General features: G+C 48.9%; 2 protein-coding genes across 3 annotated transcripts; one reads left to right on the forward strand and one right to left on the reverse strand.

Moving 5' to 3' along the window:
- Positions 1 to 4,757: 4,757 nt before the first annotated feature.
- On the forward strand, positions 4,758 to 40,877 carry TEDC2 (tubulin epsilon and delta complex 2). Of its 2 annotated transcripts, XM_061555363.1 has the most exons (12): positions 4,758 to 5,288; positions 10,588 to 10,686; positions 11,888 to 11,952; positions 16,422 to 16,996; positions 20,323 to 20,435; positions 21,118 to 21,171; positions 23,218 to 23,296; positions 26,657 to 26,783; positions 36,606 to 36,707; positions 38,285 to 38,481; positions 39,136 to 39,258; positions 40,496 to 40,877. In XM_061555363.1, the coding sequence occupies exons 1-12, from the start codon at positions 5,269 to 5,271 to the stop codon at positions 40,535 to 40,537; spliced, it is 1,596 nt and encodes a 531-aa protein (XP_061411347.1). In that variant the 5' UTR covers positions 4,758 to 5,268; the 3' UTR covers positions 40,538 to 40,877. The 2 variants fall into 2 exon arrangements, with proteins under 2 accessions (XP_061411347.1, XP_061411357.1); XM_061555373.1 differs by lacking the exon at positions 40,496 to 40,877 and having other exon boundaries at positions 4,759 to 5,288; positions 39,136 to 40,083.
- An 8,448-nt stretch (positions 40,878 to 49,325) lies between these two features.
- On the reverse strand, positions 49,326 to 67,820 carry LOC133345020 (phosphatidylcholine transfer protein-like). Its single transcript, XM_061555386.1, is given in 7 exon segments — positions 49,326 to 51,018; positions 55,655 to 55,722; positions 58,139 to 58,310; positions 60,187 to 60,266; positions 61,528 to 61,645; positions 67,544 to 67,576; positions 67,578 to 67,820. Coding segments are annotated over 7 exon segments (657 nt in total). The 5' UTR covers positions 67,677 to 67,820; the 3' UTR covers positions 49,326 to 50,931.
- Positions 67,821 to 72,089: the final 4,269 nt, after the last annotated feature.

Consider the following 72,089-nt stretch of genomic DNA (forward strand, 5'->3'; position numbering starts at 1 on the left):
ATTTATGACTTTAGTTGGAGGATGGAAGGAAGAAGAGCAAGGGAAATAAGAATAGGTTTTATCCTTTCTGGCATTAAAACAGGCGTTAAGATGTTCAAACACCAAATTGATACATTTTTCAAAGAATCAAATCTGCATTAATCACACGTACTTGTGGTGAACATGCAAACCAACATGATCTGATAATATATGCATTGTCTTTGATTAGCTTATACCAGAGTCAGCATTCTTTATGATCTTGTCTCACCAGTGTTAAGACGAAAGAACGCCAAATGGCGAACAGTTCAAAGGCAATGCAAGTATCAATGTATGACTTAGTAGCTCAGGTTGAGCAGTTCTGTCTATGGAACCTTGTTTTGCCAGTATCATGGAGGCGTTGGGATCAATTGAAATAAAGACTGGAGAGGGATGAAAGGACATGGGCGCATGGAGAGACAGCCAACAACTGTCTAGCAGCGCAACATCGAGTGGCGACGACAGAGACGATGGCGACGAGACGACAGCGACGATGGCAGCGATCTTCAACAGCACAACGGGGATCCCACTCCACACAACAGCCCCGAATTCTCGCTCAGGGCCCCCTTTTATGCTCCCAGCTGGGCCTCGCTCCGCCCCGGCCACGCCCTCTCTCTAGAACCTACCAGCGGGTTCCCAGGGCTTCCCCAATGTGTTCCTTCTATGACCTTTCCCCAGATATCCCCTCTCTGGTGTATCACCTGGCCTGCTGACGTCAGGGCTGCTGTAAGACGCAGATCCCCTTCCCCGCCAGCAGCCAGCGCTATGCTGCTACATGACTTATTCTATGCCACTACACCTTTATAAACTCAACGATGGTACACGATGTCGTTTACAAGTGTAACCAGCGAGCACGAGCATATCACATCACGCATGCAGAGCATCCGCTGAAGTTTTTTTATTTGCTTGCAGTTACTCGCTAAGTTTGGATAACTCACAAAATGAACAATTGGTTAAAATATTGATGTTCGTTGTTCGTACATTTATTTCTCAGAACCATGTTGGGTCAGAAAAAGGGGGGTCACTCGGTTAAAACTAAATTCAACAAGAGGGGTACAGCAGTAGCCAACAAAAGGTTGAGAACCGCTGCTGTAGACAATGCTTTAGTCGCTGTCGGAGGTTTAATTGTTCCTCTGCTTACAACTTGACCGACTTTTTGGTAATAATGTTCCCTGGTATTTAAACAAAACCCACATTCAGATGCGTAATTTGCTTTTCAGGCTTGACAGGTAATGAAATACTTTCAAAATGTGTCTATTAAAATGTCATTTAAATCTGGGGCACAGGGAATGCGCACACACACACAGGACTGTGCAGTCGGATCCCCACACACAATGGAGGAGAGACGCTTCATGCTGAAACCGGTTCAGACTTTTTATTGCGCTAAATCAATGATGCTGAAATTATGCTCACTCCCAGAAGGACGTGAGGCCAATGGGTTACATAGTAAATATGTTTTAAATTTTCCACGGGCAGGGATAGATATACGTACCCAGTACGTAAATATGTCAACGTTGGAATGTAGTTGGGCCAACTTTGGCGCAATGTTTCATGTTTCCCGGTTTATATGGAGACATTTATTGTCTGCTTATCTCTGATTTGGGAGGCTCTATTGCTAGATTGGCTTGTCAGCTTCTTATTCTCTCAATTGATTAAACTATTTTGAAATAATACATTTCTGTTCATATTGTATTTACATCGCGGATGTCACTGTGTAATGCCGGCCCTGAGAGGCACGTTGTGCGATGTCGCGACATCGCGGACACCACGTACAGGCAGTCCTCTACTTACGATGGAGATGCGTTACGACAACCCCATCATCGTAAGTCGAAAATATCATAAGTCGAAGATGGCCTAGCCTACCCAGGAGTCTTAAAGAATGGTGATAATTTAGCAAAACAGAGCAATTTACAGTACCGTACTGTATAAACTATATACTGTAAGTATTTATTAATTACAATACTGTATTGCACAGTAAAATGTAAAGTAAAACAAACCATTTAAATTCTTAGCCTACCTATATGAATTGCAATTTAATAGAAAGTTTTTTTTAGGAAACAATCATATCTGCTATAAAAACTTTTAACATGCATTGAACGTATCGTATCGTGGTAACCTTAAAATGAAATCGCCAAAGCTACGTATCATACATGTATTGAATGTATCGTAACGTATCATATTGCACTGTACTCACCAAGATTTTGTTCGTCGTCTGCATACTTGAACGATGTTAGGTTGTTGATGGCAATTTTGTCGTATCGCCATCGTAAGATCGAAATATCGTAAGTCGGACCATCGTAACTCGGTGACTACCTGTGTAATATGAAGAGATGCACCTGGGGGGTAACTGGGCCATAGTGATAGGCTCTGCCGGCCTCAGCCCGCAGCCAATGGGACGTCGAGCCAGGGGCGTAGCCTGTGGCTGCATAGTAACATCTGGAAGGTTCCAGGGGGCGAGGCTGATGATTGGCTGCGTGGTATCACGTGGGCCAGGTGTTATAAGGGGTGGAGAGAGACAGTTCCGGGTCAGTGTGGAGAGGGGCTCAGGAGGAACCACGTCTGTGTCACCGGCACGCCAGCGGCCACGTGGCGGGCCGGAGGCTGTCTCTGACACACACCGTCAACCAGCGGTGTGGGGAAGCGAGGCAGCGAGTGGACGCCACGCTCGGGGAACGGAGTAATGGGGGAAAGAGGAACCCAGCGCGTGAGGGAGCTGTGAATGAGGAACGAATAAAGAAAAGACAAAAGACACAGTCTCGTCTGGAGTGGATTCATTACACCTGTGTATGTGGGTGCAGTACCGGTCCTAGAGGGGCTCGGTGAGCGCTGACTGGCAGTGCTGGATGGCAACACGCTCTGCGTGCAGTGCCGACCCCTACAGGATAGGGTGTGAGAGTGCCGGCCATGGGAATGGGGTTACTAAAGGCCATGGCACTCTGGTTGACCCCAAAGGACACGTGACCGGTAAAGACTACACAGGGCCAGCAGGTGGGGGCTAGGGGTGGTCACGTGTCAGGGTCGAGATCCTGCTCGAGGGTTCTAGAAGGTAGAAGGTAGAGAGGATATAAGCCGAGTCCCCTAGAGGGACCGGCTGTTGTGGTTATCCTGAAGAATCTACGTTCTACGTCCGAGAAGAGTCACCACACGTGGACCTGGACCCAAGCTGGGGTCCTGTCCGTTGTAGCTACTCTTAGTGTAGTTAGCCTGGTGGTCCACCACCACAGGTTGTTATCTGGTATAGGGGCAGTTACCCCTTTGTGTTGGTATCAATCAAGGCCGTAATTATAATATATATTTTGGGGGGGGGGGGCACATCCCCCGCCCCCATATTCAAATATGCTTAAAATGTCCCCCCCCCCCAATATATTGCTATAAAATATATTGCTGTGTATATGTTTGTGGTTATGGTTGTACTTTATTAATCCCTAATCTCTGCCATTACATACAATGAAACAAAGGTAAAAAGTAAAAAACAGCAATGTAATACAATACTATTAGACATTGTTAAACATAAAGAAAAAGTCCATCCTATGTGTTAGTGAATTGTTTCTTTGGCAGGAAATTCGTTTTCAAATGTAGATTTCTTTTTTCTGGGGGAGGGGGGGGCTCCCAGACCCCCTGGAAGATTTGGTCCAACCCAATATTGACTCCATGGCTACGGCCTTGATATCAATAAATGTGTTGCCTCCAAAGAGTACGTCTGCGACTCCGTTGAACTCACTACAATATTACCAAGTCAGGCCCACTGAGCCGTGTAGCTCTTTTTCAGAAGCGACTTTGCCACAAATGATAGCTCAACGAAGTGGCTTATCATCACGTCGAAATTTAGAGCAGCCAGATACCCCAAACGCGTGATGTCGATTCCGAACGTGGAGGGAAACCCCGGAGGGTCCGGAGAAAAATCCACAAGACCACAGGGAGAGGGAGAGAGACATGCAACCTCCAAATGACAATACTCCCATTGTTTACTCTAACCCCTGGTCCATTTCATCCAGCGGTGCACTGAGCATGGCAGGTGCGATTTCTCGTCCTGAGCAGGGGCCAAGGCAATGCGACCGCACGCGAATTTTTCGTGAAGTCACGTTGTGAACTCAATTTGTATTATTACACGCTTTCATTTAACTCACTCTGTATGTTGTCGTATCCTCAAATCTTGTAACTTAATTTTAAGCCACTTCCAAATGTGGTATCGACTGCAAACTTGGTATACTTATGTCATACTGATGACAATATTATATTCTATCATAAAAAATACTTTTTTTAAAATTATCTTTTTACATGCTTTCTATGAACTCACTCTGTTGTTGTATCCTCAAATCTTGTAGCTCAATTTTAACCCACTTCCCAATGTGGTATCGACTGCAAACTTGGTATACTTATGTCATACTGATGACAATACCATATTCTATCATAAATATATATTTTAAACATTTTTTCTTATATGTTGTATTTCGGCTTGGGTCTAACTGTCCACGCTCAACTGACGTTGGCTGTAACGTCGTGGCAAGCTTCGGGGCCACTTCTTGGAGTCGTGGAGTTCTGCCATTACGAGCACATTTCATAAAAGCGTGTTTTTAAAAAAAAATTTTAATGACTTATTTCAAGAGAGTGCAAAAGATGATAACCCTCAACATTGGCGGTGCATGTTGGCTCCACTATCCAACTGAAGCGTCAGGCAGGGAGCCTCAGGCAAAGATCTCCCCCGTGTCGCCTTCACAGGGAGCGGGGGGGGCAAGCACCACGCCCGGCCGCCTTTGTCTCCCCCAGCGGCGATGCTACACACCGCACCGGGTACTCGTTTCATGCCGAGTCGACCCAGGGGAGGCCCGGGGGTTCCCCGCTTAGATAATCGTCAGCGGTGTTCGTTGGCGGTGAGCGGAGATCGAACTCTGTGATCGCAGCGCTGCGCTAACCGCTGCGCCACCGCTCCCACGGAGCCTGAGAAACCTCCACGTGGTGGGTGGTGGGGGGAGCGCGGAAGCGACAACTTTGTTAACATGTAAAACTTATTGGCCGGGGTTTTTTTGTAAACGCACAGCAAATATTAACGTCGATTTTTCTGTAAATTAAAACGTTTATAAGTGAACAAAAAATCAACACTTTAATGTCGTTCCGGGGGTTGTTTTGAGAGACGCGGGGCCTGAGGCCCTCCGCGCCGCTCGTCACAGCGCCGCCACCGACTTCTCCTCCTCCTGCTCGTCCTGCTCGCCCTCGTCGTCTGGTGAGGGTGAGGACGTGGTGGAGGTGGTGGACATGCAGCTGCCGTCTGAAAGGTAAACGGAGAGAGAGGCCACACGCTTTAGAAGCTCGTCAGGCGAGTGGATCGAGGGTGTTGCCCGTTGCTAAGGAGGAGAGAGGCCTTCACCCGCGGCGTTGTTCACTGCAGCCTGGAGGAATCCGATGATCTATAAAGCGCTTTATTCACAGATGTTCTCGCCTGCTTGGCCATACTTGGCGGCTGTTGGTGCGTGCTGGTGAGGCGGAGAGAGTGATCACTCTCACAGCCACACAGCCCTCGATGCGCCACTGATGTTAGCCGTGGCCGGGAATCGAACTCAGGTGCTGGGCCACAGGGCCAGTGCGCTCACCACTGACAGTGACACGACGTTTGGCAGTGCTATGATGATGTTTGGCAGTGCTATGATGATGTTTGGCAGTGCTATGATGATGTTTGGCAGTGCTATGATGATGTTTGGCAGTGCTATGATGATGTTTGGCAGTGCTATGATGATGTTTGGCAGTGCTATGATGATGTTTGGCAGTGCTATGATGATGTTTGGTAGTGCTATGATGATGTTTGGCAGTGCTATGATGATGTTTGGCAGTGCTATGATGATGTTTGGCAGTGCTATGATGATGTTTGGCAGTGCTATGATGATGTTTGGCAGTGCTATGATGATGTTTGGTAGTGCTATGATGATGTTTGGCAGTGCTATGATGATGTTTGGTAGTGCTATGATGATGTTTGGTAGTGCTATGATGATGTTTGGTAGTGCTATGATGATGTTTGGTAGTGCTATGATGATGTTTGGCAGTGCTCTGATGATGTTTGGTAGTGCTATGATGATGTTTGGCAGTGCTATGATGATGTTTGGTAGTGCTATGATGATGTTTGGCAGTGCTATGATGATGTTTGGTAGTGCTATGATGATGTTTGGCAGTGCTATGATGATGTTTGGCAGTGCTATGATGATGTTTGGTAGTGCTATGATGATGTTTGGTAGTGCTATGATGACGTTTGGCAGTGCTATGATGATGTTTGGTAGTGCTATGATGACGTTTGGCAGTGGCACGATGTTTGGCAGTGCTGTGATGATGTTTGGTAGTGCTATGATGACGTTTGGCAGTGACACGATGTTTGGCAGTGCTGTGATGATGTTTGGCAGTGCTATGATGATGTTTGGCAGTGCTATGATGATGTTTGGTAGTGCTATGATGATGTTTGGTAGTGCTATGATGATGTTTGGTAGTGCTATGATGATGTTTGGTAGTGCTATGATGATGTTTGGTAGTGCTATGATGATGATTGGTAGTGCTATTATGATGTTTGGTAGTGCTATGATGATGTTTGGTAGTGCTATTATGATCTACACTATGGGGACCTCTTTTGCCAGTAAAAATATGATAATTGGTTCTTTACCCTTCTATCTGGCAACAAAACTGACACCTTTTTACAAGGAGTCATGTTTGCATAGACCGCAATACCTGCAGTCATAAATACAAACAAAAGACATAACTCTGATAATGTTCACTGTCCTTGAAGTTGATTGGTCCACACCCGAGACAGCTTTCCTTCGAGCCTAGTCTCACATGGGTTGGACCAGAAGACGCCAAAAGGCGCACAACTCAAAGACAATGCACCATCAGAGTATGAGAGCTCGGGGCAAGCATCTACACTATGGGGACCTCATTTGCCAGTAAAAATATGATAATTGGTTCTTTACCCTTCTATCTGGCAACAAAACTGACACCTTTTTACAAGGAGTCATGTTTGCATAGACCGCAATACCTGCAGTCATAAATACAAACAAAAGACATAACTCTGATAATGTGCACTGTCCTTGAAGTTGATTGGTCCACACCCGAGACAGCTTTCCTTCGAGCCTAGTCTCACATGGGTTGGACCAGAAGACGCCAAAAGGCGCACAACTCAAAGACAATGCACCATCAGAGTATGAGAGCTCGGGGCAAGCATCTACACTATGGGGACCTCATTTGCCAGTAAAAATATGATAATTGGTTCTTTACCCTTCTATCTGGCAACAAAACTGACACCTTTTTACAAGGAGTCATGTTTGCATAGACCGCAATACCTGCAGTCATAAATACAAACAAAAGACATAACTCTGATAATGTGCACTGTCCTTGAAGTTGATTGGTCCACACCCGAGACAGCTTTCCTTCGAGCCTAGTCTCACATGGGTTGGACCAGAAGACGCCAAAAGGCGCACAACTCAAAGACAATGCACCATCAGAGTATGAGAGCTCGGGGCAAGCATCTACACTATGGGGACCTCATTTGCCAGTAAAAAAATATGATAATTGGTTCTTTACCCTTCTATCTGGCAACAAAACTGACACCTTTTTACAAGGAGTCATGTTTGCATAGACCGCAATACCTGCAGTCATAAATACAAACAAAAGACATAACTCTGATAATGTGCACTGTCCTTGAAGTTGATTGGTCCACACCCGAGACAGCTTTCCTTCGAGCCTAGTCTCACATGGGTTGGACCAGAAGACGCCAAAAGGCGCACAACTCAAAGACAATGCACCATCAGACTCCTTGTAAAAAGGTGTCAGTTTTGTTGCCAGATAGAAGGGTAAAGAACCAATTATCATATTTTTACTGGCAAATGAGGTCCCCATAGTGTAGATGCTTGCCCCGAGCTCTCATACTCTGATGGTGCATTGTCTTTGAGTTGTGCGCCTTTTGGCGTCTTCTGGTCCAACCCATGTGAGACTAGGCTCGAAGGAAAGCTGTCTCGGGTGTGGACCAATCAACTTCAAGGACAGTGCACATTATCAGAGTTATGTCTTTTGTTTGTATTTATGACTGCAGGTATTGCGGTCTATGCAAACATGACTCCTTGTAAAAAGGTGTCAGTTTTGTTGCCAGATAGAAGGGTAAAGAACCAATTATCATATTTTTACTGGCAAATGAGGTCCCCATAGTGTAGATGCTTGCCCCGAGCTCTCATACTCTGATGGTGCATTGTCTTTGAGTTGTGCGCCTTTTGGCGTCTTCTGGTCCAACCCATGTGAGACTAGGCTCGAAGGAAAGCTGTCTCGGGTGTGGACCAATCAACTTCAAGGACAGTGCACATTATCAGAGTTATGTCTTTTGTTTGTATTTATGACTGCAGGTATTGCGGTCTATGCAAACATGACTCCTTGTAAAAAGGTGTCAGTTTTGTTGCCAGATAGAAGGGTAAAGAACCAATTATCATATTTTTACTGGCAAATGAGGTCCCCATAGTGTAGATGCTTGCCCCGAGCTCTCATACTCTGATGGTGCATTGTCTTTGAGTTGTGCGCCTTTTGGCGTCTTCTGGTCCAACCCATGTGAGACTAGGCTCGAAGGAAAGCTGTCTCGGGTGTGGACCAATCAACTTCAAGGACAGTGCACATTATCAGAGTTATGTCTTTTGTTTGTATTTATGACTGCAGGTATTGCGGTCTATGCAAACATGACTCCTTGTAAAAAGGTGTCAGTTTTGTTGCCAGATAGAAGGGTAAAGAACCAATTATCATATTTTTACTGGCAAATGAGGTCCCCATAGTGTAGATGCTTGCCCCGAGCTCTCATACTCTGATGGTGCATTGTCTTTGAGTTGTGCGCCTTTTGGCGTCTTCTGGTCCAACCCATGTGAGACTAGGCTCGAAGGAAAGCTGTCTCGGGTGTGGACCAATCAACTTCAAGGACAGTGCACATTATCAGAGTTATGTCTTTTGTTTGTATTTATGACTGCAGGTATTGCGGTCTATGCAAACATGACTCCTTGTAAAAAGGTGTCAGTTTTGTTGCCAGATAGAAGGGTAAAGAACCAATTATGCTATTATGATGTTTGGTAGTGCTATTATGATGTTTAGTAGTGCTATGATGATGTTTGGTAGTGCTATGATGATGTTTGGCAGTGCTATGATGATGTTTGGTAGTGCTATGATGATGTTTAGTAGTGCTATGATGATGTTTGGCAGTGCTATGATGATGTTTGGCAGTGCTATGATGATGTTTGGCAGTGCTGTGATGATGTTTGGCAGTGCTATGATGATGTTTGGCAGTGCTATGATGATGTTTGGTAGTGCTATGATGATGTTTGGCAGTGCTATGATGATGTTTGGCAGTGCTATGATGATGTTTGGCAGTGCTATGATGATGTTTGGCAGTGCTATGATGATGTTTGGTAGTGCTGTGATGATGTTTGGTAGTGTTATGATGATGTTTGGTAGTGCTATGATGATGTTTGGTAGTGCTATTATGATGTTTGGTAGTGCTATTATGATGTTTAGTAGTGCTATGATGATGTTTGGCAGTGCTATGATGATGTTTGGTAGTGCTATGATGTTTGGTAGTGCTGTGATGATGTTTGGTAGTGCTATGATGATGTTTGGTAGTGCTATGATGATGTTTGGCAGTGCTATGATGATGTTTGGTAGTGCTGTGATGATGTTTGGTAGTGCTATGATGATGTTTGGCAGTGCTATGATGATTGGCAGTGCTATGATGATGATTGCTGAGACACCTCGGGCCCAATGAACTGTAGGTGGGTCAGTCCCACTTGAATCTCGTGATATGCTGCTGAATGTGTATTACGTGTCGCCTCGTGGTGGTGGTAGTGGTTGTTGTGGTTGTTTCACACGAGGGTGGTTGTTGTGGTGGTGGTTGTTGTTGTGGTGGTTGTTGTGGTGGTTGTTTCACGTGAGGGTGGTAGTTGTTGTGGTTGTTTCACACGAAGGTGGTTGTTGTGGTGGTTGTTGTTGTGGTGGTTGTGGTTGTGGTGGTTGTTGTTGTGGTGGTTGTTGTTGTGGTGGTTGTTGTGGTGGTTGTTTCACGTGAGGGTGGTAGTTGTTGTGGTTGTTTCACATGAGGGTGGTTGTTTTTGTGGTTGTTTAACATGATGGTGGTTGTTGTTGTTTCACATGAAGGTGGTTGTTGTGGTGGTGGTTGTTGTTGTGGTGGTTGTTGTTGTGGTGGTTGTTGTGGTGGTTGTTTCACGTGAGGGTGGTAGTTGTTGTGGTTGTTTCACATGAGGGTGGTTGTTGTGGTTGTTTCACATGAGGGTGGTTATTGTTGTGGTTGTTTCACATGATGGTGGTTGTTGTGGTGGTTGTTGTTGTGGTGGTTGTTGTGGTGGTTGTTTCACATGCGGGTGGTTGTTGTGGTTGTGGTGGTGGTTTCACATGAGGGTGATTGTTGTGGTGGTTGTTGTGGTGGTTGTTTCACATGACGGTGGTTGTTGTGGTGGTTGTTGCACACGAGGGTGATTGTTGTGGTGGTTGTTGTGGTGGTTGTTGTGGTGGTTGTTTGACACGAGGGTGGTTGTTGTGGTGGTTGTTGCATATTATTAGGGTGGTTGATCTCTTGCTGCAAGCCATGGAGGACTGCCTCCGGGAGCAAACGCAGCTGGAGCAAGAGATTGATGCCTACAGGCAGATCCTGCAGCCACGGTGAGAACACACCAGGGCTCATCATGTATGAAGAAGAGAATCGCACACACGCCATACTTCACCAAAATACGTCACGCTTGCCCCGATAACCGGGCGTAAAATGGTACTTTTACAGTTTCGTTCATTGAGTTTGCATGTCTACGGCACAAACATGCCACCAGCATTGCAAAACTCCATCACATGTCACATTTCGTGTCAACTCTTCCATTGCTCTGAGAGGTAGTCCATCCCGGTGCTTCTCAACCTGTTTCACTTCCCGGCACTCACTTTCGAGCTCGCTCGGTCTTCACGGCACAGACAACCAAAACGTCCCGACTGTGGGCCCGGGTGGGTGGCCAGGGATGAGGGCTGACGGCTGTGTGCCGTGCGGTGCTGTGGCCAATGGAGAGGGGAGGGCGGGAGGTGGGGGCTGGACTGGCCACTGAACGGCATGGAGGGATTCGTCTGACCGAGCTTACCAACAGTTACATTCTTTGCTATAATTCTGAAAACAGCACGGCACACCAGGGACATTCAGCGGCACACCAGTTTGCAAAGCTCTGGTCTGGCCAAGGGGACACCCATTGGTAATCGGCACCTCCTATTAGCACAGTTGGCTGTGAAAGAGGTTCAACATACACACAAGGTGCACACAGTATTCGTCCTGCAATTGGGTATAATCTGCGAGTACAACAGTTTTATTTTTCACTTGTGTTTGCAAGCTACCAACATAACACTGGCCATTTTATGGGGGAGATTATTGCTCATTTAAGTGTGGAACTGTATGAGAATGTGTACAAAAGGAAAGTTGTCGATGTAAATTTGTGAATACTGATATGTGTCCGATTACCATGCTTGGCTACGTACCATGCGAAATAATTTCGATTTAAAGCTTTGGTGACTGCAGGGATTCATATTCTTGGTTCTTTCGGTAGAATGACGTAGAAGGGAAATAATAAAATAATAAAAAGAAAACAACAAAATTCTCACGACGTTTCGATTTTAACACAAGCAATCATCAGGTGTGATAACCACAGCAAGAAGAAGGTCAACATGCATAGGTGCATGCGTAGTGCAAGTACTGAATTAAAACGAAGTTCACAAGGGCTGTGCTCTTATGCAACCATAACCACTGAATGTCACTGTACCGCTTCCTGTTTAGAGAAGACTAATTGCTTTGATACAGCTATTAATGGTGTGCTCGTGTATTCTTTAATTGTAGGGAAAATGTGACTGAGGAATGTGAACCTACACGCATCTCTGCGGGGGGAGACGCGGAAGAAGCAGGTAAAATGCAGTTTTTCTACATCCACTTCAAATTGAATCATTTGACCTTTTCAATCCGGCAGGCAGGATTTCTTAAAATGCGGTCAATTAGTTATCTTGAGTGTTCCATTTTCGACGAGGGGGTTGTAAGTGATGGCGAAACTACTTCTATAAAAGAGAATATATTTGATTCACGCTGTGCAAAACAGTAATACCTCGGTGAACGAATCTGGGAACGTAAAGATGTCAGCCATGGAGGGCCCCTTAGCCCCCCTATTTTATCAAAAACAATGTATCATGCAAAGCGATTCAACAGAGTTAAATGTTTACCGCAGCGCCCATGCGTGCACTCTGTAAACACGACCGGGTGGAGTTTGTTTACCGTACATTATCAGCAGTCAATCAATGAAGGAAGAGCTTCTCCCTTTCCAGCCTGCCATTGCTTGAGCTCCTTGTATTGGTAAAATTTAGTATCGTGTTTTTGTTGTTGTTGCAGTGATAGTTGTGATCTTATTACCCCCATTAAGTCATCCAAACAACCACTGAGTGCAGGTGGCTCTTACTGGGAAAATCGTGCAATGCAAATACATTTATCTGTAAACGGAAAATGCCGAGCGTAAGGAGGGTAGAGGCGGGAGAGGTGAAGAGTGAAGTGGCGCTTCCGTTTGGGTTGGCGCAGTCCACCCTGCAGACCATTTTAAACCAAGCAGACAAATTGAAGGCCACTGTGCAGCGATGTTTTGCTATTGTAGCGCCCCCCTTCACTGAAGTCCTGGAACGCTTTTCTATGCCTCCTATGCAATATCCACCTTTGGTAACGACGTTTCTGATAACGAAGTGACATCATGGAACGCATTTACTTTGTTAGCCGAGGTATAGCTGTAGTTAGTTCCTAAACCAATCTGCCTGTGCGTAGAATAAGTGGTGTTCCAAATTTTTTACCAGTGATAAAAAAAATGTTGCGGTGAAGAAGGGACATTATCCAGAATGTTGCACATGACACGTTTTTGCTTTTAAAGCCGCAGAATTCTTAACGAATGTGTTGGTGTTTTTTGTTTGTTATTTTTGCTTTTGCCACCACTGCCAACAATTATCACCAGCACTTAATTTGAAATAGGAACGCGGTGGTAACGTCCATCAGAGGGCGCCAAAATACCTTGGTGGTTTTGTCCTCGATTACCTGTTAAGCCGTGGCTGTCACTCTCAACCTGAGTGGGTAGTCTTGGTAATATGCAGACACTTAGGTAGAAATAGCATGAAACACCCAGTTGCTGCTGCTGCCATACTAAACAAAACAACTTTTTCTATTTTATTAACCATCAAACTAAACTATTTTTATTTTACCAGGTAAGGCCCACTGAACTATGTGGCTCTTTTTCATAAGTGACCTGGCCACAAATTATAGTCCTACGAAGTGGCTTATCACGTGGACATTGATAGTAGCCAAATACTCTGAATGCATGTTTTTTTAAATGGGGAGGGAAAAACCGGAGGACACGAAGAAGAATCTACGCAGCCATTGGGAGAGAGACCACGCGGACTCCAAATATACAGGCGTCAGGGTCAAGATCAAACCCACGACCTCCTGTATTGCAGGCGAGGTAGTTCACATCTCACTACTATGGCGCTCTAGGGAACAAATCGATACCAGTGGAAGCAGGGTGCTATTTACCTGTTGTGCTGACCTGAGAGCTCCACATTTAGCCATCAATTTTCTGGCGCGAAGATTTCGCAGTGAGACGAGAGAGAATTTTAACATATAAAGCGATATTCTCTGGGTCTTTCGGTAAAGTCACGTAGATAGGTTCAAAGAAAATAACACAAAAAGCTACGACGTTTCGATCGCAACACAAGCAGTCGTCATCAGGAAAAGGGATGACGACCGCTTTTGTTGCGATCGAAACGTCGTAGCTTTTTGGAATATCATCCGCGAAATTTGCTAGTCACGAGCATCTCCGTAACGTATTCCTTATTGTGAATAATAAAGGAATACAGGCAGTCCCTTGGGTTACGGAAGACCCGACTTACGGAAATCCGACCCTAAGAAAGTGCTCATATAAATCATGTCAACAAAACATTTAAATCCTGTATGCGTAACTGTTTGCATTGGTTACATGAGCGCAAATAGTGCAGCGCCGTGAAGTTGCAGATGAATACAGTGGAGCGAGGCGTAAGTGCGGGGCTGCATATTCCCCAAGGTGGTGGTGATATGACAACGAATTGACAGACCCAACACCAATACAAAAAGGTGTACGACAGGGCTGCCCACTTTCACCCAGTCTTTTCAACATCTACTCGGAGCAGATTTTTGATCGAACACTAGCAGATAAAAACATTGGTATTAAAGTCAATGGACAATACATCAACAACATCAGGTATGCCGACGACACTGCACTGCTGGCCGATTCAGAACAAGACCTACAACAAATCTTGGACGAGGTTGCCACAGAGAGTCAAATATGGGGATTACGAATTAATAAAAAGAAAACAAAGGTTATGAAGGTCAGCCGAACTACAAGCGAAATAACAATCAAGCTGGGCAGCGAAAAATTGGAACAAGTACACCGATTTAAATACCTTGGTGTAATCATTGACGATCAGTTGAACCATGAAGTCGAAATCAAGAGCAGAATTGAACAAGCAAGGCAAGCATTTATTAAATGGAAAACACTCCTTGCAGACCGCAACTTGAGTATATCACTGAAACTGCGCACACTGAAATGCTACATCTGGTCAATTTTGCTGTACGGAGTAGAGACGTGGACACTGACAACAACAGCAACAAAAAGGCTCGAAGCTTTCGAAATGTGGCTGTACCGAAGAATGTTGAAAATCCCATGGACAGCCAAAACCACCAATACACAAGTTCTGCAAGATATGGGCACTGACAGGCAACTGCTGAAGATCATCATTAGCAGGAAGTGTTACTACCTAGGCCACATTGCCCGAAACGACCACAAATACCAGCTATTAAAGCAAATCCTGGAAGGAAAAATCGAAGGGAAAAAACGACCAGGACGGCCAAAAACGACATGGCTCAGTAACATCAAAACATGGCTACAATTAACAACAGCACAAACTCTACACGCCGTGCTAGACCGGGACCAATATAGTGAAGTCGCACACGCCGTTAGGCAGCACTAAAGAAGAAGGTGGTGTCTTGTATAGAACGGAGTCGCGCTGTTACGTTGTTACCGTGAGTCTACTCTGCCCGCCACATCGTCTCTTTTCCTTTTGTAGAACGACGCAATTGTTTGTTTTCTATACTTCATGGTGTTCATAAACAATTGGACACAGCACGGTATATGTTCCATTAGTTTAATTATGGGTGGTGTATAGGTTAGATATTCGATCAAATGAAAGAATCATAGGACGTGCAGAGCGTATGTATAGCAATACGGTACAGGAAGCAATAGAAAACGGACTACAGCGCGAGATGCAGTACTGAGAGAAAACGGTAGGGAAGGCACAACTCTTTCTGGCTATGGGATTATTTTATCGTTGATTTTGGGGTGAAATTGTTCAGTTTCTGACGTACGGAAAATTCGGGTTACGGATATTTCTCGTGAACCTAACCCTTCCGTAGCCCGGGGACTGCCTGTACTGTTGTAGTGAATCAATGCATTTTTACATTCCCTAATTCATTCACGACATTATAGTGAAACAATGTGAATAGGAGCAACATAGAGGGCTTAGTATATATAATTATATTATGGCAGTGGTTCTTGACCTTTACTGCGGCCTTGGGGGCCGTCCATAAATGACGTCACGCACCTGGGGGGGTGGTGGTCAGACATTTGTGACGATGTGTGACGAGGGGGGGGGGTTGAGAAATGTGACGTCACATCAAAATGCGCAACTTTAAATAAATATAGAATTGTTATAACAGCACTAACTGTTATAACAACACTCCTACAACATCAGAGTGCAGCGCCACATTAAATACGCACTACAATGACAATAGTTTATAGCGATTTGAAGCATGTTTTATTTTCAAAATGGAAATATGGTTTTGGGGGAGGGGGGGCAGAGCTTTGTGACGTCATATTTGAGGGGGGGTCTGACTTTTTGTGACGCCATGTGACGAGGGGGGAGGGGGTAAAAAATCGTCCAAAAGCACGTGACGTCATTTATGGACGGCCCATTGCACCCCTTTGGTTCTAAATCGTTAAAAAAATTATAACGTTAATAAATACATAGGTTTGATGAAACAAAGTAGTTGTACTTACGTGCCCATGCTTACTTTGTGTTTCGTTGATTTACCTTCTAAAAGAAATGTGCATGTCTTAGCCCCCAGAAAGGGAATCTCGCACCCCTAGGGGGCGTGTGCACTCCAGGTTAAGAACCGCTTTATTATGGCATTTAAAAAGTCAGAGTTTGTTTATGCTCATCTGTGGGGAATTTGGCCTATTTGACGATCACCTGATCCTTTCAATGTAGTTTGCTATGAAATAAACTTGTTTTCCGATGTCACCCTGATGTCAACCCAGCCAAACCTCGTGCTCAAGAGATGGAGGATTTGGAGCTGCTCAACAAAGCTTTGGCAAAGGCCCTGAAGGTCCGAGAGTCTGGCAGAAACTTCCTCAAGGAGCTGGACAGCGCTGGCAGCGTCGGCACAAACGACCAAGCCCCACAAGTCGACGGCTTTTCCGTGCAGGACAAACGGGGCCCTGCACCACCCAGGAAACATCAAGCTGTGAAAGAGAAAAGCCAAACGAGAGGCCCTCCAACAACGGCCGCCGCTGGCACGTCGAGGGCGACCTCCGCCACAAAGGCTGCGCCCAGAGCCTCGTCTCTCTCCCGCAGGCGGGTGGACTCCTGCGGTGCTGAGCGGCCTCCGTCTATGCAAGCTGCCCGAGCCAGGACTTCCAGTGCTTCGCGAGCATCTGCGGTGGACAGGAGGGTTCCAAAGGCAGCTGCAGTCGACAAGCAGGGCAAGCGATCCAGCGTACCGGGCGGTCGGAAATCTGCAGCGGCAGCAGTGACAGCAGCAGCAGCGGCAGCAGCGGCATCACGTGTCTCAAACGCGAAGGGCCTGCGTGTTTCTACAGCTCACACCGCGGAGGTGAGCGGCGTGTCTTAATCTGGGCTTTGTCTTGATGCTGATCTCCCGGTGGAGCTGTGTGTGTGTGTCTATATATATTTGTTTGGCCTTACCATCAGCCCCACCAAAACTAAACACCTTCCTGGGTATTTTCTACCATCGGACACTCCACCCCCACAACTCCCAATTGGTGATGGGGCAGTTGCGGAGAGAGTGGAGAGCTTCCAATATCTGGGCAGTTTGCTCATGAGCGGTTCCGGTTTGACAGCAGAGGTCTCCGAATTAGTCGAGCGGCATTATCTTTTCATCGGTTGCGTAACACTGTGTGGAAGCTTACCTGGTCTGTCGCTCCACACGAAGCTTCAGGTCTTACTCTATGGGGACCTCATTTGCCAGTAAAAATATGATAATTGGTTCTTTACCCTTCTATCTGGCAACAAAACTGACACCTTTTTGCAAGGAGTCATGTTTGCATAGACCGCAATACCTGCAGTCATAATACAACCAAAAGAACATAACTCTGATAATGTGCACTGTCCTTGAAGTTGATTGGTCCACACCCGAGACAGCTTTCCTTCGAGCCTAGTCTCATATGGGTTGGACCAGATGACGCCAAAAGGCTCGAAGGAAAGCTGTCTCGGGTGTGGACCAATCAACTTCAAGGACAGTGCACATTATCAGAGTTATGTTCTTTTGTTTGTATTATGACTGCAGGTATTGCGGTCTATGCAAACATGACTCCTTGCAAAAAGGTGTCAGTTTTGCTTCAGGTCTTCTCGGCCACAGTCATGCCCTCCCTTCTCTACGTTTGCGAAACGTGGACCCCCCTAATGGAACATCTTCGCCGGTTAGAACATTGAGGCTGGCCTGCCTACGATCCATCCTGGGTTTAACCAGGCTGAATTGTGTGAGGAGCTTACAAATCCTTGAAAGATCTGGACAAAGTCCCATCGGCGAACTCCTCTGGCATGCAAGGCTGTGTTGGCTGCGGTATGTAGCCTGCATGCCCAGCCACCGCATGCCTAAACAGCTTTTGTTCAGCTGGATAGAGGGGGCTAAACGGGCACGGCATGGGCTGGAGAAGAGATGGAGTGATGTGTTGCAGTAGGAGGTGGCGCTGAGTGGACTTGCCAATGACTGGTACAAGCGGTGTCAAGATTGGCATCTGTGGATGAGGCTTGTGAAGGATGCTACTGGGCAGTTGGAGGCAGTCGCCCTCCAACAACAACGGAGGGCGGAGGAGCGACGCTCACAACGAGCAGAGCGCCGGGTGGCTAAAGCATAGTAAGTTGGCACAGTAGGGGGCACAGGTGGAGCATCGGCCATTCATATCAGTCAGTCGACGCCTGGCACCTGGGTCTTACCCATGACCTCCTGCCAGCGGGCGTACGACACTTCACGTGGCCTCAACGTGCACGTAGCCTGGCACAAGCGCCGTGGTGACGTCACCGCCACTTAGTGGCGGATGGCGGTTATATATTTGTGAAGGCACTTTTCTCTAGACTAGTGTCATATTCCGTACCTTTTTGATGACACCTGTGCCGCTTATAAAGGCTGTTCTATTCTTGCAAATGATGGCAGCAATGTGTCCAGGAGCCTAAATGCCAATGTCGAAGTCTGCCAGCCATGAGAGAGAGGGTTTCAGGAGAGAGTTTTTTGTAATACAGTTGATCATCGATTATCCGGCTTCCAATATTATCCGACTTGCAGGCCGATCCAGAGAAACCGGCAAAATCGCTCCAAAGACTGTACCAGTACGGGGATATGCAATGTGTGTGTGACGAAAAAAGTAGCTATGCTTGGTTTGTGTTAAATATATTAAATAGAGTATATTATACACTAGACACAACTTAAACAATGAAAATACTGCACGTATATACATAACCCCATGCAGAGTCTTCGAGATTGGAGAGTGGCAAGTCCTGTAGAGTAAATACTTTTTAAAGTAGGGTAAGTTATTATTGTCTATTTGTATGTTTATTTACGCCAATTTCACATAGTAAACCAATTTAAAACACAAAAATTATATATGACAACTAAAAAACAATGTTATACAAGAATGTGCAAAAATAACCTTTTTTAGATGTATGATTATCCGGCGTTTATAAAATCCGGCACCCTATCCCCCCCGAAGTTGCCGGATAATCGGTGCTCTCCTGTATTGCCATTCCTCTATTGAAGGATGACAGTGGTTTACTAGATGGTCCATAATTTGAGGTGCATTGTGGCCATGCAAGCCAAACTTATGTGCATGTAAGAAAGGCAGTGTATGTATGTAGGTGAGGGCAGAGTGGAGAGCATTGATTTTTCAAAAATAAAATTACGGTATATTTCATATTTATCTGGAAAAAGCTAAAATATTTACTTTCTTAGAGAATGAACATTGCAGAGCACAGTCTGTTCTATAACGTGGCAGTTGCATTCCTGCAGAACAACGCGTTATGGGAAAATTGCGTTATGATAAATAATATATAAAATAGGGTAAAGCACAGTCCGCGATAACACGTGAGATTCGTATGCAGGCTGAACAAAGAATGAGGCATCTGGGTAGCATCTCTAAGCATCCAGCAGTATCCCAGTGCCTTGTGTGATGCTATGCCGAGGCAGCCGTACAACCGCTTATTCCTACTAGCGCGACATAGTTCTGTTTACTCAATCGCGTTATATCCAATTTGTATCCACGGTATAAAAATGTGTTCCCGAATACATCATTCTTCACCAATGTTAGCCATGGCCAGGAATCAAACACGGGTGATCGCGTTCATAGCGATTTGCACTAACAACTGCACCACCACTTTAACTCTACACCCCTTAATTTCATATTATTTTTTACATCAGCTAAATAACAACAAACACCACTATTAATATGTTACTTTTGTGTAAATGTAACGATTTGTTCCGGTTTGTACACCGTTCTAGCATTTCTTTGATGATTGCTCCCCACGACCGTCGCGTGCACTGGAGGTTATTAATCTGACCCCATTCCCGGGTAATGAAGCGGGATAGAATTGACATGGAGTGACCCTGTGTTCCGTTATTTTCGCAAACACAAAGCCGCCTGTGTTCTAACATAAAACACGTTTGTAGGCATATTTTTTGTTTTGGTCGCACATGTACTCATTCAAAGGCACTTAACTATCAAAGACAAGTCAGCATGACGCAGCAGCATTTTCTTTTTTAATCTCAACGTGGAACATTTTCTTTAGAGCTACAATTTCAGCGGCCGTACCCGCGGGCGACGGCGAGCGACTTAACAATGTGAGGCGAACTGTTTGGGGTAGAGGATAACAATCGTGCGCTTTGTAGGCGGCGGTGACGTTAAAGGCGCGCTTGTTTGTAATGTTCAGATGGGTGCGGCCTTCCCGGAGGATGAGCCCACCGGGGCCGCATCGGCGGCCGTGCTGGACGGCCGACCGGCGTGCTCGCGGGAGGCGGATGAGTTCACCGCACGACACAAAGGGTAGTCTCGCGCGAACCAGCTTGCGGCCGTCGTCTGCCCAACTGGAACGTGGGAACTGATTTGATGTCGGGATTATTTGACTGGCGGCGGCGTCTTACCCCCAACAGTGTAATCGTTTCAACGTAAACATGCGTTGCTCCCCCCCACCGCGCGCCGGCCGTGCGGTTTTCGTTTGGCGAAACGTTCTCCTCTCGCGCTAGCGGGTCACGGAGCGCAGCGCTCTTTGCTCTGTGGTGCTGCGGCAGAGCGAGATGGGATTTGTTGCTGTGTAATGAAGTGGTTTCATCTGCTCGTGATTTAATTAATTGTCGTGAATCTGGGTCATAGTATTGACTCGAATCTATAATTTTTGTGTCATTCGCCCTATTTATGAATATCATTCCATGAATCAGTCCTTTTCGTTGAATTTTTAATTTGACCCGGCAATACACCGTCACGCTTGACATTCTGTGTGTTAGTGGCATTGCGGTTATTGAAACAAATTTTTTAAGTGTGCCTGAGAAATGTATCTGTCGAAGTTTGGATTCATATGAAGATGCTTGTGCAGTAGTTAACTCTGCTCGGATCAACGTCAGGGTGTTTATGTTGCACAATCATCGGCAACACATATTTTTACGGTGATTATGCTGCTTATGCACAAAGTGTCCTGGAAATGAACTCTGTTGTGTTTTTTTTGTGGCAGCTCAAACCTGGAATTTCCTGAAACGTTCAAGAGACAGCAGGCCAAAAATCACCGGTAAGAGCCTTCTGCCACGTGTTTCTCAAACCTCTTTCATTGGCCAGTGACTCATGGATTCCAAATGCATTTGTCCCAGAATACAATGTATATTTTTGTTCATGCAAAACTGGCATTGGAGTAATTAATAGAGGAAAGATTGCACCTTAACAATTTGTGTGATGACAGGATTTTGTAAAGTGCACTTAATTGTAGTGCAGCAATACTGCTCAAGTGATTAAGTTAATTGGTACCGGAAGTTCATAAAGGGCACCACGGTTTGCCATTAAGGGCGCCACAGTGGCGAGATGTTAACTGCCTAGCCTGGCATGCGGGACATCATGGGATCGATCCCAACCCTGACGCCCGTATATTCGGTGTTCTCCCTGAGGTCACGTGGATTTTTGTCCGGGTCCTCCGGTTTTTCCCTCCACATTTAGAATCAACATCACGCGTTTAGAGTATTTGGCCGCTATAAATGTTCACATGATAAGCCACTTGGTTGAGCTATCATTTGTGGCCAAGTTGCTTCGGAAATAGAGATATATAGCTCCAGTGGGCCTTACCTGGTAAAATACGATTTAGCTTGCATAGTTTAAATAGTAATGAAGAGTAATGATATCATCTTGTGTATCCATGCCACTATGTTGAACTTCTTTCGCACCGCACGGCACATGATGTGGAACGTGGTGGGCACACTCATTTTATGCGTCTCATTTCCCCGATTCGCTAGAACGTGAGATTTTGTGAATGAATTGGCCAACTTTGCTGTGTGAGTGAATCCATGCTCACAGTGTGCATGATGACCATACCGAGCTCACAGTGTGCATGATGACCGTACCGAATCCACGGTGTGCGTTATGACCCGTACCGAGCCCACGTTGGCAGCTCCACGCCCCAAAACTATTGATTTTGAGGAAGCATCCTGCAAACTGCCGTTTTTATCCATTTGTGCCGCCCAGACGTAATATAACAAATCCCAAATGGTATTTTGATTTATAAAATAGCATCTGTGGCTATTGATCTAAATCCACAGTGTAATCAATTTTGTTGGTGACGAGGCTGGTCGGGAGCGGGGCTCTCTGGCGGTGATGCAAGGTCACGGTTTGGTCTGTGCATGCCAATGCTCTCCATAACAGCGATTGTTTTGGCAGTGTGCTTGCTGGCTGTGGTGCAACGCCGATTTTGAGGAGTGTTTTTGGAAAAGAGCGTTGCACAAAAATTGTAATAATTTTTTATGTGCGCATCGTGTGAATGCAAAACGTCACAAAAACTTTAACTAAGATGTGAACTATCGGAATGATATCAACTCAAAGTAATTCATCACACCCTTGTGGGTGGAATCAAGCAGATAATACTTCACTTAAATATAGAGCGTTTAATTCACTCTATCAAACTGGATTTGTTTAAAGGCACCTTTCACCAAACCAAGGACCCTGCACAGAAATGATTTATCCTCCGTTAAAACTTTAAAATCATGCAATTACAGTCATAACTAGGTTCATCTGCAGCCGTATGATTTCATTGAGTTTTCATCTTTATTGCCAGGCTGAACAGGTATGTTTTACATGTTTTTACATATTAAACTCCTGTGTTATATTTGTATTGGAAATGCAGACACTTGCTGAGAAGTTATAATGTAAACGATGACCAACACAGGTACATTGGATCCCAGTTACTCTATCAATATTGTAGAGTTGCCAAAAGCACCATGCCTATTTGTATCATCAGCTGTTGCTCACTAAAGATGTAACGCCTGAAGGCCGAATATCTGAACAAATTTAATCGCTGCAACTGGCCATGGAAACGTCCAATCAGATCAGAGGGCTGCATCGTCACCCCAGGATTGTGTGCTCTGTAGACCAACCATTGTACATGAAACACATATAAACAAACTCTGTTTTCATTGGCTAGATAGAGGCTTTGCCATGAAATTTCCCGAGCGCATCATGGCTGGTCATTTTTGCCGGTCGAACGGCCAGCACTCGTAGCTGCCACTGCAAGGCCTCTTGTTAGTGCGATCTGCAGGACTCAAATACATCTCTGTTGTGTTTGTGTTGTTCCCAGCCTCTGGCAGAAGGTGGGCCTACTGCAGGACAGCTGCACGCCAGAGGAGGAGGCGTACGCCCTGAAGTTGCGGTCGACTGTATCCTTAAGAAATGGTGCGATGCTGGCAAGCACACAGAGCCAAAGGACTCCGGGCTGAAACAAAGAGGTCCGTGTGAAGCACCGTCTGGATAGGGTCACGCGATGTTTTTTGTGTCTCTCTTACTGATGGTGGCGCAGTTACCACTGCACCGTGCAGTGGCAGTGTGGGAGTGGAGTTCATAGTCCCATCAGAAACAGAATCTTTATGTAGACTGGAGGAATCTGATGAACTATGAAACTCTTTTTTCACAGATGTCCAGTAGTGATGATTCTGCAGCATTGAGTGAGTTCTGTATACATTTTATGGGCATGGCTTTAGTTTGACCGTACTGGAGCATTGTACTCCGAGTTAGTAACACGAAGGGACTGTGGTTGCTCTTTAGTGTTTTGGGGTCCGCTTAATAAAACTTTTCAACTAAACAATTTCTTATTTTACCAGGTAAGGCCCACTGAGCTATATAGCTATTTTTGCAGAAACGACCTGGCACAAATGATAGCTCAACCATGTGGCTTATCATGTGGATCTAATAACGGAGCCCTCGTTGCGTAAAACGGTGCGTTGACAAGTTGAGCACACCAGGCCTGCCTGGCCGCTGTTTTGCAGAAAGGAAGTTTGCCTCCCCCCTGCCCCCCCGTTGCAAGTGCACGCTTTTGGACTGGGTGTGGAACCTGGCAAGCGGCAAGGAAGAGATGTTTCACGTAAGGTCTCCCCAGGACAAATAAATGTTAGTGATGGGGAGAGCCTGCTGTGCCTGCTTCCACGTCCTGGCACGGGGAGCAGACACGGGAGCGCGTCCGATGCAAATCCACTCGCATCGCCGAGGAGTACAAATAAGCTTTAGCCGACAATGCTTTCTTTTACCCAAGGCCAAAATTAACACAGCTGCCCATTTGGTTTATTTTTCGTTCTCACCTACCATGACACACCCCTGGGAATATGCGTCAAAGTGATTGTCAAGGTTTGGGAAACTGCGTCTTTTTCCGTGAGAGGCCGAGCAACGTTCCTGTCAGAAGGTGCCCTCTGCTGGATCGATCCGGCCGCACTTTTTCTTGCAAAAGGAATGCCTTGATCTGCTGTCAGTGCCCTGAAGAATCAATGGGAGAAAACGCGACCACTCATATATTTTTCCATCGCATAAAAAACTATACAACAGTTCTTTATTTTACCAAGTAAGTCCCACTGAGCTATATCGCTCTTTTTTCAGAAGCGATATGGCCACAAATGATCGCTCACCAAAATGGCTTATCATGTGTGGATTAATAGCCAAATACTCGAAATGCATGTTTATAAATGTGGAGGGAAAAACTGGAGAACTCCGAGGAAAATCCACACGACCACGGGGAGAACATGCAAACTCCAAATATACAGCAGGCGTCAGGGTTGGGATCGAACTCACGACCTCCTGTATACCAGGCGAGGTAGTTAACATCTCTCCACCGTGGCATATTCGGATGACCTACAACAACGCATGTATTTGCAGTTGCCAAAGACCAAATTACCCGCAGTGTGCCAGGTCTGAGAAACTGCCGGTTAGCCCTGCGTAGAGTGCTGGCAAGGTTGGCCACAATTTACAAACATGGGGATTGTGGGACTACCCGGTGGGCAGTAAAGGGCAATGCAGACCACAAACTATTGTCCTGTATACTTCTATGCCTCTGCCGTGAATGCTTTACGCACGTCCGACAGCGATGCATTGCAGACGTGCGTACAGCATCCACAAAGACAACGTATACCTTGTTGATCTCGTCAAGGGGCATAAACCATCACGCGAACTCCAGTCATCCTCAGAGCGGTGGCTTTTGGCTAGCCGTCGAACAAAGTCAGTCACCGCATCGCGCGCTTTCAAATATGCTTATGCGGCCGTCTGGAACGCGATATTAGAAAGCCACTGGAGCTATGCACTTTTACATCTAGATTGAAAGCTCATTTCTTTCGAACTGATTTTTTGTAATTAGTTGATCTTCCGCCGCACCTCCGATTAGCACAGTTGGCTACGTACGGTGTGAAAGAAGTTCAGCATACACACATACCAACCCTCACTGTTCCAGCTTGCTGAAGCATGGTCAAACAATCGTCATGACTCGCCCTCATTTGGCAGTGGATTTTAACAAAGGGCTCTCTGCATGACCATTGTTTAGAATCCTAGATTGCCGTTTGAGTTGATCTAGTCCTCGTAGGGTGCGGAGGCTCGAGCTGAGTTGGTAAGGAATTAGTCTTGTGCTTGACACCAAATTCCCCTTGAACTCCGAGCCACATGCCATTCGAGAGAACTAATTGACTTACTGAGTAAGGCTGATTTGTGCTGTGGATTAGTGTCCATGGGAAACCAATTCCAACACCATAAGGGAAAGATTGCTCTGGTTGCGATGGATCGGTGAGTGTTAACAGTGTTTTTATTTATTTCATTTTAAAATTGACTTTCAATGCACGTGTGCCCGTATTCAACTTGCAGTGCATTGGTTTATTTTTTAAGGCTTGTAGCAATATTCCATTTATCTGTAAGCATATAACTGCAATTATCTGTTGAAATATGGGATTAATCTACTGATTATTTCTTTGATCAAAGTAAAGAAAAATATGAGCATACAATTTGTGAGTGTGGATCGATGACATAATCATTCACCATCAGCGTATCACACCAGGCGTTGACTGGCAAGTTTTCCTGCTTTTGGATTCTGACGATCGATTTGTTCATTGCTTTCATTGGCTTAAAATTATTACAATGTTCGCACTATATTAATGTTATCAAAAAAGTTAGGTAGACACTACGTCCCCTTTGTAGTTCTCTCCCCGTAAATAAAAGTATTTATTACACAACCCATAAGCCCCATGGCTTTCTGGGAGTGCATAAATTCAGCAGCATTGGACCGGATTCGACATACAATGTCTCATCAGCAGCCAGGCTTATTGGAATGAATGCAGGCGACCTGCCAGATGTTATATAGAAGGTCCCGCTCTTGAAGATATGGGTCCTAGTTTGACACAATTATGTATTTCATAATTGTATAATAATCTCCAGCGAAACATCATAACATACAAAGTTGTCAATTTTGCTCACTTATCAACAGAAATCAATTGGCTCATTTGCCCTTGGGACACATTGATTCGATTGGCTGTGTCGGGCGGCTAAGGGTTATCATAAAAAAACGATTCCTACCGCAATCTAACCCAAAGAAATTAATTACGAACCTGACCGTTTATCATTGTCATCACTCCTTGCGTGTTATCGCGCCTCGCACGAGTAAACCAAGGCCCGGGACACCTTCGGCGTGTGAACCCACTGCCGTGTGTGTATGCAGGTGCGTGCGCGCACTCTCCTGTATCCGACCGGTGTGTTTGCCCTTGACCGAGGCACAGTTTCTCGACGGTGGGGTGGCCACGTTGAGCCGCCACGATGTGGCACAGCGGCTTGAGGAAGTCGACCTTGTCACGAGCAGCATGGACCACCTGCTGTGGAAGGAGATGGAAGGCCGTGCCGTGGACGGTGAGTAGCTGACAAATACCCCACTTGCAGACACTCTGTATGTATGTTGAACGTCTTTCGTACTGTCCAGCCAACCATGCAAATCAGAGGCGGCACTGCTTTCTATCTGTGTAGCTTTAGACAACCTTGCACTCCATCATATAGAGTTTATTACGATGCGATTAAATGCACGCTCCTTAAATGTGTGACCAATTTATTTAGAAATGTGAACACATTTTACAAATTTAATCGGGAAATTATTTTGCTTTGCAGTGCATAGTCCAGTTGCAATCAAGCACACACTGTAACCCCCTTTATACCTCGTGGCCCATGGTTTGTGTAATTGGACTTATTGTGATCTTATTGTACACACAGAATTCTATTACTTTCTTACCAGCTCTGCAAAGTGGGCAAGACGTAATGTCCTTGCGCGCAATTATAATTTCAAACAAACCACGACCCGCGTGCTGGCACCTTGCGCTCAACAGTTTTGTATAAAAGCGATCGCACGAAGCGTTTAAATTTTACAAGGTTGTTTTAAAATTGCTTTCATAAAATACCGCCAGTTTGGCAATTTTCTCTTTAGAGTGTTCTTGGTTTAATATCAAAAACATTTGTCGAAGGGGAAAAACTAATTACGGCAAAAAAAATTTGCGAAGAGCAGATTTTCTCCCCGTTGCCCCTTTTGTCAGCTGTAATCGCTCCGGGTGACTCGCGCGCCCTGCTCCTGCTCGTTTGCACGCCGCTTAACCTGTCCCAGCGCCGGTCTCTTCCTGCGGAAAGCAATGAAAGGTGACTCCCGCTATCCACTTAATTACGTCCCCCTCCCGGGCAAGTTTGGCAGGACACTTTGCCCCAACTACAAGCGACTTATACAGATTCCGGTGGGGAAGAAATATTTCAAAAAACTTTGCAGAACCGCGTGCATAAGGGGCAGCACCCGCCACCGCTGTTCCACCGCGCATCACAACGATGCCTCCCAGACGACCAGTGGTTCTAACTGCTGCTATTATCGAGTAATGCGCCCGGATGGGCAGAAGGCAAGAGCTGGGACGACAGGCCGGTGTTCGCACGCACACGCGGCACCTTTGCGCTCACTCGCGTGCGTACATACGTAAGTGAATGCCGGCGATGTCCTTGTTGGTTTGCAGCCAGGATGTTATGCAGGTGAATGTGCACGTGTTCAAACATTAAAGCTGCAGAGGCGAACTCTGACCTGGGAAGGTCATCGGTAATGTTAAACGTCTACGTAAAGAGCATTGTTGCACGCCCTTCACACGCCGTCACGAATCCCCACTACTGCAGTTTTTTTTTCTAATTTTATAGGGCTCACAAGCTCGGCCTTGCACTCAACTGCAGTTTACAAGTACGACGTAAAATCATTAGCGAATCTGGCAGGCTGCCATTTCAGCCAGTGTCCCCGCATCCCTCCCTCCCTCCCTTGCTCCCCACCCAACCTCCTCCAACAGGGTGTTGTCTTTGGCCCCTTGTGAGCGCCACCGCTTTCCCATGCTTGAGTGGCAGTGAACGGGGACACGGCACAGGGGTGGGGGAGAACAGGAGCGCAGCTGCTTCACACACACCTCATTTTCCAGCGCTCGCCATCGCACCGTGCCCCCCCCACCCCGCCTGGCCCCCTTCCAGACACGCACGGGCGCGCGCTTGACGTGATCTCCACGCTCCCAAGACCGTCTCGTTCTCCCCTTGTCCTATTCCTATAGGTTGTGCAGTCTCATCATTGTCGTTTTCTATCGTTGTCGGTTTATGTGCTGAAGTTTATACTGTGGAGGCTTGGAATCTACAAAGTTATTATTCATAATATTGACAATGGACGATTATTACTGATAGGGCGTTCACCCGTTATGAAGTTGGTCCCTGAGAGGGATTCTAATGGTAGCCATCGTTTGCAGTCCCGTTAATGCTGGCGTTACATAATTTAACAATATCGCAATCAATCCATGGTTTGTGGTGAATTGCCATTACATTTTCAACTCGGCTGCTGATAGATTAGGTGTGTGCACGTGTAGTGTTGTTTGCACAGCAGATATACAGTAGCTGAGCTTGAGAAAAGATGAGTCCTTGATTTTCAATGTATTTTTGGGATCATGGGGAAAGCAATCGGTAATGTGCATCAGTCCCTCTTCTCGCTTCCTATATGAAGTGAATTGGGCTCATCGGGATCTCAATAGATGCTTGTTTCTTCTCCAGAAACTCTTCTGAGCCTTCAAAAAAGATATAACTGGCAAATGCATGACACAATGGGTATCACATGATCAGCCACATTTTCCCACCGCACCTTGTGTTGTTTGGACACGATTAGATTTTTCCAATACTTCCCATTCTATTGCGACTTTTAATTTCCCCCTGTTGTAAGTGAAGACGTCTTTACAAGTTGAATTCATAAGGAATGAACAAAGGCAATTGCAGCTCATTCGACGGATGTCTGATCGCCATCACTCCACGGATGAGCTGTGTTGTGCGCGTTAGTTCAATTTACTGTAACAGCGCAGTAATTTTTGTCCGTTGATCTGCGGTCTGCTGGATTTGGTGGCGATGCCACGGCCCTGTAGGCAGCAGCTAGGAGGCGGCCGTTGGTTGACGTTGCAGAAATGGAGGCGTCGTGCACTTGAGATCGCCTGCTGATGGTGCGGCGGTGGCGGCAGGCATATGGAGGCTTTGGACGACGGGGTATCCCTGTGCAGAGTTGGAATATTTAGCTCGACCGTACGTGGGGTTTTCACCCGGCGTTCTGGTATTCCTTCAACATTTAAACGTAAAAGTAATCGGCCATGGTGCATCCACTGTTGGATGGGCCGCCCTCTCCCCCTCAAGCCACCACTTTCTCTCACTGATACGTGTATACATTCCCAAAACAAAAAAAATAATTGACCAACCGTTTGAAAACGGGACTCCCCATAAAAACCACGCAGAGACTTGGTGATGCTTTTCTTGAGGATTATTGGTTTGGTACGATAAACTGCTACTAGAGAAGATTCGATCTGGATACAGCCACATTGCTCATGTGATTTGTAACTTTGATCCTTACCTGTTTAACGATAGTTACATTTTAATGGGGTGCCATGTTGGCGAGATGTTAAATACCTCACCTGGTATACAGGAGGTTGTGGGTTCAATTCCGACCAAGATGTCTGTATATTTGGCGTTTGCGTGTTCTCCCTGTAGTCGTGTGGATGTTTCTCCAGGTCCTCGGGTTTTTTATCAACATTTTGAAACGTGTGTTTCGAGTATTTGGCTGCAATAAATTTCCACACGATGAGCCACTTTGTTGAGCTATCATTTGTGACCAGGTCGCTTCTGAAAAAGAGCTATACAGCTCAGTTGGTCTTACGTGTAAAATAAGAATAGTCTTATCGTTTATAGTGTAATTTTATTTTATTGAGGAACTTATCTTGGTGTGGTCTGGGACTGCTTTTGTTCTTGTTTTTGCTGCCTTGCCCAAGCTTGCATTTAGTGTTGAAAAGGCGGACTTACGTAATGAAGTTATGTTTAATTTATCTTCTTGGTTCTTACGGTAAAGTCACGTAGAAGGGAAGTAATAAAATAATAAAAATAAAACAATTCTCACGACGTTTCGGCCACAACGCAAGCAGCCGTCCTCAGGTGAAAACCAGGTCCGTCGAGGCGACAGAGTCTGAATGAAACAGCACACGAGCTTGGAGCATATATATAAGCTGGGCGCATTGACAAAGGAATTTGCATATCAAAAGGAATTTAGCATATTTATGGGAAATGCAGGAATGTGATTAGTACTGCATATGCATGTGCATTATGCAGGATTAACAGCATCAAAGGGAGCTGCAGTTACTGCTGCTGCAGCAGTTGCTGCTGCTGCTGCAGTTTCTGCTGCTGCTGCAGTTGCTGCTGCTACTGCAGTTGCTGCTGCTGCTGCACTTGCTGCTGCTGCTGCACTTGCTGCTGCACTTGCTGCTGCTGCACTTGCTGCTGCTGCTGCACTTGCTGCTGCTGCTGCACTTGCTGCTGCTGCTGCACTTGCTGCTGCTGCTGCAGTTGCTGCCTTATCCATTTTAATATAACACTATGTATTATTCTACCCACCCTAATGTGTATCATACTGCTATATGTTTACTGTACAATTACGACACCATACATTACTCTGCACACTGCACCATGCCAGTGAGTGGAACGTGGTCTGAAAGTCACCGTAAACGTGAACACAATCAGTTAAGATCCGAAATGGTTTATTACGTCCTTCCAATGATTGCTAAGCCAGAATCCATCTTCTCGGTTGAAATTGTCTCTGTGTTTGTATATGTGGATCGCCTCATGAACGAATCTCTCATGATAGCCAGATGGCTTGCAGAGAACCTCTGTCTTGGAGAAGTCAATGTCATGTGAGCCCACTGAATTGTAACAGTGATCTGCCACGGCTGAGGTGTTTGTCCTACCGTGTTTCAGGTCTGCCTTATGTTCACGGATGCGGTCCGAGACATGTCGTTTGGTTTCTCCAATGTAACTGCTACCACAGAGGAAACTTAGTTTGTAGACGCCAGGGTACTGTATGTCTGGAACCACATCTTTTACAGACGGGACCAGATCACGGATTTTATGTACTGTGTTGAATCGGACCTGGATCTTGTGTTTAATCAGGATTTTGGAGATCTTTTTTGTGACCCCAGCAATGTAGGGTAAGGTGATGGTCTTGAAAGGCTCCTCAACAGGATCCTTCTTGATGGTTGGAGTGATGGCTTTGCGGATTGTGTAGTCGGAGTAACCATTAGCCTTAAGAGCTTGGCGTACGTGTTTGAGTTCACTGGAAATGTGTTCATGGTCGGAGATGCATTGGGCTCTATGATATAGAGTCTTGATGAGGGAATTCTTCTGGGATGGATGGTGGTGGGAATCCGGTTTTAGATAAGCATCCGTGTGGGTGGCTTTCCTGTAGACAGAGTGGCTCATTGAACCATCAGGTCTCCTTTTGATTAGGACATCCAAAAAGGGTAGCTTGCCATCATTTTCGACTTCCATGGTGAATCTGATGGCTGGGTGTATGGAATTGATGTGGTCGAGAAATTGGTCTAGAGCAGGCCACATGGCCGGCCTGCTCTAGACCAATTTCTCGACCACATCAATTCCATACACCCAGCCATCAGATTCACCATGGAAGTCGAAAATGATGGCAAGCTACCCTTTTTGGATGTCCTAATCAAAAGGAGACCTGATGGTTCAATGAGCCACTCTGTCTACAGGAAAGCCACCCACACGGATGCTTATCTAAAACCGGATTCCCACCACCATCCATCCCAGAAGAATTCCCTCATCAAGACTCTATATCATAGAGCCCAATGCATCTCCGACCATGAACACATTTCCAGTGAACTCAAACACGTACGCCAAGCTCTTAAGGCTAATGGTTACTCCGACTACACAATCTGCAAAGCCATCACTCCAACCATCAAGAAGGATCCTGTTGAGGAGCCTTTCAAGACCATCACCTTACCCTACATTGCTGGGGTCACAAAAAAGATCTCCAAAATCCTGATTAAACACAAGATCCAGGTCCGATTCAACACAGTACATAAAATCCGTGATCTGGTCCCGTCTGTAAAAGATGTGGTTCCAGACATACAGTACCCTGGCGTCTACAAACTAAGTTGCCTCTGTGGTAGCAGTTACATTGGAGAAACCAAACGACATGTCTCGGACCGCATCCGTGAACATAAGGCAGACCTGAAACACGGTAGGACAAACACCTCAGCCGTGGCAGATCACTGTTACAATTCAGTGGGCTCACATGACATTGACTTCTCCAAGACAGAGGTTCTCTGCAAGCCATCTGGCTATCATGAGAGATTCGTTCATGAGGCGATCCACATATACAAACACAGAGACAATTTCAACCGAGAAGATGGATTCTGGCTTAGCAATCATTGGAAGGACGTAATAAACCATTTCGGATCTTAACTGATTGTGTTCACGTTTACGGTGACTTTCAGACCACGTTCCACTCACTGGCATGGTGCAGTGTGCAGAGTAATGTATGGTGTCGTAATTGTACAGTAAACATATAGCAGTATGATACACATTAGGGTGGGTAGAATAATACATAGTGTTATATTAAAATGGATAAGGCAGCAACTGCAGCAGCAGCAGCAAGTGCAGCAGCAGCAGCAAGTGCAGCAGCAGCAGCAAGTGCAGCAGCAGCAGCAAGTGCAGCAGCAAGTGCAGCAGCAGCAGCAAGTGCAGCAGCAGCAGCAACTGCAGCAGCAGCAGAAACTGCAGCAGCAGCAGCAACTGCTGCAGAAGCAGCAAACTGCAGCTCCCTTTGATGCTGTAAATCCTGCATAATGCACATGCATATGCAGTACTAATCACATTCCTGCATTTCCCATAAATATGCTAAATTCATTTTGATATGCAAATTCCTTTGTCAATGCGCCCAGCTTATATATATGCTCCAAGCTCGTGTGCTGTTTCATTCAGACTCTGTCGCCTCGACGGACCTGGTTTTCACCTGAGGACGGCTGCTTGCGTTGTGGCCGAAACGTCGTGAGAATTGTTTTATTATGTTTTATTTTTAGTATTTTATTACTTCCCTTCTACGTGACTTTACCGAAAGAACCAAGAAGATGAATCCCTGCAGTCACGAAAGCTTTAAATCGAAAAATATGTTTAATTTGTTTATATTTAGTGACTTGTTTAACTTTTTCTCTATTTTGCACTCCCATCGTTTTTTTGTATCATTTTATGTTGTAACTTGCTGACCCGGCCCTACTACACATCTGTGAAATAGAGCTTCATAGCTCATCGGATTCCTCGAGTTGATACTACAGGGTTACAGGAAGATGTGTCGTAGAATTAGATTGGAGTGTTGAATGTGCAAATTAAAGGTAAGTGACGCAATTCTATGGCTCTGAATTAGTATTTTGTTCCGCATTCACCGTGTCCGGTGCCATTGATTTGGAAGCCGTTAATGAATGGTGATCGTATTTTTGTTGTTGTCGTCTATTGGAACATTTCACGAGATGTTGCTGCACTCAGGAGAATAATGGCGCATTGCACATTTGTTAACTTTGCAATGCGCCAACTCGGCCGTGATTGAGTTAATGGGGCCTCTTGCATGTCGCCGCCGATTGAAATGAGGAGCACGGGGTTACGTGATTTCAGCGCGTCACGTGCACGGCATCCAGCGTTCCATTTGCCGTGAACGATGAGCAGGCCTGCCTTATCTTTGGTACGATGGGCACCCCATCACAGGTGAAATTCGCCCTTCGACTTGCGACGAATGTGTGGTTTCGCTGTTGCGGCGCTCCTATTAATAGGCCAATTAAAAAAAACGTGCAAAACCGCTGCCAATAATAGGTCGAGTTACAGCACCACGCAGACCCTGGCTAACGACGTGAGATTAAAAATCTGCCAAGCCCCCCCCCCCCTCACTCTTGTTCCTGTGCCGGTCTTCCCAGCAGAGGTTAGGGAGATAGGCTGGAGTCGGATGCACGCCGTCCCACCCAGGAGCCTTCCTGTCGACTTTCATTACCAAGTTCCCAGCACAGCTTGATTACAACAAAAAAAAGTTTTACTCCAGGCCTATGCGTCAGAAAGGGAGGGTGAGGCCTAAAAACGCGCGCGCTTCTGGCACATCCGTTTGTGTCGTAAGAGATGTTATCTGAAAGGCGTTCCACAGCGTGAGCATGGCCGGCACGGCGGCGGCGGCGTATTAGCGAGATACTGAGCAGGAATACAAGTAGCGGTTGTGGTTCTGTCGGCCGCAGGTTCTCGTCAACAATGCGTTTCCAGCAACGGTTTTTTTAAAATCCGAGAACTTTGAAGGCTCACACGAATTCAAGCGGCTTTTATAAAACGAGAAGCCAAAATATTTTCAGCAGAGTGTGAACTGGAATAAGTTTGATAGCGGTGACCTAATTAAGCAGATTCGATCTTTTCCACGGTGCTGGGCAGGGCACTTTTCTTGTCCATCTGTAAAAACCCCTGAAGTGATAAAAAAAAATCTTTGAAAGAAGCAGGTCACACGAACTTCAAACGCGCGAGGAAGGAAATGAGGCGTGTTGACGCAGCAAGCTTTCGTGCGCGACCGCGGTTTAATGGGCGACCGGGCCACGCCACCGCTCTGTGCTGCAGTGCCGCACTCTTGCCCCGCTGCCCTTCCTGAAGCCGGGCCTTTCCCTGGTGTTCCCTCCCCGCCACATGCCTCTCCACACCCACCCTCCACGCTCCCATCCTCCCCTCCGCCCTTACCGGGCGAAACGCGGACACGAGTTTTCCCCCCCCCCCACCCAGCCCCGCTGAGCCAAAGTATCGCACGTCAAGGGTTGCACGATGAGGTGAAGCGATTGTTCCGCCAGGCCTCATGGGTAGAACTTCCACAGTATTTTGCAAGCTACGCAAGAGCAATGCATCCAGTATGTTATTACACGATCTCGGTGACCTGTCTCACTGCTATAAAGAAGGCCTTTCGCCTGAAACATCACCCATTTTATAGATGTATTTTCCTCTTTTGAACAGTGATATTGCCATGCGTTTTATCTATATATTTGTGCTTGTACACTGCCAACAGTATCACATTTAAAAAATATATATATCTGCACAGTATTTGCACAATACTTGATGAAGCTGTAAAATTGTGCCCCACCTGATGTCATGGCTTAAGCTTGTTATACAGTGACTAAAAATGTAGATTTCAGAATGAGTACATCCATGAAATTCCCCATCTTAGGCCTTCTTGGTGCCTTTAAGATGCAGTATACCAAGTGGATCACGAGACTTTGCAGAGCGTCAGTGTTATCCGCCCAAACATGCGTGTATTTTTCTCCACGTGCTCCATTTTCCTTCCACGTGCAAAAAAGACTCCAACAAACATTCTACTTGAAAACTTTCTCAAGCAGAGAAGACCTTTTTGGAAAAAGTCTCGAGTCAGCAAGGCTTTTCTGAGAAACACAAATACAATAAATTATTCCTCCCGATCCACACACATTTCTTTCCAGCTGAGAATTTTCGTCAGTTCCAGAAGATAATATTGAAGCAGCAGTTGTTAATTCGCCTCTGTCCTCCTGTGGGCTCCCAGGCGGTCACAAGCGACATCCTGCGGTGTTAAGTACATACACACATTTACTTCATGGAAAGCCAGGAGTTTTACTGCCACACTGGGCTTCTCTGATTTTCACCACATGCTAATCCACGCCAGGAGTTTTACTACCAACACTGGGCTCCTCTGACTTGTACCACATGGTAACCCACGCCAGGAGTTTTACTACCAACACTCTCTGACTTGTACCACATGGTAACCCACGCCAGGAGTTTTACTACCAACACTAGGCTCCTCTGACTTGTACCACATGGTAACCCACGCCAGGAGTTTTACTACCAACACTCTCTGACTTGTACCACATGCTAACCCACACCAGGAGTTTTACTACCAACACTCTCTGACTTGTACCACATGCTAACCCACGCCAGGAGTTTTACTACCAACACTGGGCGTCTCTAACTTGTACCACATGGTAACCCACGCCAGGAGTTTTACTACCAACACTGGGCGTCTCTGACTTGTACCACATGGTAACCCACGCCAGGGGTTTTACTACCAACACTCTCTGACTTGCACCACATGCTCACCCACGCCAGGAGTTTTACTACCAACACTGGGCCTCTCTAACGAGCACCACATGGTAACCCACACCAGGAGTTTTACTACCAACACTCTCTGACTTGCACCACATGGTAACCCACGCCAGGAGTTTTACTACCAACACTGGGCCTCTCTAACTAGCACCACATGCTCACCCACGCCAAGATGCTTCACGGTTCAACGTTGCCGCTTGTGTCCCGCGTGTCCTTCACCCCCAGAGTCCCTTGGCTGGGAAGCGCTGTGCAAGAGGACGAAGCTCCTGGAAGAGTGCCAGCTGCTCATCTCCAGGCTCCAGGAGGAGCTGGCCCAGCTGCAGCAAGGTATGCGGAGGATCTCTACATTGAATCTTCTCTATCACTGTTAAGACTAAAATAGAGAGTTCACTTGCACATGTACCTAACTTTTTCCCCGAAGCATTGTGCTCTCATATTTGCACTGTTTTCTTATTTTTTTATTCGGCTGTGTTCCACTTGCGACCGTTAGTTATATTCCTAGTTTGTTAGTTGTACATTAAGTCTGAAGTGACCCTGCATTCGCTCTCTGCAATATTCTATGTTGTTGTCTTTGCTTTGCTGCTGCCGCCGCTGCTGTGCTCACACACCACGGATCTTCCTTGTAAACAAGCTGGGCAACTGGCCAAAACGGGATCATCCTTGTAACAAATAAAACAAAATCAAATTCAAACTGATGAAAGTGTCTCGACATTGAAGTCATGCCCCTCAAATGCACCCACACCGTTTTCCCCTCGTCTTGTATGTATGTTGAACTTACTTCCCACCATACATAGCGAACCTCGCTAATCGGTCAGTTCTTTGTGTCTTGATTCCGTTGCCAATTCCTTAAATTGTCCAACAATTCTCAGAGTCATAATTTCAACTTGTAATGGCGCGAGAAGGAACCACAGACAAGCAGGAAGGCAGCCACAGCATGAGCTGGCGCCAACAATTCCCCGAGCTCTGCAGTCCCCTATATATACAAAGGTGTTCTTGGCCAAGAAATTAGTGTTTGCACGTGGGAGGAATCCTGTTCACCCTGAGAAAACCCATGCGTGCGAGGAGGACGCACTGTTGTCGCATAAAGATGGAACAGGTGGTTGTCCACATGTTTTGCTGCAATTCCTCTCAGGGGTCGGCGACCTTCAGCTCCGGAGCCGCATGCTGCTCCTTAAGGACTGCTTAGTGACATTATTCACACGCATTGCGGCTCTTGAAATATAGACCTTTTCTATCGAATTGGGGGGAAAAAACGACTCTTCTTGTCATTTTTGGTTGCTGACCACCGGAATAATCCTCCTCGACGTCCATGGGAAGGAAGGGAGATTCACAACCCTCACTGCCGCCACAGCGCTGCATAGCCACCGCCCCCAGATGACTGTCACCCCTTTTGAGTGTCTGTGGCTTAGGCCAGTTATTGTCATCTACTGGTCTACGCTGACAGTCTCTGGGACTTTTCTGGGTGAATACGGTACAAGATTGCGTGTCATGCGGTGACGCAGTTGTGAACCCGCTGACCCGAGTTCTGTTGCCAGTCACGGCTAACATCAGTGGTGAATGATGTTTGAATCAGTCCCTGGGTGCCTTCTTCACCAACCCCGCCACATTACCAGCACAGTGAAGTTTGAACAAACAACCCCAATGACTGTTATGGCTCGGGCAGGCCTTCATCCACACCTCCGATTAACTCGCGTCTGGCTACGTACTGCGCGAAATAATTTGAGCATGCATACATCCATCGGTCGATTGACTGTATTTTATTATTTGTCTACAAAACAATTGTGCTATTATTTTATAGGAAAACTAATTCTAGTCCACGTGAGACTTTGTCCCCTGCGTGTAAGCTCAGTTTTCCCCTCCCCGTCCCGCGCCATCTGTGGATGTCCGTGGCGGCCCCTGATTAGTGGCCGAGCGGTGGTCTGCGATGGGCCACCGTTTGCAGGTGCCCAGTGCCGGCTTGCCCCAGGGAAGGACGGGGGCCCGCTTTGCCGAGCAGCTGATGAGGCCCGTGGTGACGTACAGCTCCGCGGAGGAGCTGAAGGAAATGGCGAGCGTGCAACACGACATGGCGTGGCTGCAGTTGCTTCAGCGTGTGCAGCAGGTGATTGTTGCTTATGTTGATGACGATGGTTCGCACGAGTGGGAGGTACATCGCTTAGGATGGGATGTACGATGCAGGTGGCCCAGTGGCTCGGGAAGCTCGTGTGATTTCAGAGCTGGTACCGCTGAGAGCCTGATTGTGTGCACCTGTGATCAAATCGGGTTCAGCAAGGTAAATGGTAGATTGTTTCGGTTAAGTCACCAATAATACATGTTGCCCTGTGGGCATTAACGTGTCAACGTAATGCCTGCACGCGTGATGCGCAACGCAGGAAAGATTGCGTAAATCTTCACAGGCAAATCTGTTACAAACGGCACTTGCTGCAAAACTGGAGTAAAATAAGATGCACGGAGATTACGTGCCCATCGGTATGGGCAAAGGGCACGGGCCCTGCGGGATGTGTGCGATCGAGCAAGGGGAGAATGACAGTGCGGCTGCATTCAGGAGCTACGCACATCGGGCACTGCTACCGCGAACAAAGTGAGCGCCTCCCAGCGTTACGCCGCAGTACCCGGGCTAGAGTGGATCCACCCTTGGCAAATCACGCGACCGTGACGTCGTTTTTCCATTTTTTACCGACCCCTCCGCCCCGATGTCTCCCCTCCCCCACTTCTGCCCCCTCCCCTCCCATGCGGGCTCCCTGGGAACGGGCAGGCGATCGCCGATGAGTTCCTTCCCTTCCTCAGCACGCTGGACCCCGCCCGGCCTCCCTTCCCCGCCGTGTACCGGGCCGTGTACTCCATCCTATGCGAGGGCGCCGAGGCGTTCCCCTCCCTGGTGCGCGATGCCTCTTTGTGAAGGCTGTTTACACGGGCGTGTGCGTGCGTGTGCGTGCGTGCGTGTGTGTCTGTGTGCGCGTGCCTGTGTGCGTGTGTGAGCGTCTCTGCGTGCGTGGGTGTACGTCCGTGTGTGCACGCGTGGGGGTGGGGGAACCGGTGGCGCAGTGGTTGGGGTACTGCGCTACAAAATCCAGCGATCTGCAATCGATTCCTGGTGTCGAGTATCTGAACCGGTCGTGGGCCTCCCATAGGTCAGCTCGGCTTCAAGATGAATCCCTTGCTGCACCATGATGCTTGGCCACACCACCGCCCCCCCACTCGCGCGCCGTACTAACCGTCGTAGATGTTCGCAAAGGGCACTACCCCGCAACAGCCTGTGTGGGCTACGCGGGGGATCTTTGTCTTTGTGCGTGCGTGCGCGCGGACCTTTCTCATCTCCCATCGTCACCGCAGCAGCAGCAGCAGCGGCAGCGTCTGTGTCCAATTACGTAATTGCGTCCAAATGTGAGGCCATTACGCTTGTCAGTGTCCCTTTATATTTTTTGTAGAGTGTAATTATGATCATTACCGCTGTCACGCGTTCCTTCGCCAGTCGCATCTGGGCTGGCGGGCCGCTAATAGTCGCGCCGTTTACGTTTGAGAGCGCGCGCCTTCGTCACCGCTAATGCGCCCTTGTCGGTGTTCTTACATCACAAATGTGCATCGGTCGCGTGAAAGTTTGAGAACACATTTGTCTACAATTACCATGTATAACACGATACCTCATGCACCGATGCAGTAAACGTTTATTGGAAAAATGTGAAAGTAAAAACATCTTTCGAAATCAGTCTGCTTTTGTTGTGGTTCTTACGCGCTTACAATTTGGGATGAATGCAGCATTTTCTCGGAATTATCTTTTTGTTTTTATTGCGGATGTTTTAGAATTTGAAGGAATGTGATTAGATCGGTGTAAAGAGTAATCTTCCATGGCAAATATCAAGTCTGCAAGGAAGTAAAGTTTGATTTGAAGCTTTTGTGACTGCAGGAATCCATACCCTTTGGTTCTTTCGGTAAAGTCACGTAGGTAGAAAATAAAATAGACAGTCTGCCTCAGCAGCAGACCATGCTTGCCCACCTGATGATGGACGCTTGTGTTGCGCCCGAAACGTGGTTTATTTTATTTTATACCCACGTGACTTTACTGAAAGAACCAAAGAGTATGAAGTAAAGTTTAATCGGAGGACGTCTGCTCACAGGTTGGTGAGTTGGTTGCTTTGCTCGGCAGTGGGGACAACTGAATATTGGAGCACAATTGTGAAGGGCACAGGGAAGGAAACGCCACAAACCATTGGTACTGCACCAATGCACGGATGCCTACAATTAATATCAATAATCTTTAGATTTTCTATTAAAGGCGTGAGCATTTAATGCCACGTAATTTATACTTATGAACAGAGGCTAATCCGACTCGACCACAACGTGTGAAGAGTACGCGACGAACCACGGCCGAGTGCTCCGCCGTGATACAACCAAGCGCCGCACACTGGCGGCTCAAGGCACCGTGTGCCCGGAAGGTGTAGGAGACCGCTGTGAGCGAGGGCACCGCTTGCGAGTCATACGTGGTGAGAGCTCTCAAGCCAGAACCAACACAAGTGCAAACGCGACCAAGCGGCGTTTTCTCTCGTCCCATTACACAGTACGGCACTAGGGGCACCACGGCGGCAAGATGTTAATTACCTCGCCTGGTATGCAGGAGGTCGTGGGTTCGACCCCGACTCTTGGCTTGGCGCCTGCTGCTGTATATTTGGAGTTTGCATGGCTGCTATAAATTTTCATACAAGCCACTTCATTCTCATTTGTAGCCAGGCCGCTTCTAAAAAAGAGCTATCTAGTTCAATGGGCCATACCTGGTCAAATTAAAGTAGTTTAAGAAATAGCTTATTTTAAATGTGAATGTTTTGCCTTCAGTTCCATGAGCAGGTGCGGGGTGGCCTGTGGAGAGGGAATAATCCAGCAGTGGATTAAGCATGGCTGCTGCTGCTGATATATTTACATTGTAATGATGTAAAAGTCGAAGGGATAGACAAGCGGTGAAATGCTGTGCATGTGCCATGTCGCATAAGGAAATCGACAAATCGATTGTGACTTTCAGTTATGCGATGTCGGAGAATGCGTGGCGATCACATTGGTGCCAGGCTCTGTTGAGCGGAGGCGCAACCCTGTTTGCACATTCAACCCGGCATTCGACTTCTGGGAGTGAAGCGTCTGCAGAGTGGTTAGCGCCTGTGCACTACTCGCCTGGAAACCCAAGTTTGACTCTCACCAATGTCGAACGTCGGTGGCGAACGATATCTGAACCGGGTCCATCAACCCGCACTGGCCAGCATGGTGAAGTATGGTCATTGTCATCACCAACATTGCAAGAGGGGGCCATCTCACAGTGGCGAGATGTTATCACCTTTGCCTGGTATACAGGAGGTCGAGGGTTCGAGCTCAACGATAACGCCTGAATATTTGGAGTTGGCATATTCTCCTCTGTGGTTGTGTGGATTTTTCTCGGTTCTCCGGTTTTCCCCTCCACATTTAGAATCAACGTGTGTTTAGAGTATTTGGCTGCTATAAATATCCAACGTGATAAAAAGCCATTTCATTGACCTATTATTTGTGGCCAGGTCGCTTCTGAAAAGAGCTAATAGCCGATTGGACTGTATCTGGTTAATAAAAGTGTTTCGTTTTATTCTGCAGTGGATGGACAAAGGGCCTTAACAATTATAATTCAGCCTGCGGCCAAAGCCAAGAGCACTGTTGGTGTGTGGATTTCTCGAGAATTATGCAACCTGGAAACCGGACGACTTGCCATAGAATAAAAAAAATTCCACCCAATTCACTCCCAACTATGAACAAGGACTTGCTAAAATAAGTTGGCGGATATCCGCGGGCTTGTCATTTTGTTGCACCTGGTGATGTGCCAGCCCCTCCTTGGTTGGCGTGTCATTGTTTACGGGTAGATTGCACCAGGGATGGGGGGGGGGGACAAATGCCACGGGGATTGTTGCAAGGTGGATGTTTTGCTTGTATCAATAATCCGTACGGCAGGAGCGAGGTCACCAGTTGGGTCTTCATTCGGGAATTCGAGGTGATGGAGCACCAATGACGCAATGTCCGCCGCGTATGTATTCCCTCCGGTTTGAGTTCGTTTCGAGCGATTTGACTTTCGCGACCGCCACTGCGTTGGTCGTCGGGCTGATTCCACTTTTTAAATGCCTGCGTTTGGATGTAACTCGACGTCGCCTGCGTGATGTCCCGTTATTGAACGCTGGCTCCTTACTGCACACACAAGAACATTGTTTCTCTCGCTGTTAACAAGTTGTTGTTGCTTCCCCAGTGTGAGCTTTGAGTGGAACAAATTGATCCCGAGCTCGGCCATCATTGGCGAATTGTGATCTGCGGATGAAATGCGCATTACAAATGTAAATTATTATATGGCTTTTTGGGCCGAAACCGTACCTAATTTTACAACTGAAATGTACCTCGCTGGAAAGTAAATTCTACAAATGTGCTTTTGTATTGTTTATAAATGTATCTTTTGGAGTTAATGTTTAGCCGATTGTCGTAAAAAAATCTCACTTGGAAGTATTTCTGCCAGAAATGTATTTACTGGTAGGAACCTCCTGGTTACACCAGCCAACAGGGGATTATTGTGTCCGTCGTGCAGGGAGGGGCTGGGTGGGGAGGGAGGGAGGGGCTGGGTGGGGGGTGGGAGGGGTGGGGCTGGGTGGAGAGGGGCTGGTCACCCCGTGGTGCCCTTATAAAACTCAACGTTTAACCTACTCACGCCGGCTTGTGCCCGCCCTCACAGTCGGGCATATTTGCGGAATACACCACGCCGCCGTTGACCCTGGCCATTGACCGAGCAACCCAACGTTCCTACCAGCTCCTTCCGCAGGAATGTGTTTCACGTTTTTTGTTCATGTGATGCTGTTATTGTTAACTTGTTCTGGTGTGGACATGTGTTATTGGTCACATATCGTTTCAATGTTTTTTATATTCGCGTTGTGTTATTGTTGACGTGTATTGTTGTTGGGCATCTGTGAAAACTGCTGGACATCTCTGAAAAAGAGCTTAATAGCTCATCGGATTCCTCTAGCCTAAATAAATATTCTCATTGTAAAGATTCACGTTTTATTATTTACATGTTCCGTATGCATGTTTTGTTATTTACATTCACATTTTGTTACTGTTTACATGTTATTGACATCATTTGTTACATGTCTTATGGTTTCCATGCATTTGTTTTGGTATTTGTTACGTGATATTTAGTTTTTAAAATAAATCATCGTTTTCGTGCGTTATTGCTCACGTGTTTGGTTTACATGTCGCTGTTGTTTTGCTGCTGCGTTGACGAATCGTTGAGTTGATCCGCTGTGCCCGTTTCCACACCCGTCTCCTCCTGGGGGTTGATCTTGAGAAAAAGCTCACGGGCTCAACGGGCTTTCCCCCGCGATATTACGAGTAAAATACTGCGACGCGATTTAATTGCTCCTTCGCACGTTCATTTTTCTGTCAAGGGCTACGACGTTCAACATTGCGACCGAATGTTTCCGGTGTGCAGCTTTGTAGCCTGGGTCACTGAAAACGAGGCTTATTGGTCGCCGTGGTTTGCTACTCGATATAAATAAACGAGATATTAGTCTCAGAAAAAACCCATAATGGTAGCATACCAAACCAACGAAATGCCGCGTGAAATTACCAACATTGCCCCACTGTCCTCTGAAGAACTTGATGAGAGACGGGAAGGAACTGAAAGTGTTGAGTCGACGTCTGGATTAACTCCGCATCGCTGGTCACCGAAGAACATTTGGCGAGGTGTTCGTATCTAGTCGTGTTTAGACGTTGCCAGTGGTGGTGCCGTGCTCTCTAAATTAAGATGCCTCGCAGGAACGTGGCTCGGTTTCAGAGTGGAATAGCAAACGCACGGGTCTTGCAGGACATTGCTTTGCAGCCCATCACGAAACGTATCAATCCCGCTCTCCACTTTATCGCAGATTCTTCCCAAGTTTACCAATCGGCGTGATTCGCGCTTGAACGGCGAAGACTGGAAACCTGGTGGGCTGCAATTACTAGACATTTGGATTCCAGGACTAAATTGCTATCTGTTTTGACAACCACTTAACAAGTGTCGAAAACTCTGTGGACAATCTGAAACCAACTCTGGTCCATCAAAGTTAAATTGTCAGGTCGAGTTTAGAGAAGAACACTGATTATCGTCATCGCTGTTCACCGGAGCGTCACAGAATTCCTGCATCGCCTTTAGAAGCGGGTTCTTAGAAAATGATTGGCAATGATGCCAGTATCCAAAATGATGAAAAATAATAATAGGCTTTACCCTATCTGGCAATAAAACGGGTGTTAAGATGTTCAAACACCTAGATACCTTTTGCAAGACATGAAGTCTGCATTAACCATACATACTTGTGCGCACAAACACGCTCTGATAATATATACATTGTCTTGGCTAATAACATGCAAAATTTATCTATTTGGTATTTGAACATCTTAACTCATTTTATTGTCCGAAAGGGTAAAACCTAGTCTTATTTTTCACGATTGTATGGCGGTTGTTCAATGGGGTTGGCTCTAAAGGTACACCTTATCACACACCGCTGGCAACAGCTGTTGCACATCACTCGGGCACCTTCTGGATTTCGCACGTGTGGGCTTTTGCAACTAATATTACTTCAAAATATTTTTTGGGTCAGATGGCGCAAGTAAAATGTGTGTCGTAAACCCTCCTCCACCCGACACAGCCAAGTAACAAAGCTGTCGCGTGAACTAATGTGCCAGTGTGTCACTGCTTCAGCAGCACCGGTGTGTGGGAGAGCAATCCACACACATTTAACAATTTGGCAGATTTCTGGCATCTGCCTGATGATGCCAGGAAGCCCCTGGAACCTGCTAGTGGGTTCGAGAAGGGAGGCGCGGCCAGGGCGGAGCCAGGCCGTGCTGGGTAGCATAAAAGCAGCGGAGAGTGGGAGCTCAGAGCTGCCGGTTCTGGGAAGTGGACTCGTCTCGTCGTCGCTGTCGTCTTCGCTAGATATTGCGCGGCCGGATAGTTGTTGGCTGTCTCGGTCAGCCTCGTCGATGTTACACGATCAGGGTTGTGTCAAGACTCGGCTAGACGACTTGGGCGAAGCAAGGGCGAACCTGTGAACCTGAAGTGTTGAATAAAGAAGGTGCCTCCTTAAGAACCTTGTCTCCCGCTCCGCTAACACGACAAATGTGTGTGGGACAACGTTTAGGACCAAGCCTGTCCCCCCCCCCCCCCACTTTAAAATTGTACATCTTCAAAAAATATCCCGAAGCAGAAGATCAGTTCTGAATACAACTGCATTTGCAAATGTGATTTAAACTTTCATCCTTATCCATGTATCAATAGTAAGCATTTTACGTCCAATTTTATTGGGGGACTGTGTGTCGTCGTCTTCGTGTGGTCTGGGACTGTTCTTGCTGTTTTGCAATCTTGCCCAAGCTTAGGAATTGGTGTACTTATGCAATGTTACCGTATATACTTGATCTATTTTACGTATTCGTTTTGAGGGATTTGCTTTCTTTTTCCTATACTTTTGCACTCCGATGGTGTGTGTGTATTGTGTTGTTTTAACTTTCTGACCCCGTGCCCCTACTGGACATGTGTGAAAAAGAGCTTCATAGCTCATCAGATTCCTCCAGGATAAATACAAATTCTGATTCCGACATCGTTATTAAATGGTAGTGCCAGGTGTAGGAAGTTTTCTACGACCACACATCATACTTGCACCATCTGACCCAAAAAGCCATTACGAATCATTTTCTGGATAACGGTGGAAATTGGACCTGAAACCCATTCACTGAAACTTCTGCTTTACCGAGACTCGGCTCCCTCCCTCCTTCCCCGCACTCGGCATGGCATGAGAGTTCCCCGACTCTTGATAATTGGTTTTTTACCATTTTATCTGGCAACAAAACTGACACCTTTTTTACAAGGAGTCATGTTTGCATTGACCATAATACCTGCGGCCGGAATGCAAACAAAAAAAACAACTCTGATAATGATATGCACTGTCCTTGAAATTGATTGGTCCACACCCAAGACAGCTTTCCTTAGAGCCTCGTCTCACATGGTGTTAGAGCAGATGACGCCAAAATAAAAAGGTGCCAGTTTTGTTGCCAGATAAAAGGGTAAAAAACCAATTTTCATATTTTGCTACTGGCAAAGGAGGTTCCAATGGTGTAAATTCCTCGACTCTTTTTACTCTTCTCTTTGGTTTATGGAAGGCAGAGGGGGGTGTGAAGGGCCGGAGCAAATGTCTGCGAGGTGAAGGCGAAACGGCCACGGGCGTTCCGTACGCAGGAAATCAACGGCAGGCTTTGGGCGGACTGCCGTAATGACATGTTTACAGTGCTGGGTGTGGCTGTGGCGTCTCTTCACCATGAGCTCACATGCCATTATAAATTGACGACACGAGACAAACGCGCGTATTGTTGTAGTCACACGCGCGGAGATTGATGCGCCCCGCTCGGCTATCCCCGGCAGCCGATTGTCGCGTGCAGAGGATCTCCGCTTACACGGGGCGAGCGCTGTGCGAGGCCTTGAATTATACAGGGAGCGGTGATGTATCACCGAGCCGAAGATATGGGGCCGTCTTTAATGACGTCACGCGATTTTGAACGATTTTTGACCCCCCCCCCTCGTCACAAAAGTCAGACCCCACCCTCAAATATGACGTCACAAAGCTCTGCCCCCCCCCTCCCCCCCAAAACCATATTTCCATTTTGAAAATAAAACATGCTTCAAATCGCTTTAAACTATTGTCATTGTAGTGCGTATTTAATATGGCGCTGCACTCTGATGTTGTAGGAGTGTCGTTATAACAATTAGTGTTATAACAATTAGTGTTATAACAATTCTATATTTATTTAAAGTTGCACATTTTGATGTGACGTCACATTTCTCAAACCCCCTCGTCACACATTGTCACAAAAATCTGACCCCCCCCCCCCCCAGGTGCGTGACGTCATTTATGGACGGCCCCTTACAGATGTTTTACAATATATACGGGCCATTCGTGTTTTACAGACAGTTGCCTTCAATTGTGTGAACCTGCAGCAGTGCGCGTACGAAAGTCGCTCGGCCTGATGCAGACCACCGGCTCGAGAAAGCACTGAATGTATGGTGGCGATGTTGTTGCTTACGACTGAATGCGTGGTGGCGATGTTGTTGCTTACGACTGAATGCGTGGTGGCGATGTTGTTGCTTACGACTGAATGCGTGGTGGCGATGTTGTTGCTTACGACTGAATGCGTGGTGGCGATGTTGTTGCTTACGACTGAATGCGTGGTGGCGATGTTGTTGCTTACGACTGAATGCGTGGTGGCGATGTTGTTGCTTACGACTGAATGCGTGGTGGCGATGTTGTTGCTTACGACTGAATGCGTGGTGGCGATGTTGTTGCTTACGACTGAATGCGTGGTGGCGATGTTGTTGCTTACGACTGAATGCGTGGTGGCGATGTTGTTGCTTACGACTGAATGCGTGGTGGCGATGTTGTTGCTTACGACTGAATGCGTGGTGGCGATGTTGTTGCTTACGACTGAATGCGTGGTGGCGATGTTGTTGCTTACGACTGAATGCGTGGTGGCGATGTTGTTGCTTACGACTGAATGCGTGGTGGCGATGTTGTTGCTTACGACTGAATGCGTGGTGGCGATGTTGTTGCTTACGACTGAATGCGTGGTGGCGATGTTGTTGCTTACGACTGAATGCGTGGTGGCGATGTTGTTGCTTACGACTGAATGCGTGGTGGCGATGTTGTTGCTTACGACTGAATGCGTGGTGGCGATGTTGTTGCTTACGACTGAATGCGTGGTGGCGATGTTGTTGCTTACGACTGAATGCGTGGTGGCGATGTTGTTGCTTACGACTGAATGCGTGGTGGCGATGTTGTTGCTTACGACTGAATGCGTGGTGGCGATGTTGTTGCTTACGACTGAATGCGTGGTGGCGATGTTGTTGCTTACGACTGAATGCGTGGTGGCGATGTTGTTGCTTACGACTGATTGCGTGGTGGCGATGTTGTTGCTTACGACTGAATGCGTGGTGGCGATGTTGTTGCTTACGACTGAATGCGTGGTGGCGATGTTGTTGCTTACGACTGAATGCGTGGTGGCGATGTTGTTGCTTACGACTGAATGCGTGGTGGCGATGTTGTTGCTTACGACTGAATGCGTGGTGGCGATGTTGTTGCTTACGACTGAATGCGTGGTGGCGATGTTGTTGCTTACGACTGAATGCGTGGTGGCGATGTTGTTGCTTACGACTGAATGCGTGGTGGCGATGTTGTTGCTTACGACTGAATGCGTGGTGGCGATGTTGTTGCTTACGACTGAATGCGTGGTGGCGATGTTGTTGCTTACGACTGAATGCGTGGTGGCGATGTTGTTGCTTACGACTGAATGCGTGGTGGCGATGTTGTTGCTTACGACTGAATGCGTGGTGGCGATGTTGTTGCTTACGACTGAATGCGTGGTGGCGATGTTGTTACTTACGACTGAATGCGTGGTGGCGATGTTGTTGCTTACGACTGAATGCGTGGTGGCGATGTTGTTGCTTATGACTGAATGCGTGGTGGCGATGTTGTTACTTACGACTGAATGCGTGGTGGCGATGTTGTTGCTTACGACTACGGACTCGAGGGAGTTGAGACAATGTGGCCATCCCAACGCCAGGCAGCGGCGACACAAAGACGCAACAATAGACCGGTGTCACCCTCATTATGGCATCATCAGTACGGTCATGGTTTGAGCTGGTGGTCTGGACAAGGATGAGTGTTTTTGAACTCGTGCGATGCTGCTCGTTGTGTGCTGTTTGCTATATTTTCCGGCCCGCAGTATTTTTGTTCAGATGCGATGGATTTCCTCGTCATTTACAGACGTGAATTATCGTGGGATACAATGGGTGTATATCCCCACATTCATAAACCACTTCCCAAATGTTGTATACGCGCCGTGACCTTGCGCGCACAGATGCAGACGTGTATTTACGCGTGCCACGGCGCAAGACACCTTTATTGCCATTGTCTCGACTTGTGGTGTCACATTTATGTCAATGTACACCCGGGGAAAAAAAGACACTGCATTTTTATTCGAAAGCAATTCGCGTCTTGTTTTCAACGTGCAACGCGGTTGTGTTTTTTTTCTTTGAGCATTCAAGCCGATCCAATCTGAAGTGTTTGCGACATTCTGTCCGCGGTGTCGCGGCGTTCTGCATCGGCCGATGTGGCCACACTCGTATATCGAGCTGCGGTTATCTTGCCGCCGATACCGGCCGGGGAGAATCCCATCGGTCAGGATTCTCAAAGAATCACGACGGCACGGCTCCTTGCACGAGATCGATGGGCCACGTTCAGATTTAAGTGACGTCATCTCGCAACAACGTCGACGTCATCCTGCAACGCGATGACGACACAATGCGACACGCCGCGCCACTTGCCCAACGGCGCTCCTGATTCGTACGCCGGCCTCGAGACCTGGGCGCTGTAATAGAGCGGTACAATTGTGCACCCGATGAAATCACCGATCAGAGATTTGCCCATATATGGTATTGTGGATCGTTAATCGAGATTAATTGTATCGATTCCGCTCAGTCGATCCGTAATTCACAAACATCAATAATACCGGGTGTCATCGTAACTTGCGGGTTAATCGCCGTGTCGATTCATTGCCAAATTGATCCGTCGATCGAGTGATGATGTGACACGCCTACCCCCCCCCCCCCCCCACCTTCATTTGGATGGCTAATATCAGCAAGATGGGCGATTCCGTCGCAGTCCGCCCTCATAGGAACCACAGCGCGCCTCGTTCGGTTGCCTTCATTGAAGCTTCGCGAGCCAGCGGATCGCGAACAAGAGAGCCGTAACAACAACAACCGCCATTCGCCACTAAGTGGCGGTGAAATCACCACGACGCTTGTGCCAGGCTATGTGCACCTTGAGGCCACGTGAAGTGTCGAACGCCCGCTGGCAGGTCACGGGGCAGACCCAGATGCCACAGGTCGACTGACTGAGATGACTGAGATGACTGGCTGATGCACCACCCGTGCCCCCTACTGTGCCAACTTGCTGTGCTTTAGCCACCCGGTGCTCCGCTCGTTGTTGTGAGCGTCGCTCCTCCGCCCTCCGTTGTTGTTGGAGGGCGACTGCCTCCAACTGCCCAGTAGCATCCTTCACGAGCCTCTTCCACAGAGAACGATCTTGACACCGCTGGTACCAGTCATCGGCAAGTCCACTCAGCTCCACGTCCTCCTGTACCACATCACTCCATCTCTTCTCTAGCTCGTGCCGCGCTCAGTTAACCCCCTCGATCCGGCCGAACAAAAGTTGTTTAGGCATGCGGTGGCTGGGCATGCAGGCTACATGGCCCAGCCAACGCAGCCTTGCCTGCCGGAGGAGCAGTAACACGCACACGCACGTTTATCGGGACAGGAACACTTCAGCCGCCGTTTGAAAAAAAAACGTGCACTAATTAAAAAAGAACTCAAATCTACACGCGTCGTGCACGCACACACAAAGCCGCCCCCGGGATTCGTCTTCCGCGGTAAACGGGAGACGCAGAGAGCTCTCGCAGAGCCGGTGGAGAAATGGCGCACCGGGCCAGGTCAGAGCGGCTTCCCCGCCTTCTGGCAGTAGTCCCTGTAGCCCCGGCAGGCCTTCTGCATGTCCGTCAGGAACGCCGGCACGCCGGACTGGAAGGGAACGGGGGCGACGTTTTGTTAAGTGACGAATGCGCGGAGTTCTTGTCGTTATCTGTGCTCGTGCACCACTTCCCTCCTCCCATGATATTTACTCAACGACTTGTTACATTCTCGGCAATGTAAGTCTATGGGCCATGTCAGTCTTTAGGTAATGTAAGTCTATGGGCAACTTTAGTCTATGGACAATACTTTTTTTATGGGTGATTCCATCGCAGTCCGCATTTAATTAAATTTTCATTTATCTAAATTTTTTACCTACGTGACTTTACCGAAAAAACCAAAGAGTATGAATCCTTGCAGTCACGAAAACTTCAAATCTAGAATCAAATCTAGAATCTATGGACAATGTAAGTCTATGGGCAATATTAGTCTATATCTCTCTATGTGCCATGTCTAATACGCCAGAGATCATGGCCTTCCTTCCATTCAGCTCTCTCCATATTTACTCAAGAACTTTGCACTATATTCTCCCAGTTGCATCCAGCTATTCAAATTCCTTATGGTGTAACTACATTTCTGTCTTCCACGGCTTATTGTACCTATAATTTTCCCAAAATAAACACATTAATTTTCAGTCTCTTGTTTTAACATATCCAAAACCATCTACCTCGCCTTTCTCTAATCATTCTTACGAATCTTCACCTTGCACGTGCTCTCCGTAATGCACGTGTTGTGTAGTAGAACCACGTGGAGACGGAGTTTACTATAAGGGCGATTTAAGTTTATTAGCACTATCACGTCCAGCACTCAAGCTCACACCAGCGGTAGGTGCTCTCTATTCTTGGTCCCTACCCTGGACCCCCGAACTCTATGCCGTCCTACCCTCGCCTATCCCTTGGGCTCTCTCACTCGGGCCGGGGCAGGGGCTCATCCAACACCGCCCGGCAACGAGGAGAGAAGAAACCACTCTCTCTCTCTCAGCCGACCCTCACTGAATACTTGGAGCCCCGCTCTCGGCTATCCACTTTGGCTCTCGCACTCGTCTGCCCCGGACGGGGGTTCAGCCAACACCGTCCGGCTACGAGCGGGGGAGAGACCTCCTGCAGCTGATCCTTACTCCGGGCTCCCACAACGACCCGGCCTTCGTTACGGAGTCCCCCTTAAGTACCCTTTAGGCAGCACCTCCCCCTAACTCGGCCCCACCTTTGTTCCCGAAGGTGCCCCCTTACAGCACCTGTGACGTGACGTCACCCTCCACTGTCAACTCGCTCGCACCTCCCTGTGTACGCGCTCTCATGGTTGCTCACACTACTCCTCTACACACCTATTATGTGGACCACTGGCAACGCAGTATAATGGAAAACGATGTAAAAAAAATATTTACACAATTTCACTTTGTCAATGACGCAACTAAAATATTACCAATAACAAAAATTTCCTTCATAAAAAATGTCATATATATATAAGTCCGATTTATCAAGATTGGGCAAGGCAGCAAATCAACAATAAAACAGTCCCAGGCCACACGAAGATAATACGATCCCTCAATGAAATGGCACATTAACATTGAACTATCGATACACAGGTCATGATCCAATATACAAATCACATCTGCAAATGTGACTGGAAATCAACATGAATCTTCTTCTTCAGAATGTTTTTTTTTAAAGAAAGATTCACTACGTTAAGGGAGGACACAAGATAGTTCCAAAATGTTGGTGCTGCAACAGCAAAGGCTTTGTCACCTATTACAATTCTTGGTCTCGGGATATCTTAAAAGGCAATTAGACTCATGTTTCTTGGGTTTGACAACAATGTGAGGATGCACGTGACCGAAGCCAGGATTACTGCGGCACTCGCTGAAGGCTTCTGCTTGGCAGGGCTGACCACAGCAACTGCCCGCCCCGAGCGGCCTCTTGCGACGCTATGTTGGATAGCGCACTCAAGCGACGAGGCCACGGGGCCCTTCACTTCGACTTTGAATCAAAGGGTGACAACCGCCTTCGAAGGCCTAGTGACGACACCATCAGCTTGGGGGGGGGGGGCGCGGCAATCGGTCAAGATGGGGGCCCCGATCTTTGATTTGTCTCGCACGGTCGCACCTATCTATGTTTGTTGAACTTCTTTCGCAGATATTGCGGCTCCCCTTGCCTAATCACATCATCGTGACGCTCACGGTCTCGGACACTGAACGCTGTGGGGGCGCTCCGTGCTTAGTGTTGTTGTTCTTTGACACTTGCTGAAAACATGTCTCATGGTTGTTTGTCAAGGAGGCCCCAAACTCGTAGCTTTGGCCCCCACGTTCGTTTTGCTGCTGGCCCCCTGGATTACGGTAGTTACATAAAATTTGAACCAATTGTGAATAAATTACTCACGAGGGACAGTGCACCATCCAGGGCCACCGGCGAGATGGTACGTGGGTGCGCTACGTGGATTATTGCATCATGTGCTGGAGACCATCACGTAAGGTTAATCAACACACCGTTCGAACGGTTAAGGAAAGTAAAGTTCAATGTGGGACAGGACACACATCGCTCGGAGGGACGGCGGTCAAGGGTAACGACGGAGTGGCAGTCAAAGGAGGGAAAGGATGGAATGCGCCCGAGAACGAGGCCGCCAAGGGAGATGGAGCGATGGAATCGGCTCGGGTGCGGATACCGGGGTGGATTATGAATTACATCGCACGATCGTGAGAGGAGGCGGCGGCGGCTTGGGGAGGCCTTCATCCAGCAGTGGACTGACTATGATGATGACGATTCCATCTCCTGCAGATATACTTTATCTCCGCACGACGTCGGGGTGCGGTTTGTTATCGGGACTTGAGGGAGATGAACGCGAGAGCACGCCTGCGTCGTTGGCAGGGCGGGCGGGCGGAGGATTGATGGATGGGTGTTTACTGGAAAAAATATTTAATATTCTAAGCATTCTCTTTTGTTAACAGGAAAAAAGCCCTGCTTGCGAGATGGGCTGGGGTGATTTAGCCGTTCGAAGGGGCGAGGTGCCTTTCGCTTTCAAGTGGCGCCAAATGTGCTTCTTTCCGTACTTATCGTCTCCGCCGCCGTGTTATTTGTCCGGCGACCCCCCCCTTCCGCCCCCCGTGATGAATGACGAGCGGGTCGCCGGAGGGTTTTTTTTTTTCCGCGCTGACACAAAAAAAAGAAGGGGGGGTGGGCAACGTTGTACACTCGGCGATTCTGGCCAAAAATTCCGTGGGAGTTCCGACGGCTCCGTTTTTTTTTCTCTCGCTGGAAGGCGTGCCGGGAGAGTGCGAGCACGCAGGGGGGTGCGGGGGGGGTCCGGGGGGACGACGACGACGTCGCTCGGGATTCTCGCGGATGAAGGAATTTTTTGACGAAACATCCCACGTGCAGCGCCAGATGGGGGGGAGCATTGCGGTAAAATGATTTGTTGTACCGGTGCCTCTCTGCCGCCCGCCTCCACCGACCCGAACTGAACTGGCTTTGGTGAAGTATGGCAAAATAGTCCCCCCCCCTCCCCCCATGACCGACACACTGCCGGGAGGATCTCGTCCAACAGTGGATTTACAGACCGGCTGGACAATCGAACAAATTATTCAATGGACGAGGCATTATTGTTACATTTGGTGAGTAACCGGCAAACGCTTCGTCGATCCACTGCTGGATGAAGGCCTCTCTATGCCGTGTCGGTCACGGGCGTTGGTGTACGGTGCTTTTTCTGCAATATTTTGCTGCCTTTTCTTAGATTTTCTGTTTGCACATAGTGACATATTCACTTTAAGATGTTTTCTTGTTCATGTTTTTGTTTTTTGTTTGTTGCGGTTGCACCCGATTCAAGGGCCGAATGGCTCACAGGGCTATACCAAATAAATGACACTGAATGACCGGACTTCACCACGCTGGTCAGCGTGTGGGTTCGGTGAAGGGCTGGGTGAGGAGGGTGGGGTGGGGCAAGACTGGTTCAGCAACCCACTCTGCCACCGAAGGTAGCCGTGGCTGGGAACTGAACTCTGCCCCTCCAGCTTCGTGTGGCACCGCGCTAACCGCTGCGACGCCCCCCTCCACCAATTGCCGTTGACAAGTCCAAAATGCATTCTGATTGTGCCACGCAAAACATTGGGCACTGGGAGCTTCAATTCTCTTGCTTCCATTCCAGCCGCAGAATTTTTTTTTGACCGAGATTGATAGAACTTGCGACGTCCTCCCGTCTCGATCCAGTCATCCACACGAGGAGAAAGGTGGGGGGTGGAGGCGGCGGTGGGTGGGAAATAATTCTCTTGGCACCGTCCACATTTCAACACACTTGCAGAAAGTTTAACACGCCGGTTTCCGTGACCAATATCCATAATAAAGGAGTTTTGGGTTAGAGCACGTAAATATAAATCTGTCGTTAAAGCCGCCACCACCAGATCCAGGCAATTACCGTAGTCATGTTTGTGACGTAAACAAAACATTCAAATTAGTTACTCACAGTAGTAACTAATTGCCACGTTTTCTTTAAGTGATAAACTAATTGGCCCTGTGTGGAGGTGGAGGGTTTAATGACACATTTATACTTGCATGATCTAACCCAAAAAAACACTTTCACACTGCACAAATTCTGCCTTTCGCAAGCCAGCCGTGATGCAGACGCAGGGCACGTCTATGACTCGCGGTCACGTGGAGGGGTTGCCGCTGGCCCCGCGTGGCCCCAGCACGAGAGCACTCACCTTGGCGGCCCAGTTGATGAGCCAGCTGGGGATCATGCCTCCAGGGTTGTCGTAGTAGTGCATGAACACTGCACCCACACGCACGCACGGACACACAGACACACGAGACGTAGTAGTGCATGAACACTGCACCCGCACGCACGCACGGACACACGAGACGCAAGAGTTATTTTTGTTATCCGTGCTGACAAAATTGCAGTTGTGGCAGAGGAGAAAATATAAAAGAAGAGGGCGACTGGAAGAGAGCGAGTCAAGAATGGGATAGGGAGGCGTTGGGGGATGCAGCGAGAGAAATGAATGGAAGTAGAAATCACGCTGAGAGCAACGAAAACATATTTTTTTTAAGACTCGGGACACCCCCCCCCCCCCTCAACGTTCGTGTCCGCCGCTCGTGGTACCCCCCTTGGTTGGGGCACTGAGCCCAATTCTACCCCCCCCCCCCCACCGGCCTTCACTATGCCCTGCCGTGCACCCAACTCGGGCTGCTGCTCGCAGAATTTCTGTTGCCCCCTCCTCTCTGCGCTGGGCGCTCTGCAGCGGGCCCGCGTTGGGTTGTAGCGGAAGTAACACAAAAATACATAAACACGGCACGGGCAGTGAGAGAGGTACAGCAGCGATGGAAGAGCCGACGTGACAAGTGCAGTCCTGTTGGTAACGGTCAATGTACGTCGCGTCGTGTCTATACCGGTGGCGATTCCCATGTATGACCCTCTATGTGTGCCTGAATCGTACTGTCCAAAGCCAGTCGTAGATTTATTTATAGATCCAGTCAAAGATGTATTTAGTCATTTCTGGTTTAAATTGAGATCCCTTCCCTTTACAACTCACTGATCCTCCGCCATTCCCAAGTGAAGGGTCGTAGAGACTGCCCCAGTAGCATAGCTTGAAAACGAGAGCCAATAAACAATTTTAAGCATTGTTTTAATTCTCAATGACCTAGAACTAGTCAAGTTGGACTACGTTTATTTCGGAAGCATTTTGGCTGTAGACCAGTGTTATCAGAGCATGTTTGTTTACATGTCCACCACAAGTGCGTGTGGTTAATGCAGACTTGATTCCTTGCAAAAAGGTTTCTATTTGGTGTTTGAACATCTTAACACCTGTTTTATTGCCAGAAAGGGTAAAACCCATTGTTGCTTTTCATACTTTGTAGCCGGAGAAGTGGTTAGTTCGTCAAGAGGGGCAACGGGCAAAGGGAATTGTGCGAAAGGGCAGCAGGGAGCAGAACGCAGGAGAACGCGGGAGGGAGGGGGGGCAGTGTCGGACGCGCCGGGGGCATCGAGACGAAGCAAACAAAGGAGAGGATGAATCCACGCGTTGGCAGCGTCGTGTTGGCAGCGTCGCGTTCTCCCCGCACCGTGTGGACGGCTCGCGTTACCGCGCCGCCGCCGTGACGCTGGCAAAGTCTCGACTGCATCGGCGGCGGCGGCGATCGGACCAACGCAGAGCCGTGCCGGTTCCAGTAGTGAGATGTTAACTACCTTGCCTGGTGTACAGGAAGTCGTGGATTCGATCGCGACGCTGATGCCAGCTGTATATTTGGAATTGCGTCTCCCTCTCCCCGTGATCACGTGCATTTTTTCTGGTTTTTCCCTCAATATTTAGAATGAACGTGCATTTAGATTATTTTGCTGCTGATTATTGGGCTGATACAAGTTTCCACATGACAAGCCACCTCGTTGAGCTATCATTGTGGCCAGTTCGTTTCTGAAAAAAGAGCTATACAGCTCAGTGGGCCTGGTAATTTTTTTTTATAGTGTTTAGTTTAGATATCACTATGGGAATAAAAAAATTAAGAGAAATTATATTGGTTGAATAATTCCTCGGAGAAAAGACCATGATCAAATTGTGATAGAAGTGAATCTTTATCCCAACACTAAACCTCTAAAATGTTGTAAGCTCGATATTACCTTTCAGCCTCCACTGCTCGATGCTGCCCGTGCTTATACACCCACGGACGAGGCAAGGGAGTAGAACGCCCTACCCCGAGTTTACCCACGTCGTCTCGGCAACCCCACAATCCATCGCTTCCCCAGCACGTGGAGTGAAACGTCGGACGTCGCACCAAACAGCACGCGGCACGGCACGTCGACGCCTCAGAGAGCCATGCAGCATCAGCAGCACAACCGCGAAAACCGACACGACCACGGGAGAATATTCTTGGTTCTTTCGGTAAAGTCACGTAGAAAGGAAATAATAAAATAATATTTTATTCTTTTAAAATAAAACATGTTTTATTAAACATAATATTTTATCATGTTTTATTTTATAATATTTTATTTTAATTTTTGTTATTATTTCCCTTCTACGTGACTTTACCAAATGAACCAAGAATATGAATACCTGCAGTTGCGAAAGCTTTAAATCGAAATTTAACCACGGGAGAGTGTAATCTCCACCGTGGGTGCAGCAGGCCGTGGGTGCAGCGGGCCGTGGGTGCAGCGGGCCGTGGGTGCAGCGGGCCGTGGGTGCAGCAGGCCGTACCCTTGGTGCCGTGCTTGCCGTTGCTGGTGAGCGCCAGGCTCTGCAGGTAGTCGGCGACGCGCACCACTCCGGCCTTCTCCACGATGCCCGGCACGTCGGCGCTCTTGGCGACGACGACCCACACGGTTTGGCCGCCCACCTCGATCTCTCGCCGCTCGCGCGTGTACACGTACTGCGCTCGCGCCGTCACGGAAACTCACGGGCTGGGCGTCCCGCCGGCACATCCACCTTCGCCGGCACACGGCAGCCGCAGCTGCGGCAGCATTTACCCCGTCGCGTTCCCAACGGGACTCTCGCTTCCCATAGGCGTCCGCGGTGAAGCTCTCTCGGCATGGGTTTGAAGCCGTGTTATGGGCTGTAAATGATTGCTATGGACCGTGCAGTACACCACTGTACAAGTCTGTGCTCCTACAACAGAGGAGGGAGAGCACAATGGCGCGGACTCTGAACTCTCTCGCTCTGCCCAAGCCCTCTCGTCGCGGCCAGTAGCATCGCATTGCTGCTGCCATCACACTCAATGCATGTACTGTATGCACGTTGAACTTCTTTCGCCCCGCACGTAGCCATCCGCGCCAATGGGAGGTGCGCGGGGAAAGGAGGGAGGGAGATGGAGATGGGGAAAAAATGCCTCGAAAGAAATGGGCCATGTTTTATTGCAATTGTCGTCAACGTGAGAATCGGCACGGGGCTCGGTGGAGATGGTTTCGCTGCGAGTGTTTGACATGGGCCAAGCGTGAGCGATGACTGTGATCACGGCACGGCGGCAGCGGACAGCCAGTGGTGGGGGGGGATAGGGACTCTGGGATCAATGCCGGAGTCAAGGAAGATTTAAGCGCTGGAACGCGATGCTCCTCACGGGGAAAATCGGGCACCGGGTCGCTTAGGCGGCTCTGACAGACACTGAACCCTGACCCTGATGCTGTGTCCAATGTTCCCTTTCCTGTGCTCTCCCCTTCCTGTGCTTACTTTCACTTGCTTTGTCTTCATAGGCTGAAAAGGATATAGGGAGCTATAATACAGGATTAACGTGGATACAGGGTCTGATAATACAGGCTTAATATGGACAGGCCATGCCTTGTACCGTGGTGGTAGTGCCGTACACCAAATTAACCATACTCCAAGCCGGCCTCGCTGCGGTCCGCACATTTACCTTTTCGTTTGAATTTTGCCAAAATATCTCGAGGTTTCCATGACTCACATTGCAGCCACTTGGCACCGGGGGGGGGGGGGGGGGATATGTGTGTTTTTCCGATTTCTGTCAAGGTGTGCATCTTGCTTTAACACGTAGTAGCAGTTGGCTTTCGCGACCAATATTGTCAATAATAGAGTTTTTTTGGGTTAAATCGCGGAAATGTAAAACGTGTCCTTGAATCCGCCACCACCCGACACAACCAATTAGTAATGTTTGTCACGTAAACAAAACGCGCCAATTAGTTACTCGTTCAGTAAATGTCAGAATGTGCATGCGTAATGTACACACATAATGTACATACATTATGCCTGTTCATTAATTGTGAACTAACCCAAGCAAGAGTAGATATCCATTGTAATTCATACGAATACATTCACCCCTCTTCTGGTCGTCACAGCTGATTGGCTCACAAGTGACGACATCACATTTATCACTCCATTAAGACCACAACTCTGGCTGCCGCCTGATGATGCTGGTTGTTGTAATTACCAGCGAAACGTCACGGTACTCGAATTGTAAATGTCGTGGGTTTACTCTCCAACACACAAGCGGTGTGCTGAGGTAGTGACTAATTGGCACGTTTTGTTATCGTTGACAACCCTTACTAATTGGCCGTGTCTGTTGGTGGCGGGTTTAACGACACGTTTGTATTCACGCGACCGAACCCGCCCCCAACAAAAGAAACCTCTACGATGGTGTGCATCTTGGCCATCTCGCTTTAAGGCAAAAAGACACCGAGGCAAAGGCCAAAGCAGCAGACGGCGGAGGAGATGCCATCGACGTGGCAGCAATAACCGCGGGTGCGGGGTGGTGCGGGGGGGGGGGAGCGGCCGTGATGCGGTTCGAGGGAGGATACGTCTCTGTTTGAGAGCGGGAAGGGATACTTGACCTCCCAGTAGACGACCTTCTCCCCGGCGTGGTCTCTCTCGTACAGCTCTGTCGCACGCAGGGCACGCGCACGCGCGACACGTCCACGCGCACAACAGACGCACGCACGCTCGCAACAACGACGACAACGACGACCACGGGGCCCGTCGGCACCGTCCGGCCACACCCGGCACGGTGGCGACGCACGCCCGGCCGTGTTCCGGTCAACCCAGGGTGGACCTGGCGGATCGGATCGTATCACGCATCAATATCAGGGCCCTTGACAAAAGTTCAACCCTGAACGTGCCTGATCTCGTCAGACCCCGGAAGCCAAGCCGGTTGGAGCCCGGTTAGCCCCCGGTTGGATGACCTAGTCGAGGTCCAGTCCAATCGATGGCCCATCCATTTGCCCGCCCGCCGGACTGCCCAGCCGTGGGTGAGAGTGGTTGAGATTGTCTCCTCGGTGGCTAGGAGATGTTAACTCCCTCGCCTGGTATACAGGAGGCCGTGGGTTCAATCCCGAACCCTGACAATGCCTGTTGTACATTTGGAGTCTACGTCATTCTCTCTTTCTCCCCGTGGTGGTCAAGTGGATTTTTCTCCGGGTCCTCCGGTATTTCCCTCCACGTTTAGAATCCACGTGACGCGTTGAGAGTATTTGGCTGCTATGCATTTCCACGTGGTGATAAGCCACTTCGTTGAGCTATAGCCAGGGCTGGATTAAGGCACGGGGCTTTAGGGGCTGCAGTCCAGAGCTGGAGGGCCTCCAGAGATGAAGTGAAAAGTTATTTAATTTGTGAATGCTGAATTTAATTTGTTGTTAGCCTTGTAAAAATAAATTTTATTTTTCTTTAACCTTGTTTTCCATATGAAAATATTACTGGGGGCCTCACAGTACCTGTAGCCCAGGGGCCTACACAATCTTAATCCGGCCCTGTGTATAGCTCAGAGGGCCTTTCCTGGTAAAATAAAAAGTTTGTAGTTTAAATAGTTTTTTTATATTTATTTACTTATTTTTAGCACGATTGGCTGCGTACGGTGCGAAAGAAGTTCAACATACATACATACACGACGACGAACAGGTGTGTGTGGGTCATCAAGTTTTTTTTTTTTTAACCCGGACACCCGCACATTCGACCAGGCCTGGGATGTGCGGCTGAGCAACTCTCGCGAGCGCACGGAGGGGCGGTGAATCACCCTTGAGGCTTTCGCCGTCACTTGCCATTGGAATCGGTTTCAACTTTTCCCGCGGTCGCAGCCACCGTGGGCCCCCCCCGCCCTGACCCCGAGGCGTGCTGATGACCAACGGTGAAGGCGAGGGCCCACGCACCTTTGACGTAACTGTCCCAGGTCCTGCGGTACTGCAGGTCCATGTAGACGTCGGCATAGAGCTGCGGCCCGGCGTCCGGGAGATCGCCAAACACCTTGTACTCGTAGAGCCCCGAGTGCTGCCACGCAAAGCCAAAGAAGGTCCCCCGTGAAAGGCTGTCGGGGCAAGTGCCGTTCGCGAGCAGCGGCACCTACGGAGGCCACTGCCGCACACCGGGTGGTCGGGTGGCCAGCACCACGCCTTTGTACTCCCCACTGCCGATGTTCACACACCGCCTACCGTAGGTACTCATTTAACGAGTTGAGGCGACCTGGGGCCAAGGTCGCAAACCGGTTCAAATATCAACATTCGCCACCATTGTTCGTCGAGAGCGAGAATCGAACTCGGGTCGCCGGGCTCGCAGCCCCCCTAACCGCCGCGCCACACGGAAACGCGCGCGGGAGGCGAAAACATCCAACACCGACCGCCCCGTTTGAACTTTATTAAGTATTCATGGCGCCGTATTCATGTCCCAAGATTTCTTCATAATGAATTCAAATTGCTCCATCGCAAGTTGGGCACGGGGCGGGGATGCCACAATAATCCCCGCCAGGGAATGAGACCACCGCGGGTCATCCGACACGGAGCCGGGGCTCCGTTGCCACACACTCGAAAGTTCACGCTGCCCGGTAATGCCGCTGGTGCGGAAATTCGAGGTAGCGGTTGGCACCGCGGCATTGGCTCGTGTCCACAGCGGGGCGGCGGCGGCGGTGCCTGCGACAGACGCCGGCGGATCGCACCGCCGCTCAGCGCTCGGCGTCTCGGTTAGGGTTCGTCTACCGTTGGCCGTGTCGTGCCTCACCCGCCCCTCCACCCTCATCCTCACAGAGTGTTTGTGTGGCGCGCCCCTTCAAAGAAGCTCACGGCCACGGGGTTGACCAAAGGGCAGATGTGGAGTTGCACTTTGCGTGCACGTACGTCGACCGTCTTTCGTGGCCAACCGTGCTAATCAACAAGACGAACATGTACCGAGACAAACTCAGCCTCAAATGAGTACCTGGTACGGTGTGCAAACGTTACCACTCGGAAAACAAAGGCGGCCAGGCATGGTGCTGGCAACCCTCGTGTGACGTGCCGGCTTTCATAGGTGCTCGCTAACAGCACTTTCCCAAACACTCTGTTAAGGCTATAAGGGGGATCTTTGTCTTTGTGCGCGTGTGTGTGCGTGTGTGCGTGTGTGTGTGCGTGTGTGTGTGCGTGTGTGTGCGTGTGTGTGTGCGTGTGTGTGTGCGTGTGTGCGTGTGTGTGTGTGCGTGTGTGTGTGTGCGTGTGTGTGTGTGCGTGTGTGTGCGTGTGTGTGTGTGTGCGTGGGTGTGTGCGTGTGTGTGTGCGTGTGTGTGTGCGTGTGTGTGCGTGCGTGTGTGTGTGCGTGTGTGTGTGCGTGTGTGTGTGTGCGTGTGTGTGTGTGCGTGCGTGTGTGTGTGCGTGTGTGTGTGTGCGTGTGTGTGTGCATGTGCGTGTGTGCGCGCTTGATCACATGGCTCGACGGGGATCGTTCACCTCGCTTCACCGCCTCATCCCACTACGGGCGTGCGTCAGCGCTTGTTGATCCCGGTCAGAGCAATTGGAATTGCTGAGCGAAGCGCTGTTTGTGACTCGGGCCCTTTCATTGTACGCTGGGTGGCGGCGGCGGTGGCGGTCGTTGTGTGGTGACGGCAGCATCGACGCGGCATTGTCCAAGCGGCGTCCGCTTCTGCGCCACCGCACGCCGCCTCCATCCTCGTTCTCCACAACTATCCCACCTCCACGCCTTCCTTCACCCCCGGCCGACGGAGCCCCGTGGCCGTTTAAAGGACGCGATGCAACGTCTCCTCGTGGCTTGCTGACACCCCCCCCCCTTCCCCACGTTGGCTGTAGATGGGTGGGGATTCACATTTCACACGGCGCCAATGTCACCATCGAGCCAGGAGCCGAACAAACTGCGATTGGTTACGACGCTTGCTCGGCCATTGTCTTGTGGTGTGCTCGACGCGGCACCTCGTGCGGCACCACCATTACCAGCTCGCGCTTTCATGGCCGAGTTTCTACGGCGGGGACCAGTCTATCCATAATATAGGTTTTTGGGTCAGATCGCGTTATTTATAAATGTGTCGTAACCCTCCACCACCCGACACGGCCAAACAGTAAAAAATGTGTCACTTTTTCAAAGGACAAAATAATTCACTTCTTTAGCCCACCGGTGTGCTGAAGAGAGGATCAACAGCATTTTAAAATTTGAGTACGACGTTTCGCTGATAATTACAATCAGCTTCATCGGGCAAGAATTAAGCTGATTGTAATTATCAGCGAAACGTCGTACTCAAATTAAAACATGCTGTTGATTCTTTCTACAGCACACCGATGGGCTAAAGAAGTGAATTATTTTGTCCTTTGAAAAAGTGACACATTTTTTACTGTTTGGCCGTGTCGGGTGATGAAGGGTTACGACACATTTAGAAATAACACGATCCAACCCAAAAACCTATATTATGAATAATATTGGTCGCGAAAGCCTACGTGTTAAATTTATCTGTTGAGAAAGTCGACTGACGACTTGCCACAGCGCCGTACAGCCGGCCGGCGGTGGCTACGCTGCTGCTCATGGCTGCCCGTAACCGGCCGCTGTGGAGGCAGCAGCTAGGGTTGGTGGGTCACCACCGCACAGATGTTGTGTGAAACTCCCTTCCCATGGGTGTCGAGGAGGAGCGGTGTGTCCTGGCTCGCCAGAAGGCGGTAACGGCAAAATGTGAGGACTCCACCTGCTTCGTCTGTATGGGGATAGAGGGTTTCCCCCTCGCACGCGTAGGTGTTCTCTTAATGTTGCCGATAACACCATAACATACGTAGGGGACCGCAGAGCTTGGGAAATCGTTGGTGTCGCCAGCTCAGTGCGTGGCTGCTGCTGCTGCTGCTGCCGCCTTTCCTCACGTCTCTGGTTCCTCCTCCTGGCGTCTCTGAATCGTCCTCTACGAGAGCGAGCGAACACTATGCAGCGCCTTGCACGTCACCATGATTATAATTATATGAGTATTGTATTACTCTTTAGACAATTGATAATAATACTTTCCAGTAGCGTAGTGACGACATTTATCAGCTCTAGGGGTTGCGGTAATCGTTCAGGTGGGGCCCCCAGTATTTGAGTTGACTCTCACGGTCGCACCGAGGTTATTCTACATCTCGGCTCCTCTTGCCCTCATCGCGTCCTCGTTACTACGCTCACGGTCTCGAACATTTAACGCTGCAGGGGCACCTTCGTCTTCGCAAAATGCAGCCACCACAGCTCCGTAGTTGAACACATGCTGCTGGTTACACCACTGATACTTCATTTTATACAGCGTCATTCGTGCTCATCGCATTTCCCGTAACACTGTACAATAATCGATATATATATAAAAGGGAAATTTGTGAATATGTGTGTCTGTTCGAAATGTTTAGCATACTTCCCGACGTGCAATAAACTTGAAATTTGGCATGTGGGTAGCTTCCAGACTGTACACAATGAAAAAAGTATAAAAATATACTTTTTATTATTATTTGGGGTGGGGGGGGGGGCGCAATAATGGATATATTTTGCACGCAAATGAGCGGTGACGTCACATCTGTGATGTCACCCGCATGCGGAAGCGTCACGCCGTGTGCCTGCTGACGTCACGCATCCCCCTCCCCACCCTCCGCGTAGGCCGTGTGTTAATCCAAGACAAGAATCCAAGTCTCGTGCGAAGCCGGGTAGTAAAGCTCGTGACATATATATGTAATGACCGAAAATGACCCCAGGGCAATGTGCAGCCTAACTGCTATTCAAAGATAGCCCGAGGTCTCCGATTGGAGGAAAGAGGCCTCCACAGGGATTGGTCGGGAGGCAGGGCTTTTGAAGTGATTGGAGGAAGAGTTTTGAATGAGAATAGGCGAGAAACAGAGTGGAAACCCAGCGGCGAAGGTCGGGATCCGTTAGAGGGGAAGGACAGGGATTGGCTAAGGGAAATAGGGTGAGGGAACATTCGAGAAAGTGGCTGAGGGATATACAAGGGTAGAGCACGAGGAGTGGGGACGTTCAGAGGAAGATACAAGCTGGAAGACACGCACGAAGCCGAGGGTCCCTTATTGTGGAAGCTTTCAAATGAAAGTGGCTCTTCATATAATTTGTCGTTGAGTCGTTACAGTTAGGAGGGACCCAAATCCCCCTCATACAGCCACGAACCAGGCGAGTGAAGACTCCGAATACCACGCAAAGTCGAAAAAAATAATCATTCAAATTAAGAAATGGCAGCAAAACAAGACGGATAGAGTTGAACATTCTGTTTAACACGGAGTAAGCTTTCGCGAGCAATATTATCCATAATAAAGGTTTTTTGGGGGTTAGATCGCGTAAATATGTGTCGTTAAACCCGCCACCACCCAACACAGCCATTTAGTAATTTGTGTCACATAAACAGAACGTGCCAATTCGTTACTTTAACAGCACACCGGTGCGTTGGAGAGTAAACCCACAACATTTACAATTCGAGTACGGTGACGTTTGGCCGATAATTACAACCAGCATCATCAGGCCATAGCCACAGAGTTGTGGAGAAATCCTCCTCCTGTGTTGATCTTCAATAGAGGAGCGATAAATGTGACGTCGTCACTTGTGAGCCAATCAGCCTCACATCCCCATCATCATCATCATCGTGCTGCTGTAAAACCCCCCAATGGATTCAAATGTGTGGCGGCCCTCGTCACCGACGATGTCTTACCGCCCAATTAGTTACTACTTCAGGACGGTGACGTTTCGCTGGTGATTACAGCAACCCGCTTCATCAGGCGATAACCAGAATTGTGAAGAAGAGAGTCTTCCTGTTTCGGTATTAAACATTCTGGTGGTTGATTGCATACCTGTCAACCCCTTATCAGCGCCCTACCTTATCACAGACCAATTCAGACCTTATTGGCCACCCCGTGCCCTGATAAATCTCAACGTTCATCCTACAGAGACCCATCACAAGGGAGAAACACAAATACATTTTTGTTCCTGTGTTGAAACGGATGTACACCCTATGGACCTGAAAACTCAACTTCCCTGTACAAGAATACGGGGTTAAACCGTGATGGGTTGACAGCTATGATCCATAATCCAGGTTTGTGGGTTAGATCGCGTAAATGTGTCGTTAAACCCGCCACCACCCGACACAGCCAACTAGTAAGGGTTGTCACGTAAACAGAACGTGGCCAATTCGTCACTAGTATAGCACTAGTATGTAGTGTAGTGTATAGTGTAGTGTATAGTAGTGTATAGTGTATAGTAGTGTATAGTGTAGTGTATAGTGGTGTAGTGTATAGCAGAGGTGTGGACTCGAGTCATGTGACTTGGACTCGAGTCAGACTCGAGTCATGAATTTGATGACTTCAGACTCGACTTGGACTTGCATAACAATGACTTTGTCCCACCTCTGAGGTGTGGACTCGAGTCATGTGACTTGGACTCGAGTCAGACTCGAGTCATGAATTTGATGACTTCAGACTCGACTTGGACTTGCATAACAATGACTTTGTCCCACCTCTGGTGTATAGTGTAGTGTATAGTGGTGTAGTGTATAGTGTAATGTATAGTAGTGTAGTGTATAGTAGTACAGTGTATAGTGTAGTGTATAGTAATGTAGTGTATAGTGTAGTAAACTAGTACAGCACCACCGGTGTGTTGGAGAGCCAAGCCACAACATTTACAATCTGAGTACGACGTTTCGCCAGTAATTACAACTAGCTTCATCAGGCGACAGCCTGATTTACGCGATATAACCCCCACCCCCCAACAAAACCTGTATTGTGGATGCTATTGGTCGCACAAGCCGACGACTGGGTGTTTAAGTGACAAGAGGCGAGAAGCGGTGGGGCCGGTCGGACAGCATCGCTCGCTCCAGGCGGAGGTCACGCACGCGAGGACCCGGACCCGAGTGCACGTCTCGTGCACGCGGCGTCAGAGAACGAGAGAGACGGAGGCGGTAGTAGGGGCAGGGGCACGCACCTCTCTGTAGAAGCGGTGGATCTTGATGCCGGACTGACTCCACGAAGAACTCCCAGCCGCCTTCCAAGCGCGGCGCTTCAAGCTGCGCGCACGCGTCTGTGTAGAGCGACTCGGGGAAGCGCGCGGCGTGCATCGCGACGCACCAGCTGGGACTGCTGCTGCTGGAGGGGTGCTGTGTGGTTGTGGTGGTGTGCTGTGTGGTTGTGGTGGTGGAGTGCTGTGTGGTTGTGGTGGTGTGCTGTGTGGTGGTGGTTGTGGTGGTGGCGGAGGAGGCGAGGGAGCGAGTCGTGAGCCGCCGCTGATACCGCCACGACTACTGCCGGGTTCACGGACGTCGCCACCGCCGTGAACCGCGACACGTGCAGAGCGCCTGGGGGCGGGGGGCGGGGCGGGGGGGGAGCGCTCACAGACAGCATTCACTCACTCACCTACACACTCACGCACTCACCACCTACAGACTCACTCACTCACCTACACACTCACGCACTCACCACCTACACACTCACTCACTCACCTACACACTCACGCACTCACCACCTACACACTCACTCACTCACCTACACACTCACGCACTCACCACCTACACACTCACGCACTCACCACCTACACACTCACTCACTCACCTACACACTCACGCACTCACCTACACACTAACTCACTCACCACCACACACTCACCACCTACACACTCACCACCCACACACTCACCACCTACACACTCACCACCCACACACTCACCACCTACACACTCACCACCCACACACTCACCACCCACACACTCACCAGCCACACACTCACTCACCCACACACTCACCACCCACACACTCACCACCTACACACTCACCACCCACACACTCACCACCCACACACTTACTCACCCACACACTCACCACCCACACACTCACCACCTACACACTCACCACCCACACACTCACTCACCACCCACTCACTCACCACCCACACACTCACCACCCACACACTCACCACCCACACACTCACCACCCACACACTCACCACCTACACACTCACCACCCACACACTCACCTACACACTGACCACCCACACACTCCCCACCCACACACTCACCACCCACTCACCACCCACACACTCACCACCCACTCACTCACCACCTACACACTCACCACCTACACACTCACCACCCACTCACTCACCACTCACGCACTCACCACCCACGCACTCACCACCCACGCACTCACCACCCGTGCACTCACCACCTACACAGTCACCACCTACACACTCACCACCTACACACTCACCACCCACTCACTCACCACTCACGCACTCACCACCCACGCACTCACCACCCGTGCACTCACCACACACACACTCGCCACCTACACACTCACCACCCACACACTCACTCAGCCACACACTCACCACCCACACACTCACCACCCACACACTCCCCACCCACTCACTCACCACCCACACACTCACCACCCACACACTCACTCACCCACGCACTCACCACCCACGCACTCACCACCCACTCACTCACCACCCACACACTCACCACCCACACACTCACCACCCACACACTCACCACCTACACACCACCTACACACACACTCGCCACCTACACACTCACCACCCACACACTCACTCACCCACACACTCACCACCCACACACTCACCACCCACACACTCACCACTCACTCACTCACCACCCACACACTCACCACCCACACACTCACCACCCACACACTCACTCACCCACACACTCACCACCCACACACTCCCCACCCACACACTCACCACCCACACACTCACCACCCACGCACGCACCACCCACTCACTCACCACCCACACACTCACCACCCACACACTCACCACCTCCACACTCACCACCCACACACTCACCACCCACACACTCACCACCCACACACTCACCACCCACTAACTCACCACTCACACACTCACCACCCACACACTCACCACCTACACACTCACCACCCACACACTCACCACCTACACACACACACCACCTGATATTGCCCTGCTGATGATAATCGTGTGGGAGTGGAGCTCTCCTCTGGTACAAAGACAAAGATCTCCCGTCTAGCCTCGCGTTTGTGTTATTTGTACGAGATTCGTAGAGTCTGCCACTTTACAGAATGGATTTGCTCCGCTTCCACCGCCTGCTATGAAAGCATTGGGGGCAGTTCGTTATTTTTAAACAGCATCCACAATTCTGCAACATTGTAGTTGTCCTAAGACAGCCACCACAGTCAAAAAAGTAACTTATTTTGAATTCATTCCTGCTGGATTTAATCTCGACTATAATTTTCCACGATTTATGAAATCGCAATAAGTCTTTATTTTTTAAATATAAAATTTACATATTGTCCTGCAACCCATCCCTCGTTTGGTGTCTCCAGCGACCAACCTCTGCAGCCCTAACCCTAACCCTAGGGTTAGGGTTAGACCCCAGCGGTGTCTCCCAGTGGGTGTAGTGGGAGACCCCAGCGGTGTCTCCCAGTGGGTGTCGTGGGAGACCCCAGCGGTGTCTCCCAGTGGGTGTAGTGGAGACCCCAGCGGTGTCTCCCAGTGGGTGTAGTGGAGACCCCAGCGGTGTCTCCCAGTGGGTGTCGTGGGAGACCCCAGCGGTGTCTCCCAGTGGGTGTAGTGGAGACCCCAGCGGTGTCTCCCAGTGGGTGTAGTGGAGACCCCAGCGGTGTCTCCCAGTGGGTGTAGTGAGAGACCCCAGCGGTGTAGCCCAGTGGGTGTAGTGGAGACCCCAGCGGTGTCTCCCAGTGGGTGTAGTGGAGACCCCAGCGGTGTCTCCCAGTGGGTGTAGTGAGAGACCCCAGCGGTGTAGCCCAGTGGGTGTAGTGGAGACCCCAGCGGTGTCTCCCAGTGGGTGTAGTGGAGACCCCAGCGGTGTCTCCCAGTGGGCGTCGTGGGAGACCCCAGCGGTGTCTCCCAGTGGGTGTAGTGGAGACCCCAGCGGTGTCTCCCAGTGGGTGTAGTGAGAGACCCCAGCGGTGTCTCCCAGTGGGTGTAGTGGGAGACCCCAGCGGTGTAGCCCAGTGGGTGTAGTGGGAGACCCAGCGGTGTCTCCCAGTGGGTGTAGTGGAGACCCCAGCGGTGTCACCCAGTGGGTGTAGTGGGAGACCCCAGCGGTGTCTCCCAGTGGGTGTAGTGGGGACCCAGCGGTGTCTCCCAGTGGGTGTAGTGGAGACCCCAGCGGTGTCTCCCAGTAGGTGTAGTGGGAGACCCCAGCGGTGTCTCCCAGTGGGTGTAGTGGGAGACCCCAGCGGTGTCTCCCAGTGGGTGTAGTGGGGACCCCAGCGGTGTGGCCCAGTGGGTGTAGTGAGAGACCCCAGCGGTGTAGCCCAGTGGGTGTAGTGAGAGACCCAGCGGTGTCTCCCAGTGGGTGTAGTGGAGACCCAGCGGTGTCTCCCAGTGGGTGTAGTGAGAGACCCCAGCGGTGTAGCCCAGTGGGTGTAGTGAGAGATTCAGCGGTGTCTCCCAGTGGGTGTAGTGGAGACCCCAGCGGTGTAGCCCAGTGGGTGTAGTGAGAGACCCAGCGGTGTCTCCCAGTGGGTGTAGTGAGAGACCCAGCGGTGTCTCCCAGTGGGTGTAGTGGAGACCCCAGCGGTGTCTCCCAGTGGGTGTAGTGGAGACCCCAGCGGTGTGGCCCAGTGGGTGTAGTGGAGACCCCAGCGGTGTCTCCCAGTGGGTGTAGTGGGGACCCCAGCGGTGTCACCCAGTGGGTGTAGTGAGAGACCCCAGCGGTGTCTCCCAGTGGGTGTAGTGGGGACCCCAGCGGTGTGGCCCAGTGGGTGTAGTGAGAGACCCCAGCGGTGTAGCCCAGTGGGTGTAGTGAGAGACCCAGCGGTGTCTCCCAGTGGGTGTAGTGGAGACCCAGCGGTGTCTCCCAGTGGGTGTAGTGAGAGACCCCAGCGGTGTAGCCCAGTGGGTGTAGTAAGAGACCCAGCGGTGTCTCCCAGTGGGTGTAGTGGAGACCCCAGCGGTGTAGCCCAGTGGGTGTAGTGGGAGACCCAGCGGTGTCTCCCAGTGGGTGTAGTGAGAGACCCAGCGGTGTCTCCCAGTGGATGTAGTGAGAGACCCAGCGGTGTCTCCCAGTGGGTGTAGTGAGAGACCCAGCGGTGTCTCCCAGTGGGTGTAGTGAGAGACCCAGCGGTGTCTCCCAGTGGGTGTAGTGGGAGACCCCAGCGGTGTGGCCCAGTGGGTGTAGTGGAGACCCCAGCGGTGTCTCCCAGTGGGTGTAGTGGAGACCCCAGCGGTGTGGCCCAGTGGGTGTAGTGGGAGACCCCAGCGGTGTCTCCCAGTGGGTGTAGTGGAGACCCCAGCGGTGTGGCCCAGTGGGTGTAGTGGGAGACCCAGCGGTGTCTCCCAGTGGGTGTAGTGGAGACCCAGCGGTGTCTCCCAGTGGGTGTAGTGGGAGACCCCAGCGGTGTCTCCCAGTGGGTGTAGTGGAGACCCCAGCGGTGTCTCCCAGTGGGTGTAGTGGGAGACCCAGCGGTGTCTCCCAGTGGGTGTAGTGGAGACCCAGCGGTGTC

Source organism: Lethenteron reissneri, chromosome 3 (genome assembly GCF_015708825.2).
Source record: "Lethenteron reissneri isolate LAM-NWPU_2019-01 chromosome 3, ASM1570882v1, whole genome shotgun sequence".
Classification (NCBI taxonomy): domain Eukaryota; kingdom Metazoa; phylum Chordata; class Hyperoartia; order Petromyzontiformes; family Petromyzontidae; genus Lethenteron; species Lethenteron reissneri.

Excerpts from the sequence above, each read along its gene's own strand:
- TEDC2 (XM_061555363.1), top strand. The coding sequence starts at position 5,269 with ATGCAGCTGCCGTCTGAAAG. Across the intron at positions 16,997-20,322 it reads CTACAGCTCACACCGCGGAG|ATGGGTGCGGCCTTCCCGGA; the intron begins GTGAGCGGCGTG and ends TGTAATGTTCAG. Across the intron at positions 26,784-36,605 it reads GGAAGGCCGTGCCGTGGACG|AGTCCCTTGGCTGGGAAGCG; the intron begins GTGAGTAGCTGA and ends CTTCACCCCCAG.